This window comes from Mobula birostris, chromosome 16 (genome assembly GCF_030028105.1).
Source record: "Mobula birostris isolate sMobBir1 chromosome 16, sMobBir1.hap1, whole genome shotgun sequence".
Taxonomy (NCBI): Eukaryota; Metazoa; Chordata; class Chondrichthyes; order Myliobatiformes; family Myliobatidae; genus Mobula; species Mobula birostris.
In genome coordinates this window covers 10,126,380-10,198,468 of record NC_092385.1, presented here as the reverse complement: position 1 = coordinate 10,198,468, position 72,089 = coordinate 10,126,380, and the positions used below count along the sequence as shown (strand labels likewise).

At 45.3% G+C, this 72,089-nt stretch overlaps 1 protein-coding gene across 1 annotated transcript; it reads right to left on the bottom strand.

The window, feature by feature from the left end:
• Positions 1–50,712: 50,712 nt before the first annotated feature.
• LOC140210978 (cytokine-inducible SH2-containing protein-like) lies at positions 50,713–66,729 on the bottom strand. Its single transcript, XM_072280291.1, has 3 exons — positions 65,659–66,729; positions 54,397–54,638; positions 50,713–51,632 (listed from the first exon to the last, which is right to left on the bottom strand). The coding sequence occupies exons 1-3, from the start codon at positions 65,676–65,678 to the stop codon at positions 51,148–51,150; spliced, it is 747 nt and encodes a 248-aa protein (XP_072136392.1). The 5' UTR covers positions 65,679–66,729; the 3' UTR covers positions 50,713–51,147.
• Positions 66,730–72,089: the final 5,360 nt, after the last annotated feature.

Sequence of the window (72,089 nt, the reverse complement as noted above, 5' to 3'; positions counted from 1 at the left end):
TTCAGTTGTAGCTTGAGTGGTGCCCTCTTGCGAGTGCTGCCCACAAGGTTGCTAGCCTTGTGAGCCCGTGCCAGTCTTTCCTGGAGGGCAGCTGTCTCTCCAGTGTCACCCACTTCCTCAGTTGCCATCCAGTCTTTCCTGGAAGCCACTGATACAGACCAAAAATTACTCTCTCTCTCTCTCTATATATATGTGGATGGCATGGAAAACAATATTTTTCACCGCACCTTGGTGTGAGTTAAATAGTAAACCAGCTTACTAGTTTACAATGGGCAACACAGTGGTGTTGCTAACTCACAGCTGCAGTGGGCTCAATCCTGACCTCAGGCGCTATCTGCGTGGAGTTTGCACGCTCTCCCTGTGAGTGTGCGTGCTCCCCCACACCCTCGACGGCGCGCAGGTCAATAGGTTAATATGCCCGCCGTAGCCTCGGGTGTGTTTGCGGGATTAGTGGTAGAGAACAGAAGGGATAGGGGAAGTGAGTTAATGGGAACGTGGAAGAAATAAACTAGGATAAGTGTTAATGGGTGTCAGATGGTCAGCATGGACTGAATGGGCCGAAGGGCCATGCTATATGACTCTATGACTCTCAGAAGTTTCCAAGATGTTCTCCAGTCAATCACAAATTAGCTGACATCAGTGTGGACAACAAGGTATTAATGCACATTTTTATTCCATATTCGTAATTCTAACTTTATTTATATATAATACTTTTCTCTTTATAATTGTTGAATGCTTTTCTCCATTGCACGTCACGCCAACACCCCATGTCATACACGTAGGTGTATATGGAGAATAAAGTTGATCCTTCAGCGTTGGTGCAATTGCTCTGTACACGCCGAGTCAGAAAGAAATCGGTATTTCACGGACACAGGATTTCCTGAAGCAAGCAGCAGCCAATGAGGCAACCCATGCACTGCCATAACGCAGGAAACTCCCCGCTCAGATGAAGCAAGTTCTCACGAAGAATAAGCAGATAATCTGCTTTTAGCTGGTGTAGCTTGCAACCAAACATTGGCCAAGATAGCGGAGCAAACTTCCCCGTTCTTCACAGATATGCTATGAAATTTATTATGTCAGCCTAACACAGTGCCTCAGATTAATGGAGATGTGAGAATTCAGTCACAGGAAGCCGCAGCAAGAAGCAAACTGCTGGACAAGCCAGCATCTGTGGAGAAGAGAGTGATTTTTCAGGGTCATGACCCTAAAGGTCAACCATCCTTCTGCCTTCGCAGATGCTGCTTGACCCACTGAGATTCAAGATTCAAGATGCATGTTTGCTTATCAAGTGTACATTGAGAAACTGCCCAGAAGAAGGCAATGGCAAGCCACTTCTGTAGAAAAATTTGCCAAGAACAGTCGTGGCCATGGTTGGACCATGATCGCTTATGTCATACGACACAGCATATATCGGATGGATGAACGAAGATCAAAAAATGCAGTGAAGTGTGCCACTTGCATTAACAACCAACACACCCAAAGGTGCGCTGAGGGGAGCCTTACATTCCAGCACAAATATAATGTGCCCACTATGCTCAGGAGAGCAACACAGAACACAACAAGCCACAAAGCATTAGCAACTAGACAAGCCCCATTCCTCCTTCCCACCCATGTACTTACACAGTCCTCTAACCCAAAAGACAGGCCGTATTCTTCAGCGTCCAGTGGACTCAGATTCAGACTTGGACACGCAGGCATTGGGCCTTCAACTACCCCAGCGACTTGTAGAGATTCGCAGAGCTGGGGCACTAGCCAATGGATCTTAACTTCCTCTCTTCCAATTCGACCCTCGGGCCTTGCTCCACAGCATCAACCACAGGACTCACCCACCGAACACCAGGTCTTGAACACCAGACTCATCGATGATAGGACCCCAAACTGTAGGCCTCAAACTCCAATCTCACCGATTCGTGAACCCAGGGAACATAATAGTATGGCCTCATCAACATCTTATACAGCTGGAACATATCCTTCCAACTTCTATACTCATTGCCCTGACTAATGAAGGCCAGCATTCCAAAAGTCTTCTTTGTCACTCTGTCTACCTACAGTATGAACCCATTTTCAGGGAAGTGTACCTGAACCCCAAGGGCCTTCTATTCTGCAACATTATCCAGGGCTCTACCATTCACTGTTTAGGTCCTATCTTGATTTTTTTGACTTTCCAATGTACGACACTTTACACTTAACCAAATTAAACTCCATTTGCCACTCCTTGGCCTAGTTACCTGACTGATTAAGATACCATTGTAATTCTTGATAATCTTCTTCACTGTCTGGAATACCATCTGTTTTAGCATCGTCCTGTTGAATGTTAGCACTCACCTGAACTCTCACCATTTAAAACATACCTCCATTATCTATTTTTGTACATGAAAGTAAATTACTTCACATTTTTCCATGTTATATTACATCTGCCATGTCCTTGCTCACTCATGAAGATTTTCTACGTCACCTTGTAGTGTCTTTATATTCTTCTCCAAGCCACAATTCCATCTGATTTTAGATAATTGGTTAACTTGGAAATGTGATATAGACCATGAACCAGTTATGAAGAAGGCAGGACAGCGGCTATATTTCATTAGGAGTGTGAGGAGATTTGGTATGTCACCAAGGACACTTGCAGATTTCTACAGATGGACCAGGAAGAGCACTCTAACTGGCTGCATCACCGTTTGGTATGGGGGGGTGGGGATGCTACTGCACGGGATCGAAAGAAGCTGCAGAAAGCTGTGAACTCAGTCAGCTCCATCATGGGCACCAGCCTTTGTAGCATCCAGGACATCTTCAAGAAGAAATGTCTCAGGAAGACAGAATCCATTAATAAGGACCCCCTCCCATCACCCAGGAGATGGAGGAGTGGGCGAAGAAGATGGTGGCGCGATGCAGCGCGCGTAGCCTCTCCGGTGAAATGATATCATATTTGTTAAATAGGGGCCGTGCACAATTCTGATTTGATGGAGACAGCAGCGAGAAGCATGGAGGAACATCTGGAGAAACTTCTGAAATGCCCGGTTCACTGCCGCTGCTACTGTGCGGTCTCTGGAGGGAAGGCCCCAAATCCTCGGCTTTGCCTGCTGCTGGCGGCCGGGGCTGGAGTCGAAGCGCTCGGCAGAGATGGTGCTCGGTGCTCAGTGTCGGAGGGCTGGTCGGAGGCTCAAAGTTTTTGGACGACTCAGACTCGGACTGTGGTCGGGCATGGCAGGGAGAGTTTTCTTCCTTCTCCCGTCTGCGTAAGATGTGGGACTTTTGAGAGACTTTGAACTTTTTTACTGTGCCATGGCCTGTTCTTCATCAAGTTATGGTATTGTTGCACTGTTGTAACTATATGTTATAATTATGTGGTTTTTGTTAGTTTTTCAGTCTTGGTCTGTCCTGTTTCTGTGATATCACACCAGAGGAATATTGTATCATTTCTTAATGCATGCATTACTAAATGACAATAAAAGAGGACTGTGTGTCCTCATAATCTAATCTAATGCCCTCTTCCCATTGCTACCATCAGGAAGGAGGTACAGAAGCTTGAAGACACACACTCTGCGATTCAGGAATAGCTTCTTCCCCTCTGCCATCAGATTTCTCTAAATGGATAATAAAGTCATGAAAACTACCTTACTACTTTTTCATTTTTTTTCTCTCTTTTGGCACTATTTATTCAATTTAACTTTTCTATATACACATATTATACTTCCTACTGTAATTTAGAGTTTTTAGTATTATGTATTGCAATGTACTGTTGCTGCATAAAAATAAATTTCACAGCATATGCCGGTGATATTAAACTGATACTGATTCTGATTCTGAACCATTGGGCCCCAAGCATGTATCCATGTGGTACTCCACCACCTCACACACCTCCATGCTGAGAAGAGCCTTTCATTCCCATTCTTTGCTTTCTGCCTGATATCCAGTGCTCAATCTAACCAGCTTCTCTGTGCTCCACCCTTAATAAATGACCTCCTCTGTGAGACCTTATCAAAAGCCTTCTGAAAATCCAAATAGATTAGATTACAGACTATGAGGACACGCAGTCCTCTTTTATTGTCATTTAGTAATGCATGCATTAAGAAATGATACAATTTGTTCCTCCAGAATGATATCACAGAACCACAAGACAAACCAAGACTAAAAAAAACTGACAAAAACCACATAATTATAACATATAATTACAACAGTGCAAAGCAATACCTTAATTTGATGAAGAACAGACCATGGGCACGGTAAAAAAAAAGTCTCAAAGTCTCTCGAAAGTCCCATCATCTCATGCAGACGGTTGACAGAAGAAAACTCTTCCTGCCATGAGCTTCCAGCGCCGCAAACTTGCCGATGCAGCATCCTGGAAGCACCCGACCACAGTCCGACTCCGAGTCCGTCCGAAAACTTCGAGCCTCCAACCAGCCCTCCGACACCAAGCACCGAGCACCATCTCTGCCGAGCGCTTCGACCCCAGCCCTGGCAACAGGCAATAGGCAAAGCCGAGGATTTGGGGCCATCCCCTCCGGAGATTCTTGATCGCACAGTAGCAGCGGCAGCGAAGCAGGCATTTCAGAAGTTTCTCCAGATGTGCCTCCATGTTTCTCACGTCCATCTCCATCAAATCAGGATTGTGCACGGCCCCTATTTAACAAATACGATATCAATTCGGAGCAGCAGCGCCGTCTTCTCCTCCCTCATACCCCACATCTACCAGCTCCTTTTAGTGTATTCAACAAGATGAATCCTCAAACGACTCCAGTAAAAAAAGTTATAAAGAAGGGAAAGATGGAATATGAAGGTAAGCTTGCCGATACTATTATAGAGGATACCAGAAGTTTCTTCAGATACATAAAGTATAAAAGGGAGGTGAGAGTAGATATCGGACCCCTAAAATTGATGCTGGAGAGATAGTAATGGAGGACAAGGAAATGGCAGACAAAGTGAAGAAGTATTCTGTGTCAGACATCACTGTGGAAGACACTAGCAGTGTGCCAGAGGTTTGAGCGTTAGAGGTAGAAGGGTGTGAAGTTGCCATTACCAGATAGAAAGTTTTTGGAAAACTGAAAGAACTGAAGGTAGATAACACACCTGGACCTGATGGTGTACACCCCAGGGTTCTGAAAGAAGTGGCTGAAGAGATTGTGGATCCTTTAGTAATAATCTTTTAAGAATCAATTGATTCTGGTTCCGGAGGAATGGGAAATTACAAATATCACTCCACACTTCAAGAAGAGAAAGAGGCAGAAGAAAGGAAATCATAGGCCAGTTAGTCTGACCTCAGTGGTTGGGAAGGTGTTGGAGTCGATTGTTAAGGATGTGGTCTCGGGGTACTTGGAGGCACGTAATAAAATAGGCCGTAGTCAGCATGGTTTCCTCAAGGGAAAATCCTGCCTGATAAATCTGTTGGAACTCTTTGAAAAAATAACAAACAGGATAGACTAAGAAGAATCGGTGGCTGTTGTGTATTTGGATTTTCAGAAGGTCTTTGACAAGGTGCCATGCATGAGGCTGCTTAACAAGTTAAGAGCCCATGATATTACAGGATGAAGATATTAGCATGGATAAAGCAGTGGCTAATTGGCAGGAGGCAAAGAGTGGGAATAAAGGGAGCATTTTCTGTTTGGCTGCCAGTGACTAGTGGTGTTCCACAGGTGTGTGTGTTAGGACCATGTCTTTTAGCATTATATATCAATGACTTGGATGACAGAATTAATGGCTTTTTGGCCAAGTTTCCAGATGATATGAAGATAGGTGGAGGGGAAGGTAGTGTTGAGGAAGTAGAGAGGCTACCGAAGGACTTAGACAGAGTAGAAGAATGGACAAAATGGCAGATGGAATATATAGTGTTGGGAAATGAATTGCCATGCTCTTTGGTAGAAGAAATGAAAGAGTAGATTATTTTCTAAATGGAGGGAAAATTCAAAATTTGAAGTATTCAAAACTCTATGTTCTATGTCTCCACAACAATTTGGTCAGAGACCAAATAACTTGTTTTCGAGATGAGGAATTAATATTGGTCAGGACCCTGCTTGATCTTTAGATATAGTGCTGTGATGTTTTTTTATCTACCTTGTCTAACGTCACTTCTCAGTGACAGCACCTCTGACACTGCAGCTTTCCCATAGTTCTGCAACGGAAGGTCAAGCAAGGACAGCCGCTGGAGTGGCATTTGGTCCCACAGCTTTGAGATTCAGAGGCACAACTGACCACATTTCAAGAAATTGTGAAACTTGTCATGCCAGCTTGCTCTCTTATAGAGTGTAGCTCTGTGCAATAATAAAGAGACGTTTGTAACTGTGCATTGTAAAGGAAGTTGCATTCTTGGCAAGGTCACTGCTCCATGGAATCTGCATGCAAAGAGACAGACTGGAAGTGTTATTATTATCTGGGCCTCCAAATTGTGTTTCTCAGAACTGCCACGTCAAAGGGCACAACTGCGAGCAATCCTCAAGGTCTAGAAGCAACAAGGTTGTGTAGTAATGTAATTATTTTTTATTTAGATGCACAGTGCAGAACAGGCTGCTGCACTGCCCAGCAACTGACTTATTTTAATCACAGGACAATTTACAAGACCAATTAACCTACTAATCAGTATGTCTTTTGTACTATGGGAGGGAAGCAAAGCGCCCGGAGAAAACCCATGCATTCAACGTACAAACTCTTTACGGACGACATCAGGAATGAACTCTGAACTCTGGTGCCCCAAGACGTAATGACGTAACACTAAGTGCTACACTACCATGGCACACCCGTGTATGTAGTGGCTAACATAAAGCTTTAGAGTGACTGCGGATGGAGTTCAATTCCCGACACTGTAAGGGGTTCATATATTCTGTCTGTGACAACGTAGGTTTCATCCGGGTGCCCCGGTTTCCTCCCACATTCCAAAGACATACAGGTTAGTAAGTTGTGGGCATGCTACGTTGGTGCCAGAAGCATGCTGACATTCGCAGGCTGCCCCCCCCCCCCCCCGCCCAGTACATCCTAGGACAGTGTTGGTCTTTGACCAAATGATGCATTTCACTGTACAGTATCTTTCAACGTTTCAATGTACATGTTACAAAAAGAAGGAGCCTTTATACTTTATCTCAGCACTTTACTAGCTTTGCATTTCAGTCACAGAACTGCTCCTTGCTACATGCAAATCTGGAAATCTCTTGGCAAGGGGACCACAGCAAACCTGCTAAATTACCAGAGTTTCCTGATGAATGGTTTTCTGGGAATCTCTAAAGTTCTTCCTCACGAGCCGAGGAGGAGAAGGTCAGTAACTTTAAGTTCCTGGGTGACACTATCTCAGAGGACCTGTCCTGGACCCATCACATAAATGTAATTGCAAAGGAAGCCTGGCAGTGCTTCAACTTCCTCAAAGGTCTGTGGAGAGTCAACATGACATCAAAAACCTTGACAAACTTCTACAGATGTGTGGTGGAGAGTGTAATGACTAGTTGCATCACAGCCTGGTATGGAAACACTAATGCTTTTGAACGGAAAATCCTACAAAAGGTAATGGATCCAGTACAACACAGGTAAAACCCTCTCAACCATTGAGCACATCTACAATAAAACACTGTCGTAGAAAAGCAGCATCCATTGTTAGAGATCCTCACCACCCAGGCCATGCTCTTGTCTCACTGCTGCCATCAGGTAGGTAGAAAGTACAAGAGCCTCTGGACTCACACCACCAGGTTCAAGAACAATTACTACCCATCAGCCATCAGGCTGTTGAACAAAAGACGATAAATACACTCAACTATTGAGATATTCCCACAACCAATGATCTCACTTTAAGTGCTCTTTATCTTGTTATTTCATGCTCTCGTTATTTATTTATATTTGTATTTACACAATTTTCTTCTGCACTCTGGTAGTTCTTTCATTGATAGTGTTATAGTCATTGTTCTATAGATTTACTAAGTATGCCCACAAGGAAATTAATCTCAGGGTTGTATGTGGTGACATGTATGACCTCTGATAATAAATTTTACTTTGATCTTTGAACTTTGAAAGACACTAGGAGGCTGATGCTTTGAGCTGAATGGGGAAGAGGACAAGAGCAGATTTTCCTTCACCCTCCTCCCCAGTAGTCAAAAATACTAATAAGGATTCTGTGTTTGAGATCATGAACTTCCATTATAGATCCCTTCATACAAATGGTTCTGCTTGAACTTCAATATATAATCACAATATTTCATATTGAATCATGTGGCCCTCCGTTGGTCAGGGTCAACTATGGATGTTGCGTCCTAGCTGTTGAAGTCGATATGCAAGCCAGGGCAGTGTGACGTGGAGAGCAAGTTGTTGTCTGTATAGCAGGTCCCCAGAGCAACACACATAGGATACTGGAGGAGCTCAGCAGGTCAGGCAGCATCTATGCAAATGAATAAACAGTCAATGTTTTGGGCTGAGATCTTTCTCCATGCAGCTGATGAATCCAAAGGAACGGCAGAAACCAACACAGTCTGGCACCAGCAGCGTTACAAAAGTTGCTGTTCAGCGTTGAACCCAACGTAGGACTGCCTTAGGGACTCCAGCTCTGGATTTTTCCCTCGGGTTTACTCTTGAAACCTTTCCCATGAGTGGGTATTGTCATGCTTTGAACTCCAAGGCATAAAAACTAATTCATGAATTCATGAATGAATAATTAGTGGATGATTGCTTATCAGACTGGAGGCCTGTGACTAGTGGTGTGCCTCAAGTTATCTGTGCTGGGACCATTGTTGTTTGTTGTTTATATCGATGATCTAGATAATAATGTGGTAAATTGGATCAGCAAGTTTGCTGATGACACTGAGATTAGAAGCATTGTGGACAGCGAGAAGGCTTTCAAAGCTTGCAGACGAACTGGAAAAATGGGCCAGAAAATGGCAGATGGAATTTAATGCAGACAAGTGTGAGGTGTTGCATTTTGGAAGGACAAATCAATGTAGGACATATACAGTAAATGGTAGGGCACTGAGGAGTGCGGAGGAACAAAGAGATCTGGGAGTTCAGATACATCATTCCCTGAAACTGGCGTCACAGGTAGACAGGGTTGTAAAGAAGGCTTTTGGCATCCTGGCATTCATAAATCTAAGTATTGAGTATAGGAGTTGGGATGTTATGGGGAGGTTGTATAAGACATTGGTGAGGCCAAATTTGGAGTATTGTGTACAGTTCTAGTCACCTAACTATAGGAAGGATATCAGTAAGATTGAAAGAGTGCAGAGAAGAATTACTAGGATGTTGCCGGGTCTTCAGGAGTTGAGTTACAGGGAAAGATTGAACAGGTTAGGACTTTGTTCCTTGGAGCGTAGAAGAATGAGGGGAGATTTGATAGAGGTTTACAAAATTATGAGGGGTGTAGACAGAGTAAATGTGAATAGGTTCTTTCCACTTAGATTAGGAGAGATAAATACGAGAGGACATGGCTTTAGGGTGAAAGGGGATAGGTTTAGGGGGATCATTAGGGGGAACTTCTTCGCTCAGAGAGTGGTGGGAGTGTGGAAAGAGCTGCCATCTGACGTGGTAAATGCGGGCTCACTCTTAAGTTTTAAGAATAAATTGTATAGGTACATGGACGGGAGAGGTCTGGAGGGTTATGGACTGGATGCAAGTCAATAGGACTAGCGGAATAATGTCTCGGCACAGACTAGAAGGGCCAAATGGCCTGTTTTCTGTGTTGTAGTGTTCTATGGTTCTATGGTTCTTTGGAAAACAAGAGAGCCAGGAGATAACTTGTTTTTACTTTAAGCAAGTTGTGCACGTATGACACAATGGTATGATGACATGCAATACTGTATGCCATTCACATACCTTTTACATATAACCATAATGAACAAAGAATACCTAATCAAACAATATATTTATAATATTATTCTAATATTACTGATATGTTAAATACCCAAAACTCCTATAATCTTCAACTCAATAGAGAATTCACCTCAATGTAAATATTTTTGTCTCACCCCTTCCAGGTGGTGTGTATGTGTATTTTTCGGGACCTCTACCAGAGGCCTGGGAGCTTAAGAGTTCAACACAGTAAGCTTGCTGTTCCAAGTACTGTGCTCTTCTGGACCAAAATCTTAGATGTTGTTCCCGGGATTTATTGGATCCACTGTCCCAGTCCAAGTGCTCCTATCACCACCAGGATTACTCTGGCTTTAAATTTCCACATCCGTTCTATCTGCTCTTTCAAGTCCTGTTATTTCTACAGCTTCTCATATTCTTTCTTCCTGATGTTACTGTCATTTAGGATTGCCACATCTATTACTATTGCTTTCTTCCATTCCTTGTTTGGTATTGCTATGTCTGGTTGGTTGGCCAGTACCTGCTTATCAGTCTGTATTTGGAAGTCCCACAGGATCTTAGCTCTGTCATTCTCCAATACCTTCTCGGGTGTTTCCCATTTGGTCTAATCCATACTCAGGGCAGAAGCTCCTGTACACAATTCCTGCAACTTGGTTGTACTGTTCAGTGTATGTTGTCCCTGCCTGCATCTTGCACCCTGCTACTATGTGCTGGTTGGTTTCAGCAGATTCCTTGCACTGTCTGCATCCTGGGTCTTATCTGGTGTGGTAGACCTCTGCTTGTATTGTCCTCGTGCTCAGTGCCTGTCCTTGTGCAGCCATGAGCAGTGCTTCTGTGCTGTCCCTCAGCCCTGCCATTTCCAGCCATTGGTGGGACTTCCTTATGTCAGCCATCTCTGATATCTGGCGATGGTCCATCCTGTGCAGTGGCTTGTCCTGCCATGGCCTCTGGTCCTCTGGCTCTGCTTCACCCACTTCCATTTCCATATCCCCTGCCTGCTGTCTGAGGTACTCTCCTAGCAGGTCATCCTTGGGGGCCATCTCCCTGACATACTCATGGATGTTTTGCATTTCTTCCAGGACTGAGGCCATGACATTTTCAAGACACCATCCTCCTTTATTCTGGTGGGTGTACAGCTACTTGACATTGGACTATGGGAGGAAGCCTTCACGTATTGTTAGCAGTTTCTGGGTTTGATGTCAGTAGCTTCCAGTTCGTTCCTTGGCCAGCACACTATTGTGACTGGGTATCTGATGAGTGGTAGGGTGAATGTGTCGATGGCTCTGGTCTTGTTCTTCCCATTCAGCTGGCCTTTTAGGACCTGTCCCACTCTTTGGAGCTTCTTGGATGTTGCAGCCTTCCTAGTGCCCTCATCGTGCCTTCCATGCGCCTGCAGGATCTCCAGGTATTTGTAGCTGTCCTGTACATCTGGTATGTGACCTTCGGGTAACTCGACTCCTTCAGTCTTGATGAGTTTGCCTCCTTTCACGACCATCCGGCTGCACATTTCCAGTCCAAATAACATCCCGATGTCTCTGCTGTACACCCTTGACAGGTGGATTAGTGGGTCAATGTCTCTTTCATTTCTGGCATACAGCTTGATGCCATCCATGTACAGGAGGTGACTGATGGTCACTCCACTCTTGAGCCTGTACCCATATCCACCCTTTGAGATGTTCTGGCTGAGGGGGTTCAAGACTATGTAGAACCGTAGTGGGGATAGTACATCATCCTAGCATATTCCACGTCTAATGTTCACTTGTGCTATTAGCTTTGAGCTAACTTCTAGCATTGACCTCCAATGGACAATTTGTTCTTGGCAAAGGTCCTTAGTGTCTTGTTGACCATCCATCCGATACACACAGTGTACTATATAATACAAGTACTATATAAATGTGATGGTAAGAATTTGGAGGAGATGGCAGTTGAATGCGTGGCTGAGGAGTTGGTGCAGGGAGCAAGGTTTTAGATTTTTAGATCATTGGAATCTCTTCTGGGGAAGCTGGGACCCGTACAGATTGGATGGGTTGCACCTGAACTCGAGGGGGAGCAATATCCTTGTAGGTAGGTTTGCTAGCATGGTTCAGGAGGGTTTAAACTAATTTGCGAGGGGGATGGGACCCAGAGCGATTGAGCAGTGAAAGAAGTTCATGGAGTAAAGCCAGATCTAACGTACAGAGAGGCTTTGAGGAAAGAGAAGCAGAATAAACGGTGTAAAGACAGTAAGGTAGAAGGGCTGAGATGTGTGTACTTCAATGCAAGAAGCATCAGGAACAAAGGCGATGAACTGAGAGCTTGGATACATACATGGAATTATGATGTAGTGGCCATTACAGAGACTTGGCTGGCACCAGGGCAGGAATGGATTCTCAATATTCCTGGATTTCAGTGCTTTAAAAGGGATAGAGAGGGTGGAAAAAGGGGAGGAGGGGTGGCATTACTGGTCAGGGATACTATTACAGCTACAGAAAGCATGGGTAATGTAGCAGGATCCTCTTTTGAGTCAATATGGGTGGAAGTCAGGAACAGGAAAGGAGCAGTTACTCTATTGGGGGTATTCTATAGGCCCCCTGGTAGCAGCAGAGATACAGAGGAGCAGATTGGGAGGCAGATTTTGGAAAGGTGCAAAAATAACAGGGTTGTTATCATGGGTGACTTTAACTTCCCTAATATTGATTGATTGGCACCTGATTAGTTCCAAGGGTTTAGATGGAGCAGAGTTTGTTAAATGTGTCCAGGACGGTTTCCTGTCACAGTATGTGGACAGGCCGACCAGGGGGAATGCCATACTAGATCTAATACTAGGTAATGAACCGTGTCAGGTCACAGATCTCTCAGTGGGTGAGCATCTGGGGGACAGTGACCACCGCTCCTTGGCCTTTAGTATTATCATGGAAAAGGATAGAATCAGAGAGGACAGGAAAATTTTTAATTGGAGAAAGGCAAATTATGAGGCTATAAGGCTAGAACTTGCGGGTGTGAATTGGGATGATGTTTTTGCAGGGAAATGTACTATGGACATGTGTTCGACGTTTAGAGATCTCTTGCGGGATGTTAGGGATAAATTTGTCCCGGTGAGGAAGATAAAGAATGGTAGGGTGAAGGAACCATGGGTGACAAGTGAAGTGGAAAATCTGGTCAGGAGGAAGAAGGCAGCATACGTGAGGTTTAGGAAGTAAGGATCAGATGGGTCTATTGAGGAATATAGGGTAGCAGGAAAGGAGCTTAAGAAGGGGCTGAGAAGAGCAAGAAGGGGGCATGAGAAGGCCTTGGCAAGTAGGGTAAAGGAAAACCCCAAGGCATTCCTCTATTATGTGAAGAAAGAAAGGATGACAGGAGTGAGGGTAGGACCGATTAGAGATAAAGGTGGGAAGATGTGCCTGGAGGCTGTGGAAGTGAGCAAGGTCCTCAGTGAATACTTCTCTTCGGTATTCACCAATGAGAGGGAACTTGATGATGGTGAGGACAATATGAGTGAGGTTGATGTTCTGGAGCATGTTGATATTAAGGGAGAGGAGGTGTTGGAGTTATTAAAACACATTAGGACAGATAAGTCCCCGAGGCCTGACGGAATATTCCCCAGGCTGCTCCACGAGGCCAGAGAAGAGATTGCTGAGCCTCTGGCTAGGATCTTCATGTCCTCATTGTCCACGGGAATGGTACCGGACGATTGGAGGGAGGCGAATGTTGTCCCCTTGTTCAAAAAAGGTAGTAAGGGTAGTCTGGGTAATTATAGACCAGTGAGCCTTACATCTGTGGTGGGAAAGCTGTTGGAAAAGATTCTTAGAGATAGGACCTATAGGCATTTAGAGAGTCATGGTCTGATCAGGGACAGTCAGCATGGCTTTGTGAAGGGCAGATCGTGTCTAACAAGCCTGATAGAGTTCTTTGAGGAGGTGACCAGGCATATAGATGAGGGTAGTGCAGTGGATGTGATCTATATGGATTTTAGTAAGGCATTTGACAAGGTTCCACACGGTAGACTTATTCAGAAAGTTAAAAGGCATGGGATCCAGGGAAGTTTGGCCCCGTGGGTTCAGAATTGGCTTGCCTGCAGAAGGCAGAGGGTGGTGGTGGAGGGAGTACATTCAGATTAAGGGTTGTGACTAGTGGTGTCCCACAAGGATCTGTTCTGGGACCTCTACCTTTCGTGATTTTTATTAAGGACCTGGACGTTGGGATAGAAGGGTGGGTTGGCAAGTTTGCAGACGACACAAAGGTTGGTGGTGTTGTAGATAGTGTAGAGGATTGTCAAAGATTGCAGAGAGACATTGATAGGATGCAGGAATGGGCTGAGAAGTGGCAGATGGAGTTCAACCCGGAGAAGTGTGAGGTGGTACACTTTGGAAGGACAAACTCCAAGGCAGAGTACAAAGTAAATGGCAGGATACTTGGTGGTGTGGAAGAGCAGAGGGATCTCGGGGTACATGTCCACAGATCCCTGAAAGTTGCCTCACAGGTAGATAGGGTAGTTAAGAAAGCTTATGGGGTGTTAGCTTTCATAAGTCGAGGGATAGAGTTTAAGAGTCGCAATGTAATGATGCAGCTCTATAAAACTCTGGTTAGGCCACACTCGGAGTACTGTGTCCAGTTCTGGTCACCTCATTATAGGAAGGATGTGGAAGCATTGGAAAGGGTACAGAGGAGATTTACCAGGATGCTGCCTGGTTTAGAAAGTATGCATTACGATCAGAGATTAAGGGAGCTAGGGCTTTACTCTTTGGAGAGAAGGAGGATGAGAGGAGACATGATAGAGGTGTACAAGATAATAAGAGGAATAGATAGAGTGGATAGCCAGCGCCTCTTCCCCAGGGCACCACCATTCAATACAAGAGGACATGGCTTTAAGGTAAGGGGTGGGAAGTTCAAGGGGGATATTAGAGGAAGGTTTTTTACTCAGAGAGTGGTTGGTGCGTGGAATGCACTGCCTGGGTCAGTAGTGGAGGCAGATACACTAGTGAAGTTTAAGAGACTACTAGACAGGTATATGGAGGAATTTACGGTGGAGGCTTATATGGGAGGCAGGGTTTGAGGGTTGGCACAACATTGTGGGCTGAAGGGCCTGTACTGTGCTGTACTATTCAATGTTCTATGTTCTATGATGTTCACAGCATAGTATTTTTTAAATTGTCCCATTCAGGCTTAAAGATTTAATCACTGTGGAGGATTTCTTACTCTTGTGGGGATAACGTTGTTCCTGACAATGGAGGTCCCTCTGCTTGGCTGGTGAGACTTGTGGCCGTGAAACAATCTCAGGTTTTGGGGCCTCCTCCATGGTGATTGCAGGAGTTGACTCAGAGACTGCAGGAAGTGATTCCGACAGCCCTGGACACCTTTCTTCTCCTTTCTCGGCATTTCTCTCTAAATCTACTTCAGTCCTTGCTTCTCTCCTGTTCCTGGCTTATTTCTTTCTATGATACTCTCGATCCCTTTCTAGGTCGCGCTTCCTTTCCTAATCCTTGATTCTCTCACAATCCCTATCACTATCTCGCTCACGCTCCCGTTCTCAGTCTTTTTCTTTCTCACATTTCCTCATGCCTTTCTCTTTCTGGCTCACGTTCTTTCTCTCTATCTCTTCTCTTTATTTTCAACTCCTTGCCTTTCTTTTTCTCGCCTTCCATTTTCTTCAATTTTCTAAAGTATCTCTAAATTTGCTAATTTCTCGAAAAATTACGTCTCATTTATCCTCCTCCATTTCCATAGCACTTACGTCATCCTCCTCCTTAATTCTTTCTAGTTTGTGCATCATGATCTTGGGAAGTTGCAGGCAGTTCACTGGAGTATTCTTTTTTCAATCTTCGTAATTGCTCCTTTTACGGTCTAATCTCTCCTCTTGGTTTCCTCATCCACAACATCATCTGATGAATCCTCTGTTTTCATATCTCCATTGACTCCTTTCTTTCTGGCCCTCCATTCATCCAGCTGGGCTTTGGCCTTTGCATCTACTTTTACAAGCAGCTTTTTGTCTCCCACTTGAAGTTCATGCAATAACCCTAACGCACGCAGAGTAGATTCTGTTTTTTTAGACTCACAAAAGCCAAATGCTTGCCAATCCTCACTGTTTATGAACACGTGAAATTTTTCCATTCTCTGCCTTTTTATAACTCGACAGTTATCAGCACATATTTCTTCTTAACTCGACCATTTCTCGCTGTATTATTTTTTAACTTGAAAGTCTCACTGTGCTTCAACAGGTAGGTAGTTATTTTCGGTTTGTTTAAAACCTCCTCGTCGCCACTGTTATGTTTTGTATGAGGCGACCACAACTCTTTTTTTCCCTCTGTTCTCTCACATCCTTGTTTTTGTTCCTTTTCCGCTTTTGTAACACTTAATAAAACAACCATAAGCAATAAATCTTACGCCTTTTTCTTAACTTCCGAAAAACCTTTCGATCGCAAAAACATCAGGAGCACAGGAGCAAACAGCAAAGTTCAAAGCAAACTTATTATCAAAGTACATACATATCACCATATAAAACCCTGAGATTCGCTTTCTTGTGGGCATTCACAGTAAATACAAGAATTATGGTAGAATCAATGAAGGATTGCGCCAATAGGATAAACAACCAAAGTGCAAAAGACAACAAACTGCAAATAAGAAAAAAGGGGGAAAAAAATAATAAAAATAAATAAATAATAAATATGAGAACATGAGATGAAGAATCCATGAAAGTGAGTCCATCAGTTGTGGGAACAGTTCAGTGATGGGCGAGTGAAGTTATCCCCTCTGGTTCAAGAGCCTGATGGTTGAGGGGTAATAACTTCCTGACCCTGGTGGGTGTGAGTCCTGAGGCTCCTGTGCTTTTTTCCTGACAACAACAGCAAGAAGAGAGCATCTCCTGGGTTGGTGGGGGTGAGGGGTCTTGACCCGACATAGACCCTCCATAGATAGTCATAGTCATACTTTATTGATCCCCGGGGGAAATTGGTTTTCGTTACAGTTGCACCATAAATAATAAATAGTAATAAAACCATGAATAGTTAAATAGTAATATGTAAATTATGCCAGGAAATAAGTCCAGGACCAGCCTATTGGCTCAGGGTGTCTGACTCTCCAAGGGAGGAGTTGTAAAGTTTGATGGCCACAGGCAGGAATGACTTTCTATGACGCTCTGTGTTGCATCTCAGTGGAATGAGTCTCTGGCTGAATGTACTCCTGTGCCCACCCAGTACATTATGTAGTGGATGGGAGACATTGACCAAGATGGCATGCAACTTAGACAGCATCCTCTCTTCAGACACCACCGTGAGAGAGTCCAGTTCCATCCCCACAACATCACTGTCCTTACAAATGAGTTTGTTGATTCTGTTGGTGTCTGCCACCCTCAGCCTGTTGCCCCAGCACACAACAGCAAACATGATAGCACTGGCCACCACAGACTCGTAGAACATCCTCAGCATCGTCCGGCAGAGGTTAAAGGACCTCAGTCTCCTCAGGAAATAGAGACGCCTCTGACCCTTCTTGTAGACAGCCTCAGTATTCTTTAACCAGTCCAGTTTATTGTCAATTCGTATCCCCAAGTATTTGTAATCCTCCACCATGTCCACACTGACCCCCTGGATGGAAACAGGGGTCACCGGTACCTTAGCTCTCCTCAGGTCTACCACCAGCTCCTTAGTCTTTTTCACATTAAGCTGCAGATAATTCTGCTCACACCATGTGACAAAGTTTCTTACCGTAGCCCTGTACTCAGCCTCATCTCCCTTGCTGATGCATCCAACTATGGCAGTCATCCGAAAACTTCTGAAGAGGACAAGACTCTGTGCAGTAGTTGAAGTCCAAGGTGTAAATGGTGAAGAGAAAGGGAGACAAGACAGTCCCCTGTGGAGCCCCAGTGCTGCTGATCACTCTGTCGGACACACAGTCTTGCAAGCACATGTACTGTGGTCTGCCTGAGTTGCTGAATTCCACTGTAGGATGTGGATTTTATGTTTAGGTGGCTCTGTATATGGTCACTCTCACTGTTCCCTGACAGGTGGCTGGGCACTGGTTAAAGAATAGCACACACAAAATGTTGGAGGTACTCAGCAAGTCAGGCAGCTTCTATGGAGGGGACAACTCAGGTCGAGACCCTCATAGTGCTAATGAAGGGTCTCGGCTTGACACATCAACTATTTATTCTTCTCCATGGATCGTATCTAACTTACTGAGTCCCTCCAGCATTTTGTGTCTGTTGCTCAAGATTTCCAACATGTGTTTAAGACATGAAATGTACCTTACAGCAGCAGCTGAGTGCGAAGACATAAAATTACTATAAATTACAAACTAGGTAAATAGCTAACAAAAGCAAGGTAGTGTTCATGGGTTTCTTCCAAGAAGATGACAACCTTGTTGTTGGGTTTGGAGGCTTGTGTGCCTCAGTGACCCAGAGATCTCTGTTGGCTGGAGTCAGGACTTTATGCTTTGGCTCTTGGTAGGGTCACCCATGAAAAACAGGTCAAAGGGTAGAGGACAGACTAAGGATGGCCCACCGATCCTCCAGATTTGGGGGTTCAGCTCAGGGCAAACAACCCTCACTGGTAAAACAAAATTGTCACAGAAACAGCAATGAAGAATCTGCTGGAGATGGAGGTCCTTCATTGCTGCCCTAAACACCAGTAATGACATAATGGGCAGTAAATAAGTAAGTTCATTGGTCTGTGGACCATTCAGAAATCTGATAGGGGAGAGGAAGAAGTTGTTCCTAACACATTGAGTGTGGGTCTTCAGGCTCCCGTGCCTCCTCCCTGATCAAGTACATATCTATATTACTACCATTTCCCAGTACTCGATCAGTAGATTACTATGTGTTGGCAGCTCAGATATGTATCCAGACACCTCTCAGAAGTGATAGGAGAACATCCAGCATCAGGAACCCCCACCAGCCAGGTCATACTCTTCTCTCGTCGCTGCCATCAGATAGAAGGCAACAGTGAGCCTCAGGACTCACACGACCAGGTTCGCCCCTCAACCATCAGGCTCTTGAACCAGAAGGGATAGCTTCCCTCACTTCACTCGTTCCATCACTGAACTGTTCCTGCAATCTGTGGACTCACTTTCAAGGACTCTTTATCTCATGTCCTCTATATTTATTACTATTATTTCTTCTTTTTGTATTCATGCAGTTTGTTGTCTTTGGCACCCGGTTGGTGCAGTCTTTCATTGATTCCGATATCGTTCTTGGATTTACCGAGTACACCCGCACAAATTGAATCTAAGGATTGCATACGGTGACGTATATGTACTTGGATAATAAATTTACTTTGAACTTAGCTGCTTGATCCTGGTGTTTTTGCAATCCACATGTTCTTTAGAAGTCAAGAATAAGCCATAGATCTTATTACTTACAGTTGTTTTACTAAGTGTCACAAAAGCAGAAAAGAAACAAAAAAAGATCTGAGAGAACAAAGGGAAAGAAGCATTTGTGGTTGTCTCATACTCAGACCAGAGATAATAAAATTCCATTGATAACAATTAACCTATAAAAAGTGAGATTCATGTAGTGTCGACACCTGATACTGAAAACTAAGAAGTTCCTAGAAAGATACAGAAGCAACTGTACCATAATTAACAGTTGACATTTCGGGCTGAGACCCAGCAACAGGTCTTGGCCCAAAAAATTGAGTGCTTATTCCCCTCCATAGCTACTGTCAGACCTGCTGAGTTCCTCCAGAACTTTATACATTTCACATCTTATAACTTGATGATTTAGAAGCTTGATTCCGAAGGTCACAGTGGGCTGAATAGCTTGTGGCCGTGATGGATGGCTCTACGACACTAATGCATAAAATTTCATATACTCGTAAATCTTCACTATCGCACCAATGACTTTTTGGAGTACATGTTTTTGGTCTTTGAACCTATTTTACTTTTAAAAATTAACACAGCATATGTAAACCCTGTGAATATTCTGAGCCAAACTGTCTATAAATCACTTTATCCAGCATTATCAAACTATCCATAAAACACTTTACAAACACAAGAAAGTCCTCAGATGCTGGAAATCCAAAGCAACACACACAAAACGCTGAAGGAACTCAGCAGGTCAGGCAGCATCTCTGGAAAAGAGCACACAGTTGACGTTTTGGGCTGAGACCTTTCTTCAGGACTGAGAGGGAAGGGGGGAGATGCTAGAATTAAAAGATGGGTATGAGGGGAGGGAGGCTAGCTTGAAGGCGACAGGTGAAGCCAGGTGGGTGGGAAAGGTCAAGGGCTGGAGAAGAAAGAATCTGATATTATTATTATGATTATGAAGACATGCAGTCCTCTTTTATTGTCATTTAGTAATGCATGCATTAAGAAATGATAAAATGTTTTTCCAGAATGATATCATGAAAACACATGACAAACCAACTTAAAAACTAACAAAAACCACATAATTATAACATAACAGTGCAAAGCAATACCATAATTTGATAAGAACAGACCATGGCACAGTAAAAGTCTCAAAGTCTCTCAAAAGTCCCATCATCTCACACAGACGGTGAACCTCCAGCGCCGCCAACTTGCCGATGCAGCATACTGGAAGCATCCGACCACAGTCCGACTCCGAGCCCGTCTGAAAAACTCCGAGCATCTGACCCGCCTCTTCGACACCGAGCACTGAGCACCATCTCTGCCGAGCGCTTCAACCCTGGCCCCGGCAACAGGCGATACGCAAAGCCGAGGATTTGGGGCCTTCGTCTCCGGAGATTCTCGATCGCACAGTAGCAGCGGCAGTGAAGCAGGCATTTCAGAAGTTACTCCATATGTTCCTCTGCGCTCCTCATGGCTGTCCCCATCAAATCCGGATTGTGCACGGCCCCCTAGTTAACACATATCGATATCAATTCGGAATGGCCGCGAGACGAGAGTGGGCAATAGGAGAAAGGGAAGGAGAACAAGGAGAAGCAGTTCCGGGGTAAGTGATAGGCAGGTGAGAAGTAAAAGGTCAGAGTAGGGAATAAAGGAAAAGTTGGGAGGGGGGTGGATTTTGTTCATGGCAATGGGAAATTGATATTCATGCCATCAGGTTGGAGGCTACCCTGACGGAATATAAAGTTTTGCTCCTCCACTCTGGGGATGGCCTCATCTTGGTACAAGAGGCCATGGTCAACCTTGGCACAAGAGGAGGCCAAGAATCACTTCATCCAGCTTTATAAAAGTTGTTCATAATTCATTTTACCCAGCTTTTCTAATTTTCTGTTCCCAAGGAACACAAATTCAAATCTTTCTGTCCTTAACTGCCTCCTCATTTGTGGAGACTGAAACTTAATACTTCCTTTGGCGATAGCTAACCTAGGCAGATTTTGTGCATCATTTAGCCAATGGGGAACATACTGACTGTAGAGACAGATGTTCCTGCTAAGTGTAAACAAGAAAATGTTACCTAACTCCACGTTAGGATGAGGACAGGTTGCAGGGAGAGACGGTCGGATTGGTTCATGGGCTGTAAGGGGCAGAAAGTCAAAGCAAAGAAAATTCATCAGAGGAAAAGGCCCAGGATGTTTGAGAAGAGGTCAAACAAGGTTGAGCCTAATCACACAGAACATAAAACATAGAACAGTACAGCACAGGAACAGGCCTGCCAATCACGATCTGTTCCGTGCCAAATTAATTAATTAAACCAATAATTAAATGCCTTACTAAACTAATCTCTTCTGCCTACATTATGTCCATATCCCTCCATTCTCTGCACATTCATCTGCCTGTCCAAGACTCTTAAATGCCTCTATTGTAATTCCCACCACCTCTGACATCTCGTTCTGGGCACCCACTACGCTCTGTGTAAACATTTGCCCCGCTCAACCCTACTCACCTTCTGCTTTGATGCATCACTGAGCAACTGCTCTGTCCAGCACCACAAGAAACTGCAGGGGGTTGTAGACACAGCTCAGCACATCATGGAAACCAACCGCCTCTCTGTGGACTCTGTCTCTACTTCTCTCTGTCTTGGTAATGCAACCAACATAATTAATTAGAGGACATTCTCTCTCCTGCCCTCTCCCATCAGGCAGAAGATGCAAAAGCAGCACACACAGAACGCTGGAGGAACTCGGCAGGTCAGGCAGCATCTATGGAGAGGAATAAACAGTCGATGTTTCAGGCCGAGACCCTTCTTCAGCACTGCAAAGGAAGTGGGGGGTGACACCAGAACAGTGGGAGGGGAGGAAGGACAGCTGGAAGGTGATAGGTGAAGCCAGGTGGGTGGGAAAGGTAAAGGGCTGGAGAAGAAGGAATCATAGGAGAAAGGGAAGGAGGAGGGGACCCGGGGGAAGTGATAGACAGATGAGAAGAGGTAAAATGTCAGAGTGGGGAATAGAGAATGGGGGTGTGGTTACCAGAAGGAGAAATCGCTATTCATGCCATCATCGTTGGAGGCTACCCAGATGGAAAATAAGACAGATATAAAAGCTTGAGAACAGATAAGTATAAGGTTCATCATCGTCATCGATGAAGACCTCAACACCATTAGTACTTTTTACGAGGTCGAGTTGCTAGCTCGACACTCAGCCCGGCGCGGATGGAAAGCGTGCCCGGGAGCGGCCCAACTGGATTCGAACTCGGGAACCTTTGCTCCGGAGTCTGGCACTGATGTCACTGCGCCACCAGCCGGCTTGATGGTGTCGAAACTAACGCGTGATTTGGATTTAAGTGAGGGAGAGTTGCACAGCGTCAGCCTTACTCTCCCTTCCCAATTCCCATCTGGATCCAGTGGCAAGACAGAGTCGAGACAGCTGGAGATGGGACTAGGCGCAGTGGATGACCGGAACATCTTCTGTGTCTTTATGCATTCCACGACGCTTGCAGAGACCGCCTTCTTGACAGTTGGACCTTCCATTGGTCTCGTCCGCTCAACCCGCCAGAGACAGTCTTCACATGCTGGGATAGACAATTCCCTATCTCACCGAGGGTTTGAGACCCGTCGGCTACCCTGACCTGGTTTAGCTGGCTTGTCGAAGCCGTTGCCCGGGGTGTGGCCGCTGTCGCATGCAAACGGCTACGGGGAGCCACAGGTGTGAGCTGAGTTCCAGGTGGGGACCAAAGGTGAACAAACTGCCCTGAAAAGGACGCAACATGTTCCCCCACCAGAGGTGCTACCCCTCCCTGACACCCCATACGCTCCAGTGAGGACACATACCACCAGGTTCAAGGGCAGATTCTATCCCGCTGTTATCAGACTCTTCATTCTAAGTTCCAGTGAGTACAGGCCCAAAGCTGCCAAACGCTCCTCATATCTTAACCCCTTCGTTCATGGAATCATCTTTGTGAATCTCCTCCGGACTTTCTTCAATAACAACACATCATTTCTGAGATACGGAGCCCAAAACTGTTGACAATGCTCCAAGTGTGGTCTGACGAGTGTTTTATAAAGGCTCAGTATTATCTCCTTGCTTTTATATTCTACTCCCCTTGAAATAAATGCCAACATTGCATTTTTCTTCTCCACCACAGACTGAACCTGTAAATTAACCTTCTGGGAGTCTTGCACAAGGACTCCAAGTCCCTCTGCACCTCTGATGTTTGAACCTTCTCCCCATTTAGATAACAGTCTGTACTATTGTTCCTTTTACCAAAATGCATTATCATATATTTCTCAACTCTGTATTCCATCTGCCACTTTTTTGCCCATTCTTCCAATTTGTCTAAGCTCTGCTGCAATCGTATTGCTTCCTCAGTACTACCTACCCTCCATCTGTCCTCGTATCATCCGCAAACTTTGCCACAAAGCCATCAGTTCCATTATCTAAATCACTGACAAACAATGTGAAAAGTAGCAGTCCCAATATTGACCCCTGAGGAGCACCACTAGTCACTGACAGCCAACCAGGAAAGGCCCCCTTTATTCCCACATTACCTCCTGTCTGTCAGCCATTCCTCTCTCCATACCAATATCTTTCCTGTAATACCATAGGATTTTATCTTGTTAAGCAGCCTCATGTGTGGCACCTTATCAAATACCTTCTTAAAATCCAAGTAAATGACATCCATTGCCTCTCCTTTGTCCACTTTGCTTGTTATTTCCTTGAAAAACTCTAACAGATTTGTCAGGTAAGATTTCCCTTGACAGAAACCATGCTGACTTTGACTGATTTTATCATTAGTCTCCGAGTACTCCAAAACCTCCTCCTTAATAATAGACTCCAACACTTTCCCAGCCGCTGAGGTTAGGCTAACTGGCCTATAATTACCTTTCTTTTGCCTTCCTCTCTTCTTAAAGAGCGGAGTGACATTTGCAATTTTCCTGTCCTCCGTGACCATGCCAGAATCAAGTGATTCTTGAAAGATCATGACGAATGCATTCGCTATCTCTTCAGCAACCTCCTTCAGGTTATCAAACTCTTGATCAGACCTCATACCCTACAGATGAACTCTTAACCTCGCCATCTGCTTCATCATGGCCTTACACCTTGCTACACTGGCGTGATGAAATGATCTGTGTGGGCAGCACGCAAAACAAAGTTTCTCACAACAATTATTCCTTTAATGTTACTGTACCTGGCTACATTGGGGGGGGGGGGGGCCAGGGGAGAGCTACTGCACAGGATTGAAATAAGCTGCAGAGAGTTGTAAACTTAGTCAGCTCCATCATGGGCACTAGCCTTCATGGTCTCCAAGACATCTTCAAGGAGCGATGCATCAAAAAGGCAGTGCCCATCTTTAAGGGCCCCCATCACCCAGGATGTGACTTCTTCTCATTGCTACCATCAGGGAGGAGGTACAGGAGCCTGAAGGCACACACTTAATGATTCAGGAACAGCTTCTTCCCCTCTGCCATCAAATTTCTCAATGGACATTGAACCCATGAACACTACCTCATGACTTTTATTAATTTGCGGTTTTTTTGCTAGTTTTAAATTTAGCTATTTCATATAATTATTCATACTGCAACTCACAATTTTTTCTCTTAATATGTATTACATTGTACTGCTGCAGCAAAGTTAACAGATTCCACAACATATGCCGGTGATATTAAACCCGATTCTGAATCACCCTTTAAGAACTGTTTCAATCGATCAGCTTCTGGTTGGGGCCAGAACAATGGTTGAGAGAAAAAGGTTTCAGGTGGCAGTTTGAACAGGGGCAACTATAAATCAGCCAGTGATCTGGTTCAGGAGTAAAAGATCTGAATCAGAATCAGGTTTATTATCACGGACAGATGTTGGGAAACTGGTTGTTGTGTGGCTGCCGTACACAGCGGTACGTTAAAGATTATAATGCGTTAGAATAAGAGATGCGTAAAAAATAAATGTGCAGAGCAGAAAGAGAGCAAAATGCTGAGGTGATGTTCATGGGTTGATGGTCCATTCAGAAATCTGATGGTGGAGAGGAAGAGCTGTTCCTGAAACACTGAGTGTGTGCCTTCAGGCTCCTGTACCTCCTCCTAACGAGAAGAGATCATGTCCTGGATGGTGGGGGTCCTTAATGATGGAGGTCATCTTTTTGAGGGACCATCTTTTGAAAATTGCCTCGAAGATGGGAAGGGTAATGGGTCAGGATGGAGCTGGATGATAGTTCAGTCCTCACTGATATCTAAAATTACCTATTTCTGGTATTAGTTAAAGTACTATGGTAGCTTAGTGGTTCACACAATGCTTTACAGCACAGGTGACCCAGATTCAATTCCTGCCATTGCCTGTAAGGACTTTATATGTTCTTCCCGTGACTGTGTGGGTTTTCTCTTGGTGTTTCGGTTTCCTCCTGCACTCCAAAATCATAGGGTTGATAAGTTGATAAGGCTGGAAGGGCCCATTTTGTGCTGTATCTCAATGAGTAGATCAATGGGGCCAACACTAGCTTTGGTTGCATCGGACAGGAAGACGTAACGGTCGGGAGAGGCTGCCTGAAGGTAGAGGGGTGTCTTGCAATGGGGTGGCTTTTAAAAATGAGACAGCGAGCACCTCAGTTCAACGTGTCCCTGCTGAGGCTGGTAGGATTATGGAAGCCAAGATGGCGAGTGCTCTTGAGACTCTGATCCGTAAAAGGCAAGAGCCAGCTGGAATATAGGCAGCTGGAGTCAAGCAAGTCTCTGGGAGATGTGGAATGCTGAAGAGAGAAGCCAGGAAGGCCAAAAGGGGACATGAAGTATTCTTGGCAAATAAGGTAAAGGAGAAGCCTAAAAAGTTCTGCAAAACTAGGGAGAGAATAGGGGTGACATGGTACCTTAGCGGTTAGCGTAACGCTTTTCAGAGCCGGCGATCGGGTTTCAGTTCCTGCTGCAGTTTCTAAGGAGTTTTTACGTTCTCCTCGTGATTGGCGTGGGTTTCCTCCTGGTGTTCTGGTTTCCTCCCATGTTCCAAAGATGCACGGGCCAGGGTTAGTAAGTTCTGGGCATGCAATGTTGGCACCAGAAACATGGTGACACTGGTGGGTTGCCCCCAGCACACCCAAGTTCAAGTTTATTGTCATCTGACTGTTAATATTTACAACCAAATAGATCATGGTGTACCCACAAAACCTATATCACATGCAGCGCATAAAACAAGTTATTATCACAAATAAGTTAAGAAAATATATTAAAAATATTCAAAGTGCATGTAGTGCACAGCACAGGTAAACAGTAAACGCCTCACTGTCCTAGTGACGAGACCTCGGAGACGGCTGGGTATTCAATAGTCTCACATCCCGGGGAAGAAGCTGTGACCCAGTCTGACAGTCCTAGTCCTGATGCTCCTGTACCTCCTCCCTGATGGTAGTGGGTCAAAGAGATTGTGGGATGGGTGGCAGGGATCCTCAACAATGCTTAAGGCCCTTTATATACAACATTCCCAGTAAGTGTCACAAATAGGGACGGAGGGAGACCCTGGTGACCCTCACGGCGGTTTTTACTTTCATCTGTAGGGTCGCGTTGTTTGAGGTCTTGCAGCTTCCGTACCGGACAAAGATGCAGCCAGACGGAATACTCTCGATGTTGTTCCTGTAGAAAGTTGTTAGAGTAGAGACAGAGAGTCTTGCACGCCTCAGTCTCCTCAGAAAGTGTAGATGCTACTGTACCTTCTTGAGTAATCAGGTGTGAGAGTCCAGTTTAGACTGTCCATTATGTGCACACAAAGGAACTTTGAACTCTCCGCTCTCTCCGTGGCAGAGCGATTGACGTGCAATGGAGAGTGGTCAACCTGTACCTTCCTGAAGTCCACAATCATCTCTTTTGTCTCGTCCATATTGAGACTCAGGATGTTGTTTTCACACCATTTGACAAGCCTCTCTACCTCCTCTCTGAATGCTGACCCACCATTGTTGCTGATGAGGCCAACCACTGTTATATCATCAGTTAACTTAATGATGTGGTTTAAGCTGGATCTGGAAGTACAGTCACGAGTCAGCAGCGGACTGAGCACACAGGCTTGGGTGGGGCACCAGTGCTCAGACTGTTGGACCTTCAGATGTTGTTGCCAACTTGGATTGACTGTGGTCTTTCCATCAAGACCATATGACCAGAACACCACAATATAAAGGAGCAGAATTGGGCCATTTGGCCCATCGAGTCTGCTCCGTCATTTGATCAAGGCTTATCGATTTCTCTCTCAGCCCCTTTCTCCTGCCTTCAAGAAGACCCAGAACCCATTACAGAGAGGATTATTGAGTTCCGATGAGAGCAGTTGATGCTAACCAATTATATCACCGTATTTTTCGATGTACATGTGACAAATAAAGTTAATCTGTAATCTCCAGTTTTAGCCCCCCCTTAAAGATCAATGTAGTCTCTATGGATGAAGCCACAGGAGACGGATGAGGTCTTAAATGAATGTTTCTCACCTCTATTTACCATGGAGAAGCTCAGGGAAGCTGTTGAGTTCAGGGAACATGACAATGATAACCTGAAACATATCGATGTTATGAAAGGGGAGATGTTGGCGGTCTTGAGGCACATAATGGTCGATAAACCCTCAGGACATGAGTGTGTGGGAAGCAAGTTGAGGCCCTGGGGAAGATTTTTGTATCTTCCTTAGCCACTGGTGAGACTAGAGGATGGCTAACGTGCTTTTATTTGAGAAGGGCTGCAAGGACAAGTCAGTGAGCCTAACATTGGTGGTGGGAAAGTTTCTCAAGGTCATTCTAAAAAAACGAGATCTATCTTTATTCAGAAAGATAAGGTCAGATTTGGGATCATCAGCATTTAATGAAATGCCACATCAGTCATTGTGGATTCGAGGAAAATTTAATTGAATTGACTATAACCCAACCGGAAATCGCCATAATTTGGTGTGCAACCATTAAAAACCGATCCATTCAAAGAGCTCATCCAATCAATTAAAACCTATTTCCATTCCTTTTTTTCTAAATAAAGTTAATTTAAATAGGTAATCCTGGCCCAAAAACAATGCAGTGTTGACAGTTTAATTCCAGGTATCTTTGAGCACAACAGTCTTTAATATTCTACTTTATTTTAAGATCAGAGCCAAATAGTTGATATTCCCAGTAACATTCTCCACAGCTCATCCAGACACAGTGAACACAGGGTGTTCTGAACTTATAATTTATAAGTCCATGGAGAATTTTGCCCGCACACAGTCATGGACTACAGCGGTGTTGTTTCTAAACACAGGAATCTCCTCCCAAAGCCTCTCCAAGTCATTCAACAAGACCTGGATTTTCAGCCAGGCTTCGTGGTTAGATCTGTCTAAGATTTGTTCATTTGGCTGTGATAGGTTTTAGAGTCATCAGGTCATGGAGCATGAAAAAAAACCTCTCTGCCCAATTTATCCACGCTGACCAAGATGTTCATCAAAGCTAGTTCCACTTGCCCATTCTCAAACAAGAGAAAATCGGCTGGAAATCCAAGCAGCACACACAAAATGCTGAAGGAACTCAGCAGGCTAGGCAGCATCTATGGAAAAGAGTACAGCTGACGTTTTGGGCGGAGACCCTGAGTTCCTTCAGCATTGTGTGTGTGTGTTGCTTCCATTTGCCCATGTTTGGTTCACATCCCTCTAAACCAGGGGTTCCCAACTTTTTTTATGCCATAGACCCCAGGTTGGGAACCCTTGTGCTAAACCTTCCCATCCATGTACCTGTCCAACTGTCTTTTCAATGTTGCTTTTGTACCTCCCTCAACCTCTTCCTCCGGCAGCTTGTTCCATATCGATAGATAGATAGATATACTTTATTAATCCTGAGGGAAATTTGGTCCCAAATTTCCCACCACCCTCTGCATGAAGTTACCTCTCTGGTCCCTTTAACCTCTCTCCTCTCACCCTAAACCTGTGCCTTTGAGTTTTTGATTCCCCTTTCCTGAGAAAAAGGCAACGTTCGCTCATTCTATCTATGCCCCTCATGAATTTATACACGTCTACTACAAGGTCACCCCTCAGACTCTCCCAAGGAATAAACTGCTAGCCTCCTCAACCTCTCTGTATAACTCAGGTCCTCAAGTTACGGCAACATTGCTGTAATGCACACAAAAAGCTGGTGGAATTCAGCAAGCCAGGCAGCACCTACTAAGGAAAATGTACAGTCAATGTATTGGACTGAGACCCTTCATCAGGACTGACATCAACTGTTTATTCCCCTCCAGAGATGTTGCCTGATCTGCTGAACCCCACCCCAGCATTTTGTGCTCCCAAAATTCCCAGCATCTGCAGAACCTCTTGTGTCCAACATTCTTGTAAATCTTCTCCGCCTTCTTTCCAGCTTGACGATGTCTTTCCTATACAGGGGAAACAAAACTGATCAGGATACCTGCAGGTCCAGCCCCATCAATGTCTTAAATAACTTCAACATAACATCCCAACACCGAGATGAAGAGTAAAGATAAACATTTTCTTTATTTGTCACACGTACATCAGAGCATACAGTGAAATGCTTCATTTGCGTCAAGCAACCAACGCAGTCTGGGGATGTGCTGGGGGGCAGCCCGCAAGTGTTGCCATGCTTCCTGTCAACCAGTCACTAACCTGCACGCAGTCAAAGGGCGAACATACCAAACCCTTACACTCAGCAGCAGGAATTAAACCCCAGAAAGCATTACGCTAACCACTGTGCTGCCACACTCAATTTACTCCATAACCTCCTGTACTCGGTGCTCTGATTTCCGAAGGTCAGCACCCGAAATGCATTCTTCACCAGCCTGTCTACTTGTAACCCCCATTTTCAGGGAACTGTGTTTCTGGCTGCTGGAACCCTCTGTTCTGCAAGGATCCCCAGGATCCCGCTTACTATGAAAGATAGAATTCCAAGAAAGGATTTCCACAGTGAAGGGAAGTCATCCTTCTTTTCGACAGAAGCTCTGTTTCAACAGTACAGTGGGAATCCCGGTGTCACTGCGGTTCAGAAAACCAGCTGCTCACCCACCCTCTGAACGCCAGAAGTGTCAATGACAGCAGCTTCCTGTGTGAGAACGATGTAAACACAGTGGTCTCTGAAGATCAAAGAAAGCTGCAGTTGCTGGAAATCTGAAATAAAAAAATGACAATGCCAGAAACACTCAGCGTGTCAGGCCGCTGTTGAAAGAGAAGCAGCTCCTGAACGTTTGCTGTCATGCGCTATGACTGTAAGTGACCTAGTCCCGAAGATAGAAGCAGGAGTGGGTCACTTAGAGTCATAAAGCACTACAGCACAGAAACAGGACCTTCAGCCCATCTAGTCCATGCTGAACTATTATTGCCTAGTCCCATCAACCTGCACTTGGAATGTGCAAGGAACCTACTTGATCTTCAAGCTTTCTTTGCCTTATAATTTCATCATGACTGATCTGCGTGGACTCAGCACTATAGATCACGGGCACATCCCTGCCCATCATTGGTGGCACCCACAGGAAGCGATGCCTGAAAAAAAGGCAACATCCATTACAGAGTTGGAGCCAGGTTGAATGCTTAGAGAGTTCAGAAAGTTCAAAATAGATTTATTATCGAAGTACATACAGTATTTAAAGGCATCCGTTAGTCTTGCGAGACCATGGATCTGCGCCTGGAAAGTCTTCACTCTCCAGAGCGCAGACCTGGGCAAGGTTGTATGGAAGACCGGCAGTTGCCCATGCTGCAAGTCTCCCCTCTCCATGCCACCGATGTTGTCCAAGGGAAGGGCATTAGGACCCATACAGCTTGGCACCAGCATCGTCACAGAGCAATGTGTGATTAAGTGCCTTGCTCAAGCACACAACATGTTCCCTCGGCTGGGGCTCGAACTCACGACCTCCAGGTAGCTAGTCCATTGTCTTAACCACTTGGCCACGTGCCCGCACATTGTACATGCCACCATAAGACAAAGGAGCAGAAGTCAGCCATTTGGCCCATTGAGTCTGCTCCGCCATTTTATCATGAGCTGATCCATTCTCCCATTTAGTCCTACTCCCCCACCTTCTCACCATAACCATATACAGTACTGTGTAAAAGTCTTAGGTACATGTAAACAAAAATCCTGTAAAGTGAAGATATTTTCAAAAATCATGAATTGAAACGTTTCTAAATGTCAAAAAATGTACTATAAAGAGCAGTAAATAGTAAAAACAAAAACAACTAAATCAGATCAATATTTAGTGTGACCACCCTTTGCCTTTGAAACTGCATCAATTCTCTAAGGTACACCGCCATGCAGTTTCATAAGAAAATCAGCTGGTAGGTCATTCCAAGCATCTTGGCGAACTTGCCACAGTTCTTCTGCAGATTGTGTTTGTCTCACTTGCTTCTGTCTCTCCAGGTAATCCCAGACAGCTGTGATGATGTAGAGGTCATAAGATCTGAAACCGTATTAAAAACCTAGGGTGCCTAAGACTCTTGGACAGTACTGTACTCCCTTGAGATTCATTTTCTTGCAGGCATTCACAGAAGAATGAAGAAATACAATAGAATCAATGAAAAACCACAAAGGAAGACCGACAAACTACCAATTTTCAAAATAGGTCAAATTGTGAAAATACAAACATTAATTAATGTATAAATATTATGTACAAATAGGCAATGAATAAATAAACAAATAGATAAATAAATAGACAGATCGATAAATAAATAATACTGAGAACATGAGTTGTAGAGCCCTCGAAAGTGAGTCCATAGGTTGTGGGACCAGTTCAGTGTTGAGGTGAGTGAAGTTATCCACACTGGTTCACAAGCCTGATGGTTGTAGTGTAATAACTGTTTCTGAACCTGGGGGCATGGATCTAAGGCTCCCGTGTCTGTTTCCTAATGGGAGTAGTGAGAAAACATCATGACCTGAATGCTGCTTTTTTTGTGGCAAAGCTCCTTGTAGACGTGCTCAATGGAGGGAGGCCTTTTCCTGTGATGGACTGGGCTGTATTCACCACATTTTTGTAGGCTTTTTTATTCTTGGGCATAAGCATTTCCATATCAGGCCGTGATACAACACCTTTAGAAGTTTGCCAAAGTTTTGGATGACAAGCCAAGTCTATAGTAAAGGAACTAGAGGTGCTGCTGTTCCTTCTCTGTAATGACACTTACATACTCGTCCCAGGACAGATCCTCTAAAATGAGATCGCCGTGGAATGTAAAGTTACTGACCCTCTCCACCTCCAATCCCCTAATGAAGACTGGTTCATGGGCTTCCAGTTTGTTCAACCTGTAGTCAATAAACAGCTCTAATCGGGTGTAATAAAGGTAATCAGATGCTATAGCAGCTGTAATGAATGGCACAGCCTGCTCGCTGGAGAGATCAGACACATAGCGGTAATCACGCTCTCCGGTAAGGCTTCAATCAAAGGCTTTTGCGCCAGGCAGCGTGCAAAGTTGCAAAAGCTGTGCAATGACTTCATAGAGTCTCCTGGGAAGACTGTGGTTTTCTGCTGAAAACACCGAAACCCTCCCCACCACGCATCGAGGCAGGAGATGTTTGAGTCTGTGAGCATGTCTGACCCAAGCACTGCCTACAAAGTCATTTTCACACAGAAGATCAAACAACAACTGGAACTTTGCAGCTTGGATGTTAAATTTGATCTTACATGGTGATTCATATAAAACCCTTCAGCTACCTTTCCATTTTATTCAAAACATATGCAGTAAACACGTTCTGCATGTGTTGCAGAGACTGTATTGACTGGATGCATTGCGGCCTGGTGTAGATACACCAATGCTTTTGAATAGAAAATCCTACAAAAGGTAGTGGATTTGGCCCAGTACATCATGGGTAAAGCCTCCCAACCATTGAACACATCTACATGAAACACTGTCATAGTAAAGTAGAGGCATCCGTTAGTCTTGTGAGACCGTGGCTCTGCGCCTGGAAAGTCTTCAGCCTCCAGGGCGCAGGCCTGGGCAAGGTTGTATGGAAGACCAGCAGTTGCCCATGCTGCAAGTCTCCCCTCTCCACAACACCGATGTTGTCCAAGGGAAGGGCATTAGGACCCATACAGCTTGGCACCGGTGTCATCGCAGAGCAATGACCTCGGCTGGGGTTCGAACTCACAACCTTCAGGTAGCTAGTCCAATGCCTAAACCACTTGGCCACGTGCCCACACTATCATAGTATGGAGCATCCATCATCAGAGATCCTCACCACCCAGGCCATTCTCATTTCTCACTGTTGCCATCAGGTAGAAGGTACAAGAGCCTCAGGACTCTCACCACCAGGTTCAACAACAGTTACTAGCCCTCAACCATCAGGCTCTTCAGTAAAAGGCACTAACCACACTCACTTATTCCCACAACCAATGATCTCACTTTAAGGATTTTTTATCTTGTTATTTCATATTTTCATTATTTATTGCTTTTAATTTATATTTGCATTTGCACAATTTGTTGTCTTCTGCATTCTGGTTGATCTTTCATTGGTCCTGTTATAGTTACTATTCTATAGATTTGCTGAGTATGCCCACAGGAAAATGAATCTCGGGGTTCTACGTGGTGACAAGTTTGCACTCTGATGATTAATTTACTATGAACTTTGAATATTTGATAGATGTACACAAAATTATGAGTTAGGGTCGATGCAAGCAAGCATTTTTCCACAAAGTTTGGCTGAAACTAGAACTAGAGGTCTGAAGGGTGAAAAGTGACATACTTAAGGGGAACATGATGGGAAACTTTTTCACTCTGAGTGTAGTGTGATGTGGAATGAGCTGCCAGCAGAAGTGGTAAATATGGGTTTGATTACAAGGTCTCAGAGGAATTTGGACAGGTACATGGATGGGAGGGATATGGTCCAATTGCGGGTCAAAGGGATGGTTTCTGTGCAGAAGGATTTGGGAGTGCTTGTGCATGAATCGCAAAAGGCCGGTTTGCAGGAGCAGCAGGCTATCAAGAAGGCAAATGGAACATTGGGCTTCATTGCTAGAAGGATTGAATTTAAGAGCAGGGAGGTTATGCTGCAACTGTACAGGGCACCGGTGAGGCCACACCTGGAGTACTGCGTGCATTTCTGGTCTCCTTATTTGAGGGAGGATATACTGGCTTTGGAGGCAGTGCAGAGATTGATTGCAGAGATGAGGGGTGTAGACTATGAGGAGAGATTGAGTCACCCAGGACTGTACTCGCTGGAATTCAGAAGGATGAGAGGATTATAGAAACATATAAAATTATGAAAGGGATAGATAAGATAGAGACAGGAAAGTTGTTTCAACTGGTAGGGGAGACGAGGGGACATAGCCTCAAGCATCGGTGGAGTAAATTTAAGACAGAGATGAGGAGGAATTACTTTTCCCAGAGAGTGGTGAATCTGTGGAATTCTCAGCCCAATGAAGCAGTGGAGGCTACCTCAGTAAATATATTTAAGACCAGGTTGGATAGATTTTTGCATAGTAGGGGAATTGAGGGTTATGGGGAAAAGGCAGGTAGGTGGAGATGAGTCCATGGTCAGGTCAGCCATGATCTTATTGAATGGTGGAGCAGGCTCGACGGGCCAGATGGCCGACTCCTGCTCCTATTTCTGATGTTCTTATGATGGAAGGAGGCAGTGGAAGGCCATTATCCACACTGGAGGCCTAGCCGCAGCGGTTTGCCACTAGGGATCACTGCATGCTCCTTTGCTGTCTGTCATCTATATCGGATGACAATCTTGTTCACGTGGTTAGTAAGTCTGTAGATGTCACCAAAGTTTGTGCTGTAATGGACAGTGTGAAGTATGTTGTCCAAGATTCTAAGAGGATCTGGATGAACTGGAGAAGTAGGGCAAGGGATGTCAGATGGAATAAGGAGGCACAGCCTCAGAATACAAGGACATCCATTTATGACAGAAATAAGGAGGAATTTACTTAACCAGGTGCATCCGTGCAATTTATTGCCACTGACGGCTGTGGAGGCCAAGTCATTGGGTATGTGTAAAGCAGAAGTTGATAGGTTTTTGATTAGTCAGGGTGTATAAGGTTATGGGGAGAAGGCAGGAGAATGGGATTAAGAGGGATAATGGAATGGTAGAACAGTCTCAATGGGCCAGATGGCCTAATTCTGACCCTATATGTTATGGTCTTATGGAATTTACCTCGGACAAGTACGAGGTGTTAAATTTTGGCAAGTTAAACCAAGACAAGAGTCGCACGGTAAGCACAGCACCCTGGGGATCTTTGTAGAACAGACATATGTAGTTCGCTGACAATGACAGTACGTGTAGGCTGGGTGGGGAAGGCGGCATTTGCAACACCTGCTTTCATCAGTCAGAGCTTTAATGCCTTCACGTTGAAGGCTACTTAGTACGGGAGTCTTGATGTCATACTACAACTGTACAAGTCATTGGTGAGACCACACTTGGAATACTGTGCACAGTTCTGGCCACCCAGCTAAAGTAAAGATGTCACTAAGCTTAAAACGTGTGTGGTCAAGAAAAGTCACAAGGATGTTACCAGGACTCATGGGTTTGAGATACAAGGAGAGATTTAAACAGGCTGGGTTTTTTTTCTCTCTCCCTGAAGTGGAGGAGGCTAAAGAGTGAGTTTATGGAGGTTTATAAAATCACAAGGGGTATCGATAAGGTGGATGCTCACTATCTTTTCTATCTCCAGAGTCATCAGCATTATATGCTGTGTCTTTTCCCAAGGCAGGGGAGTCTAAAACCAGGAGGCATTGATTTAAGGCGAGAGGGGGAGCATTTAAAGTGGACTTGAGAAAGCAGTTTCTCACAGTGAGGGGGGTTGGAAAGATGGAACGAGCTTCCAGAGAGAGCTGCCAAGGTGGGTACCATTATAATGTTTAAAAGACATGCAGACAGGTACACTGGATAAGAAAGTTTCGGGATTAAAAAGCAGGCAAGTGGGACCAGTCAGATGGCTGCATGGAAGAGACAGGCTGAAGGTCCTGTTTCTGTGCTGTAGATCTCTATGTGTTATGGTACGCACCCAACTGCGCCTGCATCCGGGGTTTAGACACTCTGATTCTCTGGACTATGGACAGCTGGTGCAGTCTCCTTAAAGATTCTGGCCCACTCCGCTAGTTGGTGGTCACATCTGGTGCCGAGATTTGGATTCTCGTCTAGTCTTATCAGGTTCTCATCTAGCATCTACTCAAGAACACTGTTCTCGGTCTCCTTCTCAAATTCGTGTCTCAGTTCTAGTCTCAGATACTGCAGCGCTCGGGTCCTTACCAACCTCGTCCAGGCCTCTCATCACACTATGACTTTACCACGGGGGCAGTGGCATAGCAGTTAACCTCATGCTTTACAGCTCCAGCCATCTGAGATCAGATCCCGCTGCTGTCTGAAAGGAGTTCACACGTTCTTCCTGTGGCCACGTGGTTTCCTCCAAGTGCTGTGGTTTCCTCCTACATTCCAAAGACTAAGGAAGCCCGGCAGAACCGTTTCTGCTACAGGAGAAGGGGCAAAGGCGTGTTACTGGTGCCTTAAAACCAGACGCTTTAGACAGATGGGGTTGATCAGTCATGGTTGGCAGCTCATCCAGGAGAAGGAAAATTCTGAACTCAAACAAGGTTTCAGGTTTCTGGAAATACACATCTGAAAAGACCTTACATGGTCCGCTAACACCACTGCAATAGTTAAGAAAGCACAGCAAAGCTTGTTTTTCCTCAGGATGCTGAAGAAAGCTGGTCTATCTGAACAGATGCTGGCGATCTTTTACCGCTGCACCATAGAGAGCATCTTAACATACTGCATCTCTGTGTGGTATCTCCGTTGTACAGCAGCTGATAGGAAAGCACTTCAGCGGGTCGTCTCTAGCGCACAGAAGGTCATCAGGACACAGCTCCCAGCCCTGGAGGACACCTACAGCTCTCACTGCCTAAGGAAAGCTACAAGCATCTGTAAGGACAATACACACCCATGCAATCATCTGTTTGAACTTCTGTCATCTGGCAGACGTTACAAGATTTTCTATGCCTGCACTTCTAGACTGAAAAATAGCTTTTTCCCCAGAGCTATAATTGCTCTGAACCAATCGATCAAGCATCATCCATAAATTGTTCTATTGCTACTTTAATACTGGTTTTATGGCTGTCATGCATCTGAGTTGCGCATTTGTACTGCTGGACATTGCTTGTACTGGCTGGTCACTTGATTTTATTTATTGTTTATTTATTTTATTTGTTGTTTTATAGCATTGAGTATGAGAGTTGCAAACTCATTTTTGCTGTACTGGTGCATGACAAATTGTACTATGCAATGACAATAAAGATACATCAATTTTTCAATTTCAAAACCTCCGCTGCCTTGTGGTTATACCCACTCATGGACAAGGCTTCTGAAGTAAACTCTGAGGAAAAATCCGGAGCTGGAGTCCCTAAGGCAGCCCTACATTGAGTTCAACGCTGACTGGTAACTCTTGCGATGTTGCTGGTGCCAAGTCGTACCAGTCTGTGCCGTTCCTTTGGGTTCCTCAGCCGCATGGAGAGAGGCAGCCTGCTACATGGGTAACAGCTTGCTCTGCATATCAGACTGCCCTGGCTTGCGTTTCATATATACAGCTAGGACATAACATCTATGGTTGACCTTGACCAATAGAGGGCCTCCAAAGACATAAGAGTTAGTAAGTTAATTGGTCACATGGGTGTAATTTGGCAGTATGGACTTACTAGGCTGCATGAGCCTGTTACTGTGTTGTATCGGTAAATTGGGTGGTGGGGTGCAGGTACATCTCCACCAAAGGAGGTGTAAGGCACTCCTTCCCTCCGCTAGCCCGTAGGTCACGGTTGGGCAAGGTGTAGCACTTGCTGAGGATTAGGAGAAGCCGTGGGAGCAGGTGGTGGTTGGTGGTAAGCGTAGCTGGTGCATATCACAAGTCCTGGTTATGCAATCATTGATGCCAGGCAGACAATCGTTGAAGAGTATTGATGATGGGTGGGGTCGCCCATCTTGTAAAGGTACAGAAGTTCTCTTTAAATGCCACAGATCTCATGTTGGAATGTGAACGCAAATCTCAAGAACAATCCTTCTTAGACCTCTAGCTTGATGAATGCACCATGACTGTGCCCGTACAGGATACAAGATCTAATAGGGCACGATGGGTGAGAATCTGAGGTGTTCTCACTAATGGGAGAGTCTATAAACAAGGGGACATGGGGCAGGATATTTAAAACTGAAGAGAATTGAAATCTCTTTTCTCAGTGGGTAGTGAGTCTCTGCCCCAGAGAGAAATGGAAGTCAGATTGTTAGATACTTTTAAAGGTGGAGATTGATAAAGATCAGGGAATTAAGGGCTATGGGGAACCAACACAGAAGGGAAGTTGAGGATAGTATGGATCAGTCCCGGTCATATTGAATAGTGGGACAGCTGGCCTAGTCCTGTTCATATTTCAGAGTCAGACTTATTTATCACATGTACATTGAAACACACAGTGTTATTTGCGTTAACAATCAACGCAACCTCAGGATGAGCTGGGGGCAGCCCACAGGTGTCGGCATGCACTTCAGTGCCAACATAACATGCCCACAACGCTCAGGCAGAACAACACAGAACACAACACGCAACAAAACAACAACAGCAAAACAAACCCCTTTCCTCCCTCACCTCATCCATACACCCGAACAACCCTCCAATTCCAGCACAGGCTTCCGAGCCTCCGGCCATTCAACCTTCGGGCACTGATGCTCAGTATTTACCCCCCCCTCCACTGGACTAGCCAATGACGGGACCACGCAGCTTGAGTTCCAAGCATGCTGCTTGGCTGGATCTTGCGCCTCACGCTTACATGGACATGCACAGACCTGGAAGAGCCCAAAAACTATGGAAGTCCTTCACTCCTACACCCACATTGTGTGAGGTGAAGGCCGGGATCGTGGAAGTCTTTCATAACATCTCAGGCCTCGCGAGGGGGGAGCAGAGGTCTTGATTCCTAGTGTCCTTGGTCACCCATCCACTGCGCTGTCTACAAGTACAGAGCGGAGGCCTGACCTCGACATCCTCTAATCCTTGTCCCTAAACCCTAATCTGACCCCTCCCTTCCTTCTCAGTCCCCAAAACTATCCCTAGGCACCTTTCTTACTTTCTGGAGTCTTGTGTTTTTATAGTATCATTCTATTCCAATAGCTATCAAACTTAAATTCCTGTACACATCTGTGTGTACAGAGCCAAAATTACTATTCCTTCAAGCAACACACATAAAAAATGCTGATGAACACAGCAGGCCAGGCAGCATCTATAGGAAGAGGTACAGTCGACGTTTTGGGCTGAGACCCTTCGTCAGGACTAACTGAAAGAAGAGATATTAAGAGATTTGAAAGCGGGAGGGGGAGGGGGGATATCCGAAATGATAGGAGAAGACAGGAGGGGGAGGGATGGAGCCAAGAGCTGGAAAGTTGAATGGCAACCTGATGGCATAAACATTGACTTCTCTAACTTCCATTAACGCCCCACCCCCTTCATACCCCATCCCTTATTTATTTTCTTTCTTTCTCTTTCTTTCTTTCTTCCTTTCTTTCTTTCCCCTTTTTTTCTCTCTTTTTTCTCCCTCTGTCCCTCTCACTATGACTCCGTGCCCATCCTCTGGGCTTTCCCCCCCTCCCCCTTTCTTTCTCCTTAGGCCTCCCATCCCATGGTCCTCTTCCTTCTCCAGCCTCGTATTCCTTTTGCCAATCAACTTTCCAGCTCTTAACTCCATCCCTCCGCCTCCTGTCTTCTCCTATCATTTTGGATCTCCCCCTCCCCCTCCCACTTTCAAATCTGTTATTAGCTCTTCTTTCAGTTAGTCCTGACGAAGGGTCTCGGCCCGAAACCTCGACTGTACCTCTTCCTAGAGACGCTGCCTGGCCTGCTGCGTTCACCAGCAGTTTTTATGTGTGTTGCTTGAATTTCCAGCATCTGCAGAATTCCTCTTGTTTGCATTACTATTCTTCCATTTATTTTTATTTCTTACCTTTTAGTGTAGGAGACTATCCATTGAATTTCACCCAAATCTGCATTGCTCAACCACCCCTTGACTCACTGACCTCTGTCAGGTGAGAGACAGATAGTTCTTTCAGAATCAGAGTCAGAATCAGGTTAATATCAAGGTTCGAGGTACATTTATTATCAAAGTACACATGCAGTGTACAACCCTGAGATTCGTCTTCTCCAGACAGCCACAAAACAAAGAAAACTACGAAAGTCTTTCAAAAGAAAATAATTAACCCCTCCGCACACAAAAACAAATCATGCAATTGGCATCAAGAACATCAAACCCCCTCCCACCTGCAGTAAAAAACCAAAAAAAATAATAATACCACCAGAATCTGTCATGAAATTTGTTTTTTTGCAGCAGCAGCACATTGCAAAACATGATAATAAGAACTGAATTACAGTAGGTATATACAGTGCTAAGAAAAAATTGTTCACCCCCTTGGAACTTTTCATGTTTTATGACATTGAATCACAGTGGATTTAATTTGGCTTTTTGACACTGATCAACAGAAAAAGACTCCTTTGTGTCATAGTGAAAACAGATCTCTATAAAGCAATCTAAATTAATTATAAATATAGAACACAAAATAATGGACTGCATAAGCATTCACCCCCTTCAAGTCAGTATTTATTAGATGCACCTTTGGCAGCAATTGCAGCTTTGAGTCTGTGTGGATAGATCTCTATCAGCTTTGCAGATCTGGACACTGCAATATTTGCCCATTCTTCTTTTCAAAACAGCTCAAGCTGTAACAGATTGCATGGGGATTGTGAGTGAACAGCCCTTTTCAAGCCCAGCCACAAATTCTCAATTGGATTGAGGTCTAGACTCCGGCTTGGCCACTCAAGCACATTAACGTTGTTATTTTTAAGCCATTCCCGTGTAGCTTTGGCTTTATGCTTGGGCTCATTGTCTTGCTGGAAAACAAATCTTCTCCCAAATCGCAGTTCTCTTGCAGACTGCATCAGATTTTCCTCCAGGATTTCCCTGTATTTTGCTGCATCATTTTTACCCTCTAACTTCACAAGAAAAACTCTAGCCAAGATTTCATGTGAGTTTTTTTTTTCCAACAGTGGCTTTCTCTTTGCTACTCTCCCATAAGCTGCACCTGGTGAAGCACCCAGCAACAGTTGTTGTACGCACAGTCTCTCCCATCTCAGCCTCTGAAGCTAGTAACTCCTCCAGAGTTGTTATAGGTCTCTTGGTGGCCTCCCTCACTGGACCACTTCTTGTACAGCCACTCAGTTTTTGAGGACGGCCTGCTCTTGGCAGATCTAGAGCTGTGCCATGTTCTTTCCATTTCTTGATGATTGACTTAGCTGTACTCCAAGGGATATTCAATGACATGGAAATTTTCTTGCATCCAACTCCTGAATTGTGCTTTTCAATAACCTTTTTGCAAAGTTGCTTGCAGTGCTCTTTTTGTCTTCGTGGTATAGTTTTTGCCAGGATACTGAATCACCAGCAGTTGGACCTGCCAGATACAGGCGTATTTTTACTACTATCAATTGAAACTCCTTGACTGCATACAAGTGATCGCCATTTAACTAATTATGTGACTTCTAAAATCAATTGACTGCACCTGTGATGAATTGGTGTGTCATACTAAAGGGGGTGAACACTTATGCAATCTATTATTTTGTGTTTTATATTTGTCATTAATTTAGATCACCTTGTGTATGTACGGTTGAATGATGCCTTCAACCGTGCATACACGAAACTTGGACTTACCATCAATTCCAAGAAGACTCAGATCATCTACCAACCGTCACCAACTGAGACAAATCGGATAGAACCATCAATTCAACTTGGCGAAATAACCCCGGAAAACGTGGACCACTTTCCGTATCTTGGAAGTCACCTCTCCTCCAATGTCAATCTTAATGACGAGATCCAACATAATCTTAAATGTGCTGGAACAGCTTTTGGACATCTCCGAACAAGAGTCTTCCATGATTGTGACATCCGAACAGACACTAAAATGTTAGTGGACAAAGCAGTGGTAATCCCAACGCTCCTGTATGCAAGAGAACTGTGGACAACGCACCGACGACATCTGAAGGCACTTGAAAAGTTCCATCATCGCTGTCTTCGAAACATCTTAAATATCAGCTGGGAAGATAGAAGAACCAACGTCAGTGTGCTAAATGAAGCAAAAACAACAAGCATTGAAGCCTACGTCATCAAGAACCAACTGAGATGGAGCGGTCATGTTGTTCGGGTGAAAGACGAACGTCTTCCAAAACAAATCTTCTAATCCTAGCCTAAAGAAGGTAAACGTAAAAGAGGCGGACAACAGAAGAGATTCAAAGACGTCTTAAAAGCCAACATGAAGAAATGTAACATCGACATCAACAATTGGGAAACCAATGCCAAGGACAGGAAACTCTGGCAAGCCATCATCCGAGAAGGAACAGCAACTTTTGAAGCCAACAGTTGTGCAGAATTAGAAGAAGGGAGAAGAAAATGGAAAGAGAGGCAGCAACAACCAAAGCCCAATCTGCCATCTGGAACTACCTGTCCTGAATGCGGAGGAACTTTCAAATCCAAGATTGGACTCATAAGCCAATTGAGAGCCCATAAATAGATCAACAGAATGAAGACCATCATCCTCAACCTCGAGGGATAGCCACGACGACGACGACGAGATCACTTTGTAGAGATTTTTTTTCACTTTGACATGAAACAGTCTTTTTCTGTTGATCGGTGTCAAAAAAAAACAAATTAAATCCACTGTGATTCAATGTTGTAAAACAATAAAACATTAAAACTTCCGGGGGGCGGGGGGGGTGAATACTTTTTATAAGCACTGTATATATATAAAAAATATAATATAATTAAGTAAGTGGTGCAAAAAAAACATAGTGAGATGGTGTACATGGATTCAATAACCATTCAGAAATTAGATGGCAGAGGGGAAGAAGCTGTTCCTGAATCATTGAGTGTGTGCCATCAGGCTCCTGTACCTGCTTCCTGATGGTAGCAGTGACAGGAAGGAATGACCTGGGAGATGGGAATCCTTAATGATGAATGCCGCCTTGTTGAGACATCGCTTCTTGAAAGTATCCTGGATACTGAGGAGGCTAGTGCCCATGATGGAGCAGACTGAGATCACAACTTTCTGCAGCTTATTTCTATCCTGTACAGCCCACCCCCCCCCCCATACCAGACAGTGATGCAGCCTGTTAGAATGCTCTGCATGGTACATTTGTAGAAACTCACAAGTGTCTTTGGTGACATACTTCTTGCTCTGTGTTTCAGGAAAAGTTTTTTGGTGTATCTGGTGATGGCAAGTTTAGTTTCTTGAATGGCCATTTCATTAGGTACAGAAGTGGAACCCAGTGTGATCTTCTGCTGTTGTAGACCACCCACTTCAAGGTTCAATGTGTTGTTCATTCAGACATGCCCTTCACACCAATGTTGTAACATGTGGTTATTTGAGTTACTGTCACCTTCCTATCAGCTTGAACCAGTCTGGCCATTCTCCTCCGACCTCTCCCATTAACAAAGCATTTTCACCCACAGAACTGTCAAAAAATGTTTTTTTTTCTTTTTTTTTTGTTATGCGCACCATTCTCTGTAAACTCTGGACACTGCTGTCCATGAAAATTCCAGGAGATCAGAAGTTTCTGAAATACTCAGACCACACTGTCTGGCACCAACAATCATTCCTCGGTCTAACCTACACAGATCACATTTCTTCCCTATTCTGATTGGTCTGAACAACAACTGAACCTCTTGACCGTGTCAGCATGCATTGAGTTGCTGCCACATGATTGGCAGATTAGATATTTGCATTAACGAGCAGGTGTACAGCTGTACCTAATGACCACTAAATGTATATTCAGGATGTAGAAGCTAGGAGGCTGTAGATCAGTCCTCATTGAGAGGTCAGTGGTGGAACAGGTGAACAAATCCAAGTTCCTGAGAGTCAACATCTTGAAGGATCTATCCTGTGTCCAACAGGTTGATGCAATCATGATCAAGGCACAAACACAAGAGATTCTGCAGATGCTGAAAATCTTGGGAACGCACACAAAACACTGGAGGAACTCAGCACGTCAGGCAGCATCTATGGAGGGGAGTGTCCTGGTGAAGGGTCTCAGTCAATGTGGACTGTTTATTCCCCTCCGTAGGTGTTGCCTGACCCGCTGAGTTCCTCCGGCATTTTGTGTGCGTTACTTACAAACAAGGCACACCAGCAGCTTTACTTCATTAGGAGTTTGAGGGCACTTAATGTTACCAATGACTAGCAAATTTCTACAGATGTACCATGGAGAGAGCTCAGAGTGGTTACGTCACTGTCTCGTATGAAGGCTCCAATGCACGGGATCGCGAGAGGCTGCGGAGGATTCTAGACTCAGCCAGTCCATCACAGGCACAACCCTCCCCTCCATCAAGGACATCCTCAAGAACGTGGTATTCATCACCAAGGATAATCACCATCAGGGACATGCCTTCTTCTTGTTACTACAGTCAGGGAGGAGGAACAAGGGACTGAACACTCAACAATTCAGAAACAGCTTCTTCCACTGTGCCATCAGAGTTCTGACAATAGTTGTGAACCGGAACATGTTGCTAGTGTGGAAGGACAGAGAAAAATAACATTTTTGAAAGAGCAATTGGGTAATTACTTTGCAAAGGGTCTGTTGTGTGTTGGAAGAAGCAGGTGTATATACTGGATAGAACACAAAGCACTGGAAGAACCAGCAATTCAGACAACACCTATGACGGGGAATGGATAGTTGATGTTTTAGTCCAAGGCCCTTCATGTGGACTGGGGATATTTTGGACAGCTTTTTCAAAGAAGCAGTTTAGAAACAATAGATAGAATTATCTATGCTGAATGATCTGTGCTGAAGATTCATCGATGAAGATCCAAGTTATAACTATTAATGATATAATTATTTTCTAGCCTCCCACCTCTGTTCCACTCAGAATCAGATTTATTATTATTTGGTATCCATTAGTCCCGTGAGACCATGGATTTGTGCCTTGGAAGGTTTCCAGAGCGCAGGCCTGGGCAAGGTTGTATGGAAGACCAGCAATTGCCCATGCTGCAAGTCTCTGTTCTCCATGACACCAATGTTGTCCAAGGGAGGGGCACTAGGGCTGATACAGCTTGGCACCGGTGTCGTCGCAGAGCAATGTGTGGTTAAGTGCCATGCTCAGGGACGCAACACGCTGCCTCAGCTGAGGCTCGAACTAGCGACCTTCAGATCACTACACCGACGCCCTAACCACTTGGCCACGCACCAATCAGATTTATTATCACTGAGTCTCTCCTGAGATATGTTGTTTTGCAGCAGCAGTACAGGACAAAGACATAAAATGACCATAGCTTACAAAAATAAATAAATTGCACAAAAATATATAAAAAGGAAGTACTCATGGGTTCATGAATATGAGGCCCTCCATTGGGCAAGGTCGACCTTGGATGTTGCGTGCCAGCTGTCTACGCGATAAGCAAGCCAGGTCATTACGATATGGAGAACAAGCTGTTGCCCAAGTAGCAGGCTCATTCTCTCCGTGCAGCTGATGAATCTGCTGCTGGTGTTAAGGTGTCAGTAACCTGCCTTTACTCTTTCTCCTGCCAGTAGAAATGGTTCCTTTGGGCTTGACAGTTCAGCCACATTATGAAGGCCAGGAGCTGGACTTGGTCGTCAGAGGCTATATGAGATGCACACCATTTAATAGTGATCCACTACCTCACCTGGCTATAACAACCTTAAGGAATCTGGGTTCATGGGCCATTCAGAAATCTGATGGCAAAGGGGAAGAAGCTGTTTCCGAATCATTAGAATGGATCTTCAGACTCCTGTACCTTGTCCTTGATGGCAGTAACGAGAAGAGGACATGTCCTAGATAATTAGCGTCCTTAATCATGGATGTGTGGGCACGTGGCCAAGTGGTTAAGGCATTGGACTAGCTACCTGAAGGTCGTGAGTTGGAGCCCCAGCTGAGGGAACGTGTTGTGTCCTTGAGCAAGGCACTTAATCACACATTGCTCTGCGACGACACTGGTGCCAAGCTGTATGGGTCCTAATGCCCTTCCCTTGGACAACATTGGTGTCATGGAGAGGGGAGACTTGCAGCATGGGCAACTGCCAGTCTTCCATACAACCTTGCCCAGGCCTGCGCCCTGGAGAGTCAAGACTTTCCAGGCGCAGATCCATGGTCTTGCAAGACCAACGGATGCCTTTATAATCATGGATGCTGCCTCCTTGAGGCAACGTCTTTTGAATACAGCCTTGATGGTGGGAAGGCTGCTTGGCCTGCTGAAAATCTCCATAAGTGAATTGAATTTCTATTTCAAAAGGAAATGGGGAAAGAGTGAGAATGATTGAACAATTCTTTCAAAGGGATACCATCATCATTCAGGCCTTGCTGTACATCTACAGTACATTCCTACATGAAATTTAAAGGGACAAGGTCAAAGCTCAAAGGCCCTTGAACAGTGGGGTAACTTCACTCAATTTCACATGACCTAATGACATATATTGTTTTTTTTCTTTTGTAATTTGACATTTTGCTGGCTTTTGCTCACTGGTTATCTGTCCTGTTGAATGCAGTCTTTCATTGATTCTATCAGGATTATTGGGTTTATCAAGCATGCCCACAAGAAAATGAATCTTATGATTATACATAGTGACATATACTGTATGTACTTTGATAATGAATTTCCTTTGAACTTTGAGTTAAATGTGAAGGTCAAGAATATAGAAGGAATTCTTCAAAGTGTCAAACCAAAGCCTGAAGGTGTGTTTTAAGAAGCATTAAGCAAACATGACTAGAAATAAACCTGAGGATTCCAGTCAGGTGATGGAGCAGCCAAGCATCTGGCTCAGACTGGATTAGGAATGGAGTGGATCACATACTCCTCAAGACTTCTCCACCATTCAGTGAGTCATAGAAGTCTACATGATAGAAACAGGCTCTTTGGCCTATCTAGTCTATGCTGGCCTGGTCTTCTGCCTGCACCCAGACCATATCCCTCCAAACATCTTCAGGCTTCAGTTCCACAGTCACACCACCTTCAGAATGTAAACGATCCCCTTCAGATTGCCCTTAAATATTTCACTTTTCACCCTAAACCTATGACCCCTAGTTTTTAATCTCACTCACCCTGAGGGAAAAAAGCCGACATGAATTTATCCTATCTATACTTTTCATTATTTTGTATACCTGTATAAGACTTGTTCTCATCCTACTGTGCTCCAGGGAATAAACCTTTCGCTGTAACTTCATGGTTGATCTCAGTCCAGAGAAGTATGTACAGGCTCTTTGCACTGACTTCAACTGGATCAACCCTAATTCAGCCATCTCCTTCAGAGTGCCTCTTAGGGCTATTAGTAGATGCATGGAGATATTCAAGACCGGAAGAGGTCAGTTGTTCTGAAGAGAATCCGGCACTGGCCGAATCTATGGGAGAAATGTAGATAAAGCAATAACCTTTGTTTTGTCTGATCCGGGGCTGGTTTTAACAGACGGAGGAGTGTTTTCCAGGTGAGGTTTCAGGAACAGCTTCATCCCTTCTGCCATCTGAATGCACAATGAACCCATGAACACCAGCACACTATTTTTTCCTCGGTTTCTTTTTGCTCTATTCTTGCATTACTAATTTAATTTTTGTATGAATTTCTTATGGCATAGGTTTTGTTTATTTCATAGTAGTCATAGTCATACTTTATTGATCCTGGGGGAAATTGGTTTTCGTTACAGTTGCACCATAAATAATAAATGGTAATAAAACCATAAATAGTTAAATAGTAATATGTAAATTATACCAGTAAATTATGAAATAAGTCCAGGACCAGCCTATTGGCTCAGGGTGTCTGACCCTCCAAGGGAGGAGTTGTAAAGTTTGATGGCCACAGGCAGGAATGACTTCCTATGACACTCTGTGCTGCATCTCGGTGGAATGAGTCTCTGGCTGAATGTACTCCTGTGCCCACCCAGTACAGTATGTAGTGGATGAGAGATATTGTCCAAGATGGCATGCAACTTGGACAGCATCCTCTTTTCAGACACCACCGTCAGAGAGTCCAGTTCCATCCCCACAACATCACTGGCCTTACGAATGAGATTGTTGATTCTGTTGGTGTCGGCTACCCTCTGCCTGCTGCCCCAGCACACAACAGCAAACATGATCGCACTGGCCACCACAGACTCGTAGACTCGTATTATTTTGCAATGCAATGTACTACAGCCGCAAAAAAACAAATTTCACGTCACATGTCAGTAACTTTAAACCTGGTTTTGATAGGCCTTTGAAAAAGCTATGAAGTTCTGCTCTTCCCCTGCGTTCCTTTAGGAAATTCTTCTCTGCACATTATTACTGAATCTGCTGCCAGTACTCCTTCAGACAGCAACTCAGTGTGTTAAAAATTCTACTGATGTCATCTCTCCTGCTGTCCTCATTATCCGGGAACATGTGTCCTTCTGGGGTTGCTGATGCTCTACTCTCATTAAGACTACATTGAGCACCCACTTTATTAGGCACCGGCTCATTAGTGCAAATATCTAATCAGCCAATCATCTGACAGCAACTCAATGCATGAAAGCATACAGACATAGTCAAAAGGTTCTGATGTTGTTCAGACCAAACATCTGAATGGGGGAGGAATGTGATCTAAGTGACTTTGACTGTTAATGCCATATGGGTTGGTTTGAGTTTCTCAGAAACTGCTGATCTCATTGAGTTTTTCACACACAACAGTCTCTAGAGCTTACAGAAAATGGTGTGAAAAAAACAAACACCCAGTGAGTGGCATTTCTGGGGGTGTAAAGCCTTGTTAATGAGAGGGGTCAGAGGAGAATGGCCAAATGGGGAATAAGTTAAAAAATCACAGCAAGAGTGGGATCTTTTCCTTTTTTGATGTTTTTTTTCCAGAAAAAGAAAAAAAAATGACCATGGCACGAAAGAGATTTTTTTTAGAAAATTGTCTTCAATTTGGGCACGTGCTGTCAAAAAAGTTTGCCAGCCCTGGTCTGCCTCAGTCAAGCAGCCAATATAGTCAAGGTCCCCACCTATCTCAAACATTCTCTCTTCTCTTGGACAGAAGATGCAAAATCCTGAAAGCATGTTCTGAACTTTGGTGTTATGAAACTACTAAATGTTTCCCTACTTTGATAAGGTGGACTCTTGACCTCACAATCTAGCTCATTCTGATCTTGCACCGGTCTGTCTACCTGCTCTTCACTTTCTCTGTAGCTGTTACACTTTATTCTGCATTCTGAACTTCGTTCTACCTCAATGCACTGTGCAGTGATCTGCTCTGTCGGAATGGTACGCAAGGGAAGCATTTCAGTCTATCTCAGAGCATTTGACAATAATAAACCAATTCCAATACATTATCTGCCAAAGACAGTTAATTTCCTCTTCTTTTCCCAATTCCTGAAGTGTACTACTATACCTGTACCCGCTAACCTCCTCAAGGTATCCATTTGATCCCAGTTGCCTATATCCTGAGCTCCTTAAATATCATCAAGTACCTACCTATACATAGAGCAGCAAGGCACATGGCCTTTGGCTCACAACGTTGTGCCGACCTTTTAACCTACTTGAAGATTAATCCAACCCTTCCATCCCACATAGCCCTCCAGGTTTCTTTCATCCATGTGCCGATCAAAGAACTCCGTAACGTATCTGCCTCTTTGGCTGTGCATTCCAATAGTGTTTTACTTTGATCTACCTCGACGCACTGTGTAATGATTTGATCAGCAGGAGCAGTTCCTCAATACATAAGACCATAAGATATAGGAGCAGATTTGGGCCATTCACCCCATCAAGTTTTCTCCACTATTCGATCATGGCTGATTTCTTTTCCACCTCAACGCCATAGTCCTGCATTCTCCCATAACTTTTGACGTCCTTACTAATCAAGAACAAGTCAACCTCTGTTTTAAATATACCCAATGACTTGCAACACGCTGGAGGAACTCAGCAGGTCGGGCAGCACCCGTGGAAACGATGAGTCGATGTTTCCACGGATGCTGCCCGACCTGCTGAGTTCCTCCAGTGTGTTGTGAGCGTTGCTTTGACCCCAGCATCTGCGGAGTATTTTGTGTGTACCCAATGACTTGACTGCCAGAGCCGTCTATGGCAATGAATTCCGCAGATTTACCACTCTCTGGCTAAAATTCCTCCTCATCTCTGTTCTAAATTGTTGTCCCTCTATTCTGAGGCAATGCCCTCTGGTCCTGGACTATCCCACTATTGGAAACATCCTCTCCACGTCCACTCCATCTAGGCCTTCAAATATTCGGTAGGCTTCCATGAGATCTCCCCTCCAGCGAATACAGGCCCAGAACCATAAAAAGTTAACCCTCTGGGTACATTCACTGACTGATACAAGGTGTGTTATTATGTACGCAAAATAAAGAACTTCAGTACCCAGTGGACAGTACAAAGGGCTCGCCCAGAACCGGAATCTTCGATGGGGAGCTGCTTTTGCACGCTCAGTGTTGAGCAGCAGTTCGGTAATAAAATGTTCTGACATAAACCCACACCAAGTTTGTCTTTATTAAGAACAAACATAATAATACTGGTAAGAGTATTTTTTTTAAACCAGAGCAAGACCTGAGTGTCTACCCTTCTATAGCTAGTCCACAGCATTTTGGTTATTTTTCGAGACGATATCCTGACGGAAACTCAGCATCCATTCACACTGGGCTCCTGTTTACACTTTCCGCCCTTTTCCAAATAGAATTACCATGAAAGTGACAATAATAAAGCAATTCTAGTTCCAACAATTGCCCTCATAGTGAATAGTCCTCTCAATACAAATTCAAATTGATTTAATAATACTTTATTAGAAAATATTGCATTTGCTTTTGGTCATTATTTTCTTAAATACAGTAACCTTAAAAATGTTCAAAGTGCATTTATTTTAATATAAAGGCCGTAGAATTTGTGTGTAATTTTCTGTAGATATGCATTCTGTTCCATATTAAGTAAGTCACACAATTCACATATTCCAAATATGATGTGTTGCTTCACATTTTAGTTGTGGAACAAACCTGCCAGGTCGAGTCCGCCAAAGTGTCAAGTACGTGGAGAACTCAATAAAATATGTGGCGTATATCTACTCCATGTCAACGTTACTGAAGCACCCATGAAGTGGCCACCTCTTAGCCAAGACCAAAAAGAAGCACCTGGTTGTACATTCTCTCCCCCTTCCCACTCCACCCTCCCCCCAGCACCCCTCCTTCCAGAAAAATGTCAGAAGAGGAATGGGTACTCTTCCAAGAACCTCTGTATGGGTTTCGGTAATGGGAGTTTGTCCACTTGTCCACGGGTGGCCTTGTTAATAGTCAATCGGCACAGGTGCTGGAGCGAGGGGAAGGAGTCCTTCCGGTGAAGGGGTTTGATGAGCTTCAGGTGGATGGCGGTGTCTTTGGGCGGAAGGGCCGTGGAGTCCGCTGCCTTGTCGCACCGGTCCACGGTGCAAGAGGTGACGTAATGCTGGATGAGACTGAGGACCTCCCGGAAGGCCAGGATCCTGGGCTTGGCGAGGTAGTAGGAGTCCAGACAGAACTTGCCGTTGCTGTATTCAATGCGGACGTTGGTGGGGCCACGGCTGGTCTTCACCGACAGGGTGAGCAGGTAGCTGGGGTGCGAGCTGTCCCGGATGAGGAAGGTCCCCTCCGGCATCTTGTTGAGTTGCTGCTTGGCCTCGTTGGCAGTGAGCGAGCCCCAGTACCATCCTGCAGCGGAAACACAAAATCGGTTACTTCGTTGAAGAGCCCATACCTCCCATCCATTCTTGCCTCTCGGACAAGATGGAAGAGCCCTCATTAGGAGGGCTGACCTCCATGTTTATCGAACACTCGGCTCTGAAACGAGCCTTGTATTTCATTGTCCGCCCGCCCACCTACATGACCTTCCCAGGCTCCATGCACTCAAACACCCACAACCCAAGGGCCCCACTTCTCAGAAGCCCAAAGGCCCCAGATTCTCAAAATCAGAATCAAATTAGCATTTAATATCACTGACATATGTCATGAAAGCAGTACAGTGCAACATATTTCTTAAACTACAAATTACAATAAGAAATATAAGTACATAAACAAACTAAATAGTGCTAAAAGACAGCAAAAATATAGATTGAGTGTTCAAAGGCTGGTTCATTGTCCATTCAGAAATCTGATGGTAGAGGGGAAGAAGCTGTTCCTAAAATGTTGAGTGTGTGTCCTCTATGTTGAGGCTCCTGTACCTCCTCTGTAATGGTAGTAATGAGAAGGGGTGAGGGGGATCCTTAATGATGGATGTCGCCTTTTTGAGGCATACACCCCATCAATTTCTACGTCCCATCCCTTAAAGGGACACAGCCCTCCTGAAAACCTCTCCACGTGCCGTGAAATCTTGCTGGGAGGCTACACTTCAGAAACTGTGGTTCTTGAAAATCTCTGCTTTCACCAGCAATCCCAACTTCAAGGAATCAAGAGTTAACTAGATTTGGATCTGGCTCCTAACCACGTGCCATGTTCACGAGGCTATTCGCCTAAATGATTGTAAATAAGAGTACAGGAAATAGAAGCCATTTGGACCCTCCTACCTACATGGTTTTCGGTCGGGCACTGGACACTCGGTGAGATTCGGCGGGGGGTGGGCACCCGGCGCTCGGCCGGGGGCCATGGTTGAGTGGTCAGTGACTTGGGCCAGCTCCCCCACCGGACTTAGTCTGGTGAGGTGGGTGTGAGGACACCCAGCAGGACTAAAAAAAGACAAGACCTGACAAAGAGCAGATGAGCTCCATGTGAGCCAACGGCCATCTTCCGTGGAAGAGATTAAAGCCTCACCACATATCTACGAATCGTATGCTATGCACCTAGTTAGAAGAGACACAATAAACTTGGGCGCTGCACTGTGTGCCTGGACCTGCCCGAGGCCTCCACCTAAGAAGGGCCGAGCTCGAAGAAGCAGCCGCGGCTGGAGGCCGACACAGCCTCGGGCTCGAGTTCAGCAGGGGGCGGCGGTGAGCGGTGCCAAGGCAGCCAGCGAGAGCAAACTGGAGGAGAGGCTGTACTCGGTGCTGTCGCAAGATCAAAGAAGATGGAGGTGCATAGCCGCCAACCCCAGATTCGGGACGGCACCCACTGACTGACTGACTGACCTGCTCTACCTCTCGATACTATTGAGTATAGCTGATCCATATTTCAGTGTGACTTCTCTGCTAACCCCATTTCTTTTGATTTGTTTAATAAATACCAGCCACTGAGAGTACTCAGTGACTAGAGACCCCTCACAGCTCTCTTGGGTACAGAATTTCAGAGAGTACTGCCTCAAAATTTGTCCTGAGTGAATGACCCCACATTTTGGGACAATAACGCCTACTTTTGGACATCCCAGCCAGAAGAAATATCGACATGCCGAGCACCAGCAGCAGGGCGTGGGCTCAAACTTGTAACTTCCCAAGTGCTATAACACTGAGCCCTCATAAACATTTCAGGTTCTGCAGATGCCGGAAACCCAGAGCAACACACACAACATGCTGGAGAAACTCAGCAGGTCAGGCAGCTTCTATGGAAGGGAATAAACAGTTGATGTTTCGGGCCAAGACCCTTCATTAGGTCTGGAAGCGGAGGAGGCAGAAGCTAGGATAAGAAGGTGAGCAAAGGGGAAGGAATACAAACTGGCAGGCCATAGGTGAAGCTAGGTGGGTGGGTGAGGGAGGGGGATGAAGTAAGAAGCTGGGAGATGATAGGCGGAAAAGGTAAAGGGCTGAAGAAGAAAGAATCTGATAGGAGAGTGGACCATGGGAGAAAGGGAAGGAGGTGGACACCAGAGGGAGGTGATGGGCAGGTGAGAAGAGGGGGACTGATAATGGGATATAGAAGAAGAGAGAAGGAAGAGGGACAGAGAAATTATGGGAAGTTAGGAACACCGATTTTCAAGTCATCAGGTTGGAAGCTAGCCAGGTGGAGTATGAGATGTTGCCTCTCCAACCTGACAGTGGCCTCTTAGTCGCAGTAGAAGCCATGGATTGACAAGTCACTCATTGTCTTCCCTGGCGAGAAGGACAGATTCAACAGCCAATGCTGAGGATGTTCTGCAATCTCTGGTTTTTTTTTTTTGAAGCTGATGAAAAGGTAAGGCGAAGAGAGGAACACGGGGGCTTAGAGTCACACACAAAGTGCAGGAGGAACTCAGCAGGTCAGGAGGTATCCATGGAAGGGAATAATGTGACAGCGTTTCAGACCAAGACCGTTTATGAAGTCCTGATGAAGGGTCTCCATTGATGCTGCCTGATTTACTGAGTTCCTCCAGCAGTTTGTGTGTGACACTGCATCCTCACTGAGATCCAGCTGAGGGGGGGGTTGTTAGAATTTGAACGCAACATTCAAAAGGCAGAACAGAGGTTTGTGGGGAAAAGAGGCAAATTTAACACCGTTTTCCGAAGAGAGGAGGGTGAAGCCTTGGGAAGGAAGCACGCGCACGGCAACAGCTCGGACGGTCGGGCGGTCTGACCTGACAGATCCAGTTGGCGGAGGGTAGTGGTCAGGCACTGCATATCGTCCTCGGGGTCCCTGCTCGGGGCGGGTTCCACGCTCAACGCCCTCCCCGGCACCACCGGAGCACTTTCTTCCTGGAAGGTCATCCGGGACACGTTCCGCGGGATCCGGTTCTCCTGTTGCTCCAAGAAAATGAATATGTCCGACCTGGACTGGGGTAGACTGATGGTTCTTGCTCCTTGCTGTGCCGGCAAAGGTCTACAGGGACGGGGGTTGGAGTGAGGTGGTGGGAAAAGAGAAAAAGAGATTCTTTTCAATACGACTTTCCATATAATTTTACAGCCCGCTTACACCCCCCCGTAAAGTGAGAACAGCAGACAACCAGAGGCAACGCCGTAGCTTAGCGCTCAGCGTAACTCTTTACAGCGCAAACGATCAGGGTTCAATTCCCGCCGCTGCCTGTAAGGAGTTTGTACATTCTCCCCGTGACCGCGTGGGGTCTCCCCTGGGGTGTTCCGGTTTCCTCCCACGTACAATCCAAAGACGTATTGATCAGTGAGTCGTGGGTGCGCTATGTTGCTGCCAGCGCCATGGCGACACACGCAGGCTGCCCCCAGCCTATCCTCAGACTGTGCCAGCCATTGACACAAACGGCCTGTTTCACTGTATGTTTCGGAGTTCCGGTGTACATATGACAAATAAAGCTAATCTTTCAATAAGTTAATTAAATTGAAACCATGGGTTTTTCTCTTCAGCCACCAGGGCCCCTTCTCGCCAGCTCACCAGTTGAACATTACGGGCCTCTCATCGGTTCATCCCTTCCCCTCCCAGTGCTGTGATAGTTCTACTGAACGCTCCCCTGACGGAGCAGCTACAGGAACCTGAAGACGAGAAAGTGGGGAGAACACAAGCTGGGGCCAAAAGTGTAAATGAGTAGTTGATGGCCCACATGGACTTGATAGGCCGAAAGGCCTTTACATGCTGAATCCCACCATGACTCTAGCTTAACAGATGCCCGGCACCAGCTGAAAAAAGCAGAGGAGGGCTTATCCATAGCAACCCACCCACTGTTCATTCCCTCAATGACCCGGTGACCTTCTCCAAACTTTATCCACCAATCACCTGGCAGCTTCTCTTTATGACCCCTCCCCCACCCAGCCACGTTCTCCCTCACCGGGTTTCACCTATCACCTTCTCGCTGGTACTCCCTCCTCCGTCCCTCACCTTCTTATTCTGGCTTCTTCCCCCTTCCTTTCCAGTCCTCCCGAAGGGTCCCAGCATGAAGCGTCAGCTCATTATTCCTCTCCATTGATGCTCCCCGGTCTGCTGAGCTCCTCCAGCATTTTGTGCCGGTTCAAATCAAGTTCTCTGGACTGCGCTAATCTCCACAGATCCTTCAAATGATCAGGACTGAGACTGACTCAAACTTTCCCACTGACGTTTAGCAGCTTAAACTAACAGGATTAAAATCAGCAGTAAAATGTCAGACCACTGGAAAATGGAAACTTGTTCAGGAACAGAGCCCAGATCTCAACATCACGTGATAGAAATCTTCCTCTGCAAGTATTTATCTGACTCCCCCGTTCAAAGCAACACACACACACACACACACACACAAAATGCTGGGGGAACTCAGCAGGCCAGGCAGCATTTACGGAAAAGAGAGAACAGTTTCAGGCCGAGACCTTTCATCGGGACTGGGGAGGGAGAAAGGAGGTCAGAGTAAGAAGGTGAGGGGAGGTGAGGAGGAAGTACAAGGTGATAGGCGAAACCATTAGAGGGGGAGGGGTGCAGTAAAGAGCTGGGAAGTTGATTGGCGAAAGAGCTAAAGGCCTGGTCCCCCTTTCAAAGATGTTACTGCATCCAGACAGCCATAGATTTGTAGAGTTGTACAGTAAGGAAATAAACCTTTTGGCACAACTCATCCACACTAATTGAGATACCTGACTATGTTAATCTCACTCGCCCATATCCCTCTAAACATTTCCAATCCAATGTACCTGTCCAAATTTCTTTTGGATGCTGTAATTGTCCAACCTGTTCCAAATATCCTCTGAGTGAAAATACTTGCCCCCTTCAGATCTCTTCAAATCCTTCCCTTCTCTCCTAAAAGGTAACACAAAATAATCTGCAGATGCTGGGGTATCGAAGAGAAGATTTGAACTTCTTCAGGGTAGGCATACCTTGAAGAGACTTCGCAGCGGAGCAGCGAATCGTAAACACAAAATAATCTGCAGATGCTGGGGTAATAGTAAACACAAAATAATCGGTCCTGACGAAGGGTTCCGGCCCGAAACGTCGACCGATCTTTTCCACGGATGTTGCCCGAGCTGCTGAGTTCCTCCAGCGTGTTGTGAGTGTTGCTTTCCCCTAAAAGCTACTTCCTCTTATTCTAGACTCCCAAACCAGGGAAAAAGACTGTGACTATGTGCCCTATATATCTACGCCCCTCCTAACTTTATAAAACTCTATAAGGTCAGACCTCAGCCTCTTTCAAAGGAAGAGCAGTCCCAGCCCATCTAAAGCAACACAAACAAAATGCTGGGGGAACTCAGCAGGCCAGCCTCTGTGGAGGGGAATAAAGAGTTGATGTTTTGGGACAATTTCTCCTTATAATTCAAGCCTTCCAATCCAGGCAACATTCCTGAATTCTAGGTTAATCACCTCCTTCCTAATGTGTGGTGACTGCATACAGAACTCCAGGAGTGGCCTAACCAACAATTTGTACAACTGTGAAATGGGCCTGTACTCAGGAAATCTCATTGAAACATTTCAAATATTGAAAGGCCTAGATAGAGTGGAATTGCAGAGGATGTTTCTAGAATGAGGAGATCTAGGACCAGAGCGCACAGCCTCAGAATCGAAGGAGGAGGAATTTCTTTAGCCAGACGGTGGTGAACCTGTGGAATCTTTGCCACAGACGGCTGTGGAGGCCAAGTCACTGGGAATATTCAAAGCAGAGGTTGATAGGTTCTTAATTAGTAAGAATGTCAAAGGTTACAGGGAGAAGGCAGGAGAATGGGGTTGAGAGGGACAATAAATCAGCCATGACGAACTGGCAGAGCAAGCTCGAGTGGCAGATTGGCCTAATTTTGTTCCTGTGTCCTATAGTCTTTGGGATCTACTCTCTCCTGAGTTACCATTTGGCTCTCACTAAACACGTAGGATATTTTAGGCTTCTCCTTCACCTTATCTTCCGGGAATATCTATCTTAACAAACTTTTCTACAGAAGTGGTTTGCCATTGCCTTCTTCTGGGCGGTGTGTTTACAAAACAGGTGACCCCAGCCATTATCAATACTCTTCAGAGATTGTCTGCCTGATGTCAGTGGTCACATAACCAGGACTTGTGATATGCACCAGCTGCTCATATGACCATCCACCACCTGCTCCCATACATTCACGTGACCGTGATCCGGGGTGGGGGAGGTGCTAAGCAGGTGCTACACCTTGCCCTAGGGTGAGCTGCAGGCTAGTGGAGGGAAGGAGCACCTCACACCTCCTTTGGTAGAGATGTAACTCCACCCCACCACCCAGAAAACAACTTAGGGAGACTAAAACATCTGTAGATGTCAACAAAGCTGAGAAAATCACAGCAAGTTTGTAAGCAACCAATTATCTCCGTGTTCATTACTGACTGGAGCATAAAGCATAATTCAAAATTAATTGCATCACAATATTCATATTTTTTATAATTCATAACGATGATGAGGACATTGGTTGCATCACCGTCTGCTCTGGAGGCTCCGACATACAGGATTGCAAGAGGCTGTGGAGGGCTGTAGTCTCAGTAAGCCTCAGCACGGGCGCAAACCTTCCCCCCATCAAGCATACCTTCAAATTACAGTGACTCAAGAAGATGGCACACACTAAATGCCAGGGGAACTCAGCAGGTCAGGCAGCAGCTATGGAAACGAATAGACCGTCGACGCTTTTGGAAAGATGGGGGGGGAGAGCACAGCAGTGGTGATAGGGGTTTCCATAGTTAGAGGAATAGAGACGTGATTCTGTGGATGTGGCAGAGATCCCGATTGCACATTGCCTCCCAGGTGCCAGGGTCAGGGGCGTCTTGCATCAGGTCCACGACATCCTAAAGGGGGAGGGTGAGCAGCCAGAACATATCCATAGGAGGAGAGAGGAGGTGCCAAAGAGAAAATTTAGGGAGCTGGGTAAGAAGTCGAAAAGCAGGCCCTCCCTCATTTTGGCCCAATTAAGCAGCTGCCCCAATTATTCATGGAAATAGTTAAAAGGGCATAAAAATGTCAAACTACTATTTAACTGAACAACAAGTGATGTATTTAAATGAAATACAGAACAAATTCGAACACTGATAGGCATCCGTTAGCCTCGTGAGACCATGGATTTGCGCCTTGGAAGGTTTCCAGGCCACAGGCCTGGGCAAGGTTGTATGCAGTTGCCTATGCTGCATCTCCCCTCTCCACACCACTGATGCTGTCCAAGGGAAGGGCACTAGGACCCATATAGCTTGGCACTGGTGTCGTCGCAGAGCAATGTGTGGTTAAGTGCCTTGCTCAAGGACACAACACACTGCCTCAGCTGAGGCTCGAACTAGCGACCTTCAGATCACTAGACCAATGCCTTAACCACTTGGCCACTATCAATACCACTTCAGTACTATAAAACTGTATTCGTTCCTAATAGTTATCAACGGAGGAATTCATCCAGTGTACGCTGCCGTGTTCTTTTGATTGACTCACGAGGATGATTCCAGGAATGAAGGGGTTAACATGTGAGGAGCGTTTGGCAGCTTTGGGCCTGTACTCACTGGAATTTAGAAGAATGCGGGGCGATCTCATTGAAACCTACCAAATGGTTGAAGGACTAGATAGGGTGGATATGGAGAGGATGTTTCCTCTGGTGGGGGTATCCAGAACTAGAGGGCACTGCCTCAAAATTGAGTAGCAACCTTTTAGAACAGGGGTGAGAAGGAATTTTTTAGCCAGAGAGTAGCGAGTCTGTGGAATGCTCTGCCACAGACTGTGGCGGAGGCCAAGTCCGTGGGTATATTTAAGATGGAAGTTGTTCGTTTCCTGATCAGTCAGGGCATCAAAGGATATGGCGAGAAGGCAGGTGTGTGGGGTTGAGTGGGATTTGGAATCAGTCATGGTGGAATGGCAGAGCAGATTCGATGGGCTGAATAGCCCAATCCATCTCCCATGTCTTATGGTCTTATGGACAGTAAATGAACAAAATCAGATCAGACACCTAGTGCAGACAATGGACCATCTTCAATGTTTTCAGTGATTGCATCCACCAAATCTTCATTTTCATTGTAGCATTCAAGACAATTGTTGATACCTTCAAATTCTTCATAGGTCCTAACTTGCTGAAGTGGTGAAATCATTTCATTTTCACTCCTGGCCATTTCTGCATCCCTAGGCCTGAATGCTTGAAACTACAGTTAGCAAAACAATTCTAAATTGTGTTACTGCTTACTCCTCACCAACTATCAGTGACAAAGTTCACTGTTTTTTGAACACAAACAGACGCAAGTGACGATATTTAAAAATGGTTTGTTCTAAACACTGTGTCTAACAGTGACGTGCCACGCACATGACAGGCACTGGTTACAGCCTATTCATCAACAGTCTCCTGTTCCATTTAAGCAGCATTTTGTCCCAAATAGATGAAAGAAATCCCAGCTATTTTTCTCAATTTGTTTTTGATATTCAAGAATTGTCCCAAATAAGCAGCTGCTTTGAATAAACAATAGCCTGCATATATTATGTATATACACACACAGTATTTATAGACTTATTACAATACTATAACTTATTATTATAAGTTCAATAATAAGAATTTATTTATTGACAAATAAATTCTTGATTGGCAAAGGGGTTAAGGATTATTCTGCCCTAAATACTTGATCTCCACCGCCCTCTGGCAACAAATTCCACAGATTCCATATTTTCTCACCTCAGTCCTAAAAGGGCATCCCCACAAGTCTAAGCCTTTCTTGACCGTGTTTTGAAATGTGGATTTGAATTATTCTGCCACAGCTGGCTGGGAGAATTAACCTGAATTCATTGCATGTTTCTAGAATTTAAAAACTAAGTTTAGACATGGTGGGCAGGGAACCAGCAGGCTGTTGCACAAATTCATTAGTTCCACATAACTTCTCCATCCTCAGACCCACAATAATGTGGTTGTCTCCAAACCTGCTGAGTCATTCATTGTACCAAGCAGCGGCTGATAACCACTGCAGACTGCCCGCACCCGACAAGTCAGTTAAAACATGAAAGCAACACGATCCTGCAGGTGCTGGAAATCTTGAGCAATACACACGCACAAAATGCTGGAGGAACTCAGCAGGTTAAGCAGCATCTATGGAGGGGAATAAACAGTTGCTGTTTCGGGCCAAGATCATTCATCAGGATCAGAACTGGCTAAATAATCAGTTATTTAAAAAAATAACAGGCATTTTCTATGATTCCTCCAACTGCAGGAGACACTGAAGAGGGGGCTGAGACACTGTCAGTGCCTTCAGAAAAAGGCGAGCGTGAACGGTGTGTTTACTGAAGAAGGTAAAAGGCTAATTACAATTGTTTCAATGAGCTTCATAAACCTGGGCTCTCTGACATGTAACAATATTAATTACCAGGGTAGATGAGTGCTTTGGTTATAGTGCTGCCAAGAACTGGTGCAGCTGTAGTTGGTTAACACTTCTCCGTAAAGAGGAAATGGGGAATTCAGACGGACAGAAAACTAACAGATCTAGTTTGGTTTGTTTCTCTTTTTGTGTTGTACTTGTTCACAGAGAACCCAGTTACCTCTCTCCCGCTCACACACATACACAGGAAGAAGGTACAGAAGTCCCAGGACTCACACCACCAGGTTCAGGAACAGTTATTACCCCTCAACCATCATGTTTCAGAACCAGAGGGGATAACTTCAATCAACTTCACTTGCCCCATCACTGAAATGTTCCCAAAACCTATAGACTCATTTTCAAGGACTCTTCATCTCATGTTCTTGATATTTATTGCTTATTTATCTATTATTATTATTATTATCATTTCTTTTTGTATTTACACAGCGCAGTTTGTTGTCTTTTGCACAGTAGTTGAATGCCCAGTTGGTGTGGTCTTTCATTGATTCTATTGAGGATTTATTAAGTACACCCTTAAGAAAATGAATCTCAGGTATTTATTGTATATGGTGACATATGTGTACTTTGATAATAAATTTACTTTGAACTTTGAAGCACACATACCAAACTCAAATTCATACAAACGCACATACATATGTACAAACACACTCACGCTAGCACATATGCACACATACAAACACACACACACACACCCATACAGAGACACAAACACACACACACACACACACAAACGTGGCTTCATTTTTTTTTCAGGTGCCCTAACTGGTTTAGAAAAGCCTTCAGGATTTGTGACAGATTCATATTTATGAATTTGATGTTGCAACACACCACCATTTTAGACTTGGCTGCTGTACAAAATCCTTTTAATGGTGGCTTCTTTAAGTTTATATGGCAGTTGTATGATCCCTTCCATAGAGAAAGCTGTGACAGTGTTCCGTGGAGCCTGGAGTGGAACTGGGTGCTGAACCACAGCTAGTATGAGAAGAGCTTTCTTCTGATCACATGGTGGATACACCCGGCAACAGTGCACAACATTGGCTTTCGAAAGGTGCATCACCTACCTGCTCCAACAGACTGCCCTCCACTCTCTCCACACCAATCCCAACCTCACCAGCAAATCCACAGGCAAGGACGGTGCTGTTCTAGTCTGGCAGACTGACCTCTACCGTGCTGAGGCCGGGAGGCAGCGCCCAGACTCTCTCGCTTACCCTTGAACCAGGACCCCAGCGAGAAGCATCAGGCCACTGTCACCCACACCAGCACCTCCCAGGATTTCCACTCTACAGTCTCTACAGTGTGTGTGCCTGTGTGTGTGTGTGTGTGCACGCCTGTGAGTGTGTGTGTGTATGTGTATATATATATGTGTGTATGTGTGTGTATATGCGTGTATGTGTGTGTGTATATATATATATGCGTGTATGTGTGTGTGTATATATATATATATATATATGTGTGTGTATGTATGTGTATGTATGCGCGTGTGTGTGTGTGTGTGTGTGTGTGTGTGTGTGTGTGTGTGTGTGTGTGTGTGTGTGACTCCAGAGATGCTGACTGAGATCCCCAGCATTTTGTGTGTGTGCTCCAGATTTCCAGCATCTCTTTCTTGAAAAAAGATCTTGTGACCCCTTTGGGATAACTTGCATGTGCCAAAGGAAGGGTAGGGGATTTAAAGCCTGATCAATATCACCAAAAGAAATATTTGGTGATCCATGTCAATATCACCAAAAAACTTGCCACACCAGCTTGTTGCTGTCTATGGGGCTTGCTGTCCCTTAATTTGTCCCCCTCCCCCCTTGCTACACTCGAGGAGTTGCTTCCTGGGGTAAGAATTAAAACAAAAACAAGATACTTGAAATGAAAAATAAACCAAAAGGGAAAAGGGAAACACTCAGCAGGTTGGGCAGCATCTGAGGAGAGAGAAGCAGTTAACGTTTCATCTGGTGAAAGTTTGACATGTTAACTGCTTCTGGAGGGGAAGACAGTTGACGTTTTGGGCTGAGACCCTTCATCGGGACTGGAAAGGAAGGCTGCAGAAGCCGGAGTAAGAAGGTGGGGGGGGGTTTGGGGGAGGGGGAAGAAGTACAAGCTGGCAGATGGTAGGTGAGGGAGAAGGTGGGTGAGTGAGGGGGAGGGGATGACATAAGCTGGATGGGGATAGGTGGATGAGGAAAGGGCCGAAGAAGGAATATGATAGGAGAGAAGAGTGGACCATGGGAGAAGGAGAAGGGGGACAGGCATCTGAGGGAGGTGATAGGCAGGTGAGTAAGAGAGAGGGGTGAGAGGGGGAAAAGAATGAGGAACAGGAAAAGAAAGAAGGGGAAAGGGGGAGATTAGAGAAATTGATGTCCATGCCATCAGGTTGGAGGTTATCCAGGTGGGTATGAGTTGTTGGTCCTCCGACCTGAGAGTAGCCTCATCATGGCGGTAGAGGAGGCCATGGACAGACATGTCACTCTGTGGCATCTCCAACAGCTCTGCTCCGCAGGAAGGCAGATGCAATGGCCAACACTGGGGATAGCTTCAGTCACTGAATTTTTAAACAACACTAATAACATTGGAGTAGTGTCATACTGGTGTGCAATTGCTTCACTCTCCGGGTGAACTTTTGAAGTAGCTTCCTACACCTTTTGGCTGAAGTTACTACACCGTGCGTAGGCAGAGCTTCCCTACGTTGGAAACGTTGCCATTGTGGGGAATGTACTTGCTTTGCCACGTGTCATGATTATGCCACCAGCACCTCCCTGAGACGTGACACCCGTCACTGGAGAGGGATGCCCTCGCCTGTGGAGGGGAACAAACAGTCAACGCTTCAGGCCGAAACCCTTCAGCGACACTGTTTATTCATTTCCACAGGCGCTGCCCGACCTGCCGACTTCCTCCGGCGTTTTGTAATTGTAATCAATCACATACAAGAGAAAATCTGCAGATGCTGTCAGTCAAAGTAACACACACAAAATGCTGGAGGAACTCGGCAGGCCAGGCAGCATCCATGGAACACACCGTCTTGATGAAGGGTCTTGGCCCCAAATGCCGACTGTTTACCCTTTTCCATAGATGCCGCCTAGCTGGCTGAGTTCCTCCAGCATTTTGTGTGTATTACTAATAATTCATAGAGTGAAATTTGAATAATTCACTCCAGGGCAGAGAGTGGACCTGACTCTCCGTTAGCAGCTCCGGCAAGTAGCCCCCAGGCAGTCAAACTGGTTCCCAATAACTTCCATTGCGAACAGCCATCGCCGATCCCGGAATCCCGCTGGAAACCACGTGGATTGCGTGCAATGTCCACGGTTCCCTCCTCAACCTTTTCCCTTCGCCTTTTTCATTCAAGCACCACCAGCACGACCCTACAACCTTCCTCCTCAATCAAGCCCCCCTCCCCTCCGCTCCGTCAATCTCGCCGCGATGTTAGATTGAGTGGAGGGCGCTGCGTCAGTGCAACGTGTGGTTGTTGATTAAAGAGTCGCCGGGTTCAAAGCGGGTGGGGTGGGCAAATTTCCATTTAGCAAGGTGGGTAGAAGAAGACGGTGGGGATTGTCAGAAATTGGATGGGATGAGGAAGAAACGGGGAATAATTCCAACAGCAACACTAATTAAGACGAACGACAACTAGTCAACCTGTGACTGTTATCATTTAGTTAACTATTGAAATTTGGGCGATTGATAATTGTGGCGTCCCAGTTACCAGAACCCCAGCCCTAAGGTTTGGCCCCCGTTCTCCACAAGAGCCAGAATCCGTTTTTTTATCCTCCGTAAGCCGTTTGTTAACATTATACAACAAAACCATAAACCAGAGTAACATATACAAAATGTTAGCAGATCAGCAAGCACCTATGAGGGAAATACTCATTTATCACGGAACGACACCGCTTCAGCAGTCCCGCATGGGACAGTTTAGTACGTCTTTGGACTGTGGGTGAAAACCCGAGCGCCAAGGGGGAAACCCAAGGCTCCTTAAGGACCTGCACCGGAATTGAACCCCAAACTCCGGAGCGCCCCGGGCTGTAATAGATTCGCGCTAACCGCTACCCTACCGTGACATAATTGAAGAGTTGCATAAAGGGCCTGACGAAGGGTCTCGGCCTGAAACGTCGACTCGTTACTCCTTTCCATCAATCCTGCCCAACTTGCTGAGTTTCTCCAGCATTTTGTGCGCGATGTACAATGAAACCATCAGTTTACAATAGTTCACCTGTATTATCACTGGCCTCGTTCCGCGCTGTAAATCTCTAAACGCCCCCAAACCCGGTTTTGTAGACTTATTGCGAAGAATATTTGTGTTACTCCCTTCAGAATGTCAGGGGCCACGGATTCACGCGGTCGCCGCGAAACGGAGACACTAAAATTACTTGGAATTATGAATCCCTTATCCGCTGCAATTTGCCTATATTCTGTCCGTATTTCCTACAGGCTCCTGAATCGCGACTGCCCTTTTGAAATCGCCTCTTCAAACGTTCAAAACAATCATTTTATAGTTACCCAAATTATTGTCTCTCTTATAGACAACGCTGGGACATTTAACAGCGATTTCGTTGTCACCGGTCAATATTTTTGCACCAGATTGTGTCAGGGCACAAACAAAACTACACAACAATTTGTCAAAACATGCTTCACGCGGGAGACAATTTCACAAGAGAAAAGTAACACTCACCCTCGCAGGCAAAGTAACATGTCACTTGGCCAGGCTGAACACTCTGAACACGCTGAACAGTTGGAAGTTGACGGAGTTCGTTCACCGAGCGTCCCCACACTCCGATCTCTTCACGCGGGTAAGGTTTCGCCTTCCAACGTAGGGTGGCGGTTATGAAAACACGGGAGGAGGAAGAAACTGCAACTATTTTTTTTCGCAATAGATAATAATAAACAAAATAAATAATGTTTAAACACCAGTCGTGTTTATTTAATTCACTTCTGAAATTCAGAGAGTCTGCGGCGTTCCGTCTCCACCAAGTTCAAAGCCAGAATGAACACTGAGACCGGCAGGCAAAGGAGGTCGGTAATGAGTGCCGGGTTTAGATGCCCTATTAATGTGATTCCAAGAATGACGGGGGTTCCTAGAATTTCACGAGTGAGAGAGCAACTCTGAAGAGCGAAACCGAAGTAAAGTTCTGTCAGGCGACCAATAAAAAGCCGGCGACCCGTTCTTTTCCCATCCGTGGACTCGACTTTCTTCAGCTCGAATGTGAAGGCGCGTTTAATTCATGGCAGAGCGTACCTTACCAGTGACCAGAGTCTCTCCCACCCCGCCCCCCTCCTCCTGTTTCTGGGTCAGGTTTTCCGCCAGAGAATGTGTCACCGCCGATGACAGAAATGCCTTTGATACAGTTCCAGGAAATTTCCAAGAATTCACAGCTGTGCGTCAGGACGAGGAAGGAGAGCCTCCGTGAAACCAGTAAGAGAGCCTAGCGCTGGTGCGCCACGCCGTGCAACACAACCCCGGCCAAACAAACAACCCGGGATTATACCTGGCGGCTTCGAGCCAGTCCAGGACAATAAAGGGAGGGGTAGGACTGTTTTAAAGGGAGGGGGTGTTTGAACCACACAGGCAGAAACCGTCATTAAAATAAGCAGGAGTTTGGGGTAATCCTGTACCAAGTTGGGATGACATAATCAAGAGAAAATCTGTAAATATTCGAAATCAAAGCAACACACACAAAACGCTGGAAGAACTCAGCAGGTCAGGCAACATCTATGGAAAAGAAGACTGGACGAGGGGGTCTCGGTTCGAAACGCCGACTGACTACTCTTTTCCATAGGTGCTCCAGCATTTTGTGTGTGTTCGGGTGACATAATTGGGTCGTGGTTAGACACTGCTACCTCCCTCGGTTCAATTTTGATCTACGGCGCTAGGTTAGTGTAGCGGTTCGAGCAGCGCTTTTCAGTGGCGGAGGCTGCGGTTCGATTCCTGCCGCTGACTCTGATTTTCCCGCCTTGACTGATCTGCGCTGTCTGTGTGGAGTTTGCATGCGTTTCCTCCAGTTTCATAGAACATTACAATACAGCACATCTCCTTCAGCCCCCGACGGTGTGCCGAAACTTTACCCGACTCCAAAATCAATCTCTTTCCTCTTACATTGTTCTCCATGTTTCTATCATCCGTGTGCCTACCCGTCTACGAATGTCTTAAATGTTTGCGAGGTATCTGCCTCCACCAGCACCCCTGGCGGGGCGTTCACACACCCATCACTCTCTATGTGGAAAAAAAAACTTAGCTCTGACATTCCCCCCGCCCCTCATATTTTCCTCCAATCACCTTAAAATGATGCCCCATTTCCACCCTGGGGACAAGTCTCTGGCTGTCCATTTGATCTACGTTTCTCGTCATTGCGTCCACCTCTATCGAGCCACTTCCCATCCTCCGCGTACCTATTCATTTGTTGAGGTCCAGCGTGGAATGAGCCCTTCGAGGCGCGCCAGCCAGCAACCCCCGGTTTAACCCTCGCCTAATCACAGGGCTGTGAGAGGAAATCTGAGCTCCCGGAGGAAACCCACGCAGTCACTACAAACGCCTTGCAGGCAGCGGTGGGCATTGAACCCGGGTCACTGGTATCACTGAATTCTGGGCCAGTTCCGGGGGCGGGGGGGGCTCCAAATTTACATTCCATCGCTCCCTTGGTCTATACGAGGTGCAAATCCTCAAGTGTGTAGGAGCTGTTTGATTGACCTGTATCCAATTAGTCTTAAGCAAAACAAAATCTTGAAATTATTAATTGCCCACCATTGGCTTCCAAACATCTGAGGATTTACCAAGGCTCGTCAAGATCCAGACCAACAATTCAACCCCTTGTCTTAAGACTTAATGACACAAGAAATAGAATCATAGAAACATAGAAAATAGGTGCAGGAGTAGGCCATTCGGCCCTTCGAGCCTGCACCACCATTCAGTATGGTTATGGCTGATCATCCAACTCAGAACCCTGTACCTGCCTTCTCTCCATACCCCCGATCCCTTTAGCCACAAGGGCCATATCTAACTTCCTCTTAAATATAGCCAACGAACTGGCCTCAACTGTTTCCTGTGGCAGAGAATTCCACAGATTCACCACTCTCTGTGTGAAGAAGTTTTTCCTCATCTCGGTCCTAAAAGGCTTCCCCTTTATCCTTAAACTGTGACCCCTCATTCTGGACTTCCCCAACATCGGGAACAATCTTCCTGCATCTAACCTGTCCAATCCCTTTAGGATTTTATACGATTCAATAAGATCCCCCCTCAATCTTCTAAATTCCAGAGAGTATAAGCCTAGTCGATCCAGTCTTTCATCATATGAAAATCTTGCCATCCCAGGAATCAATCTGGTGAACCTTCTTTGTATTCCCTCTAAGGCAAGAATATCTTTCCTCAGATTAGGGGACCAAAACTGCACACAATACTCCAGGTGTGGTCTCACCAAGGCCTTGTACAACTGCAATAGTACCTCCCTGCTCCTGTACTCGAATCCTCTTGCTATGAATGCCAGCATACCATTTGCCTTTTTCACCGCCTGCTGTACCTGCATGCCCACTTTCAATGACTGGTGTATAATGACACCCAGGTCTCATTGCACCTCCCCTTTTCCTAATTGGCCACCATTCAGATAATAATCTGTTTTCCTGTTTTTGCCACCAGAGTGGATAACCTCACATTTATTCACATTAAATTGCATCTGCCATGAATTTGCCCACTCACCTAACCTATCCAAGTCATCCTGCATCCTCTTAGCATCCTCCTCACAGCTAACACTGCCGCCCAGCTTCGTGTCATCCGCAAACTTGGAGATGCTGCACTTAATTCCCTCATCTAAGTCATTAACATATATTGTAAACAACTGGGGTCCCAGCACTGAGCCTTGCAGTACCCCACTAGTCACTGCAAATAGAAACAGGACTGGGGCAACAAACCTGTGATTATCAAAGTACATATAGTATAAATCACCATATGCTATCCTGAAATTCATTTTCTTGCAGGCATTCACAGTAGAGCAAAGGACACCATTCAATATCCATTTTGCCTCAGAGCTTTTTCCCTGCACCAACCACATACAGTATGCTGATGTATCCCCACATTCCCTTAACATCCCAATATTTATCAACCGGTGTCTCATGTAGATCGAACAGAAGCAGAACAGCCCCCTCGGCTCATGAAGCCTGTGCCCAGCGTGATGCCAATCTAATAATCTCCACTGTCGGCACACAGTGCATATCCCTCTATTCCCAGTCTGCCTAGATTGGGGGCTCCCAACCTGGCATCCACAGACCCCTCAGTAAATGGCAGGGGCTCATACCATACAAAAGGTTTGGAACCCCTGGTCTAGATGCTTCTTAAGTGTTGAAGATTAAAGAATAATTTTATCTGTCACATTACATCAAAACAGTCTGTGAACTGCGCAGTTTTGCGTAAACAACAAACACTGTCCGAGGATGTGCTGGGGGCAGCCCACAAGTGGCACCTCGTTTCCAGTGCCAACATAACATGCCCACAACTTGCTGGCCTACTAACTCGTACATCCTTGGGAGGTGGGCACAAACTGGAGCACCCAGAGGAAACCCATACTGTCACGGGGAGGACGTACAAATTCTTACGGGCAGCGCCGGGAATTGAACCCTGACAGGTGATCACTGGCACTGTAAAGCGAACGTGCTAACCGCTATGCTACCGTGTCACCCTGTGTTGCTGCCATATCTGCTCCTACCACCACCAGGCACCTGCCATTCTCTGTGTAAAAAAAAAGTCACCTTATCAATTTCTTTTAAACTTTCCCCTATTACCTTAAACGTTCTGCCCTGTAGGATTTGACATTTCCGCCCTGGGAAAAAGACTCTGGCTACCAAAACCCTCTCTCTGTGCCTCTCATAATTGTGTACATTTTCATCAGGTCTCCTTTCAGCCTCCAGTGTTCCAGAGGAAACCCTGCTTACAGTTAAACCCTCTGATCCAGGCAATGTCGTGGTCAATTACTGCTGTGCTCTCTCCAAAGACTCCACATCCAAAAATGCACATAATACTCCAAGTGCACCAGACTAATGTTTTCTAAATTGACATTGTGACTTTTATATTTAATGTCCTAATGAGGGCGAGCATACTATATCCTTTCAGATTTGCTTATTTGTCACATGCATATCAAAACATACAGTGAAATGTGTCCTCAGGAAATATAACATAAAGATGTGTTTTGGGCAGCCCACAAGTATCATAGAACATAGAACACAGAATAGTACAGCATAGTACAGGCCTTTCGGCCCATCATGTTGTGCCGACCCTTAAACTCTACCTCCCATATAACCCGCCCCCCCCACCTTAAATTCCTCCATATACCTGCCTAGTAGTCTCTTAAATTTCACTAGTGTATCTGCCTCCACCACTGACTCAGGCAGTGCATTCCATGCACCAACCACTCTCTGAGTAAAAAACCTTCCTCTAATATCCCCCTTGAACTTCCCATCCCTTACCTTAAAGCCATGTCCCCTTGTACTGAGCAGTGGTGCCCTGTGGAAGAGGTGCTGGCTATCCACTCTATCTATTCCTCTTAATATCTTGTATACCTCTATCATGTCTCCTCTCATCCTCCTTCTCTCTAAAGAGTAAAGCCCTAGCTCCCTTAATCTCTGATCATGATGCATACTCTCTAAACCAGGCAGCATCCTGGTAAATCTCCTCTGTACCCTTTCCAATGCTTCCACATCCTTCCTATAGTGAGGCGACCAGAACTGGACACAGTACTCCGAGTGTGGCCTAACCTGGGTTTTATAGAGCTGCATCATTACCTCGCGACTCTTAAACTTAGAGTATCAGCGCACAATCTGATGCCAAGATAGCATGTTCACTATGCTTAGCGGAACAACACTGAACACAACAAGCAACAGAACATCAACAGCTAAAGAAGCCCCTTTGCTCCCTCCCACCCACTCACCTGGACAGACTTCCAACCCCCGCACAGGCCACCGGTCCTCCAGTCGCCATTACGTTCACAGATTCACAGACAACAGGCTTCCGACTTCCCCCGTGGACTCTCAGACTTGCGGACCCAGTCTCACAATGTGCACTGCAATATGAGAACCCAAGTGCGGAGGAACTACAGACTCTGATGTGGAAGTGGTGACGAGAGTTTATTCATAATTTATTCAGTGGAACAGGTCAAAAGCTTTAAGTTCCTTGGAGTCCATATCACAAATGACCTGACTTGGTCCAGCCAAGCAGAGTCCACTGCCAAGAAGGCCCACCAGGGCCTTTACTTCCTGAGAAAACTAAAGAAATTTGGCCTGTCCCCTAAAACCCTCACAAATTTTTATAGACGCACCGTAGAAAGCATTCTTCTAGGGTGCATCACAACCTGGTATGGAAGTTGTCCTGTCCAAGACCGGAAGAAGCTGCAGAAGATCGTGAACACGGCGCAGCACATCACACAAACCAATCTTCCGTCCTTGGACTCACTTTACACCGCACGCTGTCGGAGCAGTGCTGCCAGGATAATCAAGGACATGACCCACCCAGCCAACACACTTTTCGTCCCTCTTCCCTCCGGGAGAAGGCTCAGGAGCTTGAAGACTCGTATGGCCAGATTTGGGAACAGCTTCTTTCCAACTGTGATAAGACTGCTGAACAGATCCTGGCCCAGATCTGGGCCGTACCCTCCAAGTGTCTGGACCTGCCTCTCGGTTTTTTTACACTACCTTACTTTCCATTTTCTGTTTTCTATTTATGATTTATAATTTAAATTTTTAATATTTACTATCGATTTGTACTCCAGGGAGCAGGAAGCGCAGAATCAAATATCGCTGTGATGATTGTATGTTCTAGTATCAATTGTTTGGCAACAATAAAGTATAAAGTATAATAATTCTAAAGGAACATCAGTAGCTTGGTGAGACGCAACATTCTCAAAACTAGGACCCCGCAATAAGCACTAATCGGGCATACACTTAAATAATTCAAGTAACATGGCATCCCCAAGCCTATCAAAATAAACTTAACAAGCTTAAACAGAAGGCACTGGAAGACTGCATTACAAAGAGCAAGTTAGTTCGAGAGAAACATGAGGAACTCTAACTGATTAACAACCCTTATTAAACAGCAATTAACCAATTAACCAACCCTACTGAGTTCAT

Bases quoted from the DNA above. Each gene is read 5' to 3' on its own strand.
- LOC140210978 (XM_072280291.1), bottom strand. From the start codon at position 65,678: ATGTTACTTTGCCTGCGAGG. The intron at 54,639-65,658 runs GTGAGTGTTACT...CCGTCCCTGTAG, and splicing joins ATGTTACTTTGCCTGCGAGG to ACCTTTGCCGGCACAGCAAG. The intron at 51,633-54,396 runs GTCAGACCGCCC...TTTCCGCTGCAG, and splicing joins CCGCCAACTGGATCTGTCAG to GATGGTACTGGGGCTCGCTC.